At 44.2% G+C, this 71,673-nt stretch overlaps 2 protein-coding genes across 4 annotated transcripts; one reads left to right on the top strand and one right to left on the bottom strand.

Annotated features, from left to right (window-relative positions):
• The first annotated feature begins 25,234 nt into the window (after positions 1 to 25,234).
• On the top strand, positions 25,235 to 31,621 carry APCDD1L (APC down-regulated 1 like). Its single transcript, XM_029960391.1, has 4 exons — positions 25,235 to 25,246; positions 25,662 to 25,792; positions 26,248 to 26,806; positions 29,203 to 31,621. The coding sequence occupies exons 1-4, from the start codon at positions 25,235 to 25,237 to the stop codon at positions 29,965 to 29,967; spliced, it is 1,467 nt and encodes a 488-aa protein (XP_029816251.1). The 3' UTR covers positions 29,968 to 31,621.
• Positions 31,622 to 32,177: 556 nt separating this feature from the next.
• On the bottom strand, positions 32,178 to 70,632 carry VAPB (VAMP associated protein B and C). 3 transcript variants are annotated; one of them, XM_029960311.1, is made up of 7 exons: positions 70,303 to 70,401; positions 54,616 to 54,768; positions 46,871 to 46,974; positions 44,575 to 44,655; positions 43,406 to 43,459; positions 43,107 to 43,145; positions 32,178 to 41,038 (listed from the first exon to the last, which is right to left on the bottom strand). In XM_029960311.1, exons 1-7 carry the CDS (start codon positions 70,358 to 70,360, stop codon positions 40,880 to 40,882), a joined length of 648 nt encoding a protein of 215 aa, XP_029816171.1. In that variant the 5' UTR covers positions 70,361 to 70,401; the 3' UTR covers positions 32,178 to 40,879. The 3 variants fall into 3 exon arrangements, with proteins under 3 accessions (XP_029816171.1, XP_029816170.1, XP_029816172.1); XM_029960310.1 differs by lacking the exons at positions 43,107 to 43,145; positions 43,406 to 43,459 and adding an exon at positions 43,174 to 43,350 and having other exon boundaries at positions 70,303 to 70,632; XM_029960312.1 differs by lacking the exon at positions 43,107 to 43,145.
• Positions 70,633 to 71,673: the final 1,041 nt, after the last annotated feature.

The raw sequence follows: 71,673 nt of genomic DNA, 5'->3' as shown, positions 1-71,673 counted from the left end.
GACTTCATATATGTTTAAGAAAAGCACTGAAAAATAAATTGGGCAAGTAAATTATTACAATATCTGAGTATCTGCTCCCACATAACCTAAGTAACAGGAGATTTGAGCCTGGCTTTTCTAAGCCAAAGCCTACATTACTCTCGTGCCACAGTTTGGTGCTCCAGCACCTACACTTCCCTCTTTTCTAGTTTTGTCTTCTTCAAGAGATGTTGCACAACTTAATTTAGTCTTTTCATGTAACAGAGCACACAACTGAACCACCTTCACTGGTGTTTTTTCCCCCTCAGGCTGCATTGAGAATATTCTAACACCATGTGTATGGTATTTTTTTTTTCCTGGCCCCTCAATTTACTGAAAAGCTTAGATGAAACTCTTCACAAAGAAATGCACTGAAATTCTTTTCCATGGAGAAATTCTTCCTCTTTAAAAAACAAGTTGAAAGGAAGAAGCTTTGTGAAAATGAAGCTCTGGGAGCTACTCCTATGGCTCCAGCTGTCCTGGGGCTGGCATGTAGAAATATCTGTGAGTAACGTGACAGGTAAGAACATCCAGGATAGAGGAGAATTACCCTGGCCCATTTTCCTCTGATTGCTGAAACTCAGTTCCTCACTAGGAGGAAACCACAGAAATGGGCAGGTTTTATAGTGTTATGCATTAGAATCCTACATAAATGAGCACGTTGTGTAAGCTTTGCTCTGAGAGCCATTATTGTCACTGCCAATATGTCTTAGAAGCTGGGACAGCCCTGGAATGATGGCAGATGATGATTTAAGGCATGACAGCGAGGGGCTCAAGGGGCACCCTGATCCTGAGGGCTGATGGCAGCAGCAACATCCCAAACACACCATGGGCTGGAAAAGCACCACCTCCCAGGGGCACTGCCAGCCAGGGAAAGGGAGGGTGGCTGCAAGCTCCTGCCCGGAGCAGTGCCATGGCACAGGGCTCTCACTGGTGCCATAGGAGCTCTGGCAGCAATGCCTGTTGCTCAGTAACTCCTGGTTGTTGATGGATCTCAGTGATCCCCCTGCAAAGTGCCGAGGGGGTTTTCCGGGGGAGGCTGGCACCGGGATCTCCCTGCGGGCAGTGCAGCTTGTCTGGCATTTAGAAGGACAAATGGTGCAAGAGGATTTCTTGCTGTTTGTCCCTGTGGCATGGAGGTTTCCCCTCCCGCATTTTTGTTTGTATTCCTATTTCTTTTCCAGCTTTATACTGAGGATAAAAAGCTGAATGCTTGTTCAATCTCCAGTAGCAGAATAAAATATCTATTGATGCAAACAAAGAAGTAAGTTCCAGATTTTTTTTAATCAACATTGCAAGAGGTAAAGCTGCAGTAATTTTTAGAAGGGATTTTTTTGGGGGGGTTGGGGGATTTTTTTGTATTTCTTTTTTCATTTGAACCGTCCAACACAAAAGTCATTCTTAGGCAATATTTAAGGAGACCTTTCACTCAAGTTCTGAACACTCTTGGAATGTTTTCAAAGGAGAAAATGAAAGAAAGTCCACTATTAACAGGCAGAGAAATTTTCAGATTACTTTCAGTTTCTTACTTATCTTGGCAGTCCATTAAAATAATTAATCTGCTGTAGTAACAGAGAGATTGATTAGAATGAAAACTTCATTGTTAGGCTGTTCAACATTGTATTTACCACACTTAGCAGCTTTTGATTCATAGTGAAGCATTAACAAAAAAAAAGAGAAAAGTAATTTCTCTGAGGAAGCTTCCATTTTAGTAGCTTTAGTCTAATCACTATAAACAGGAGCTCTGGTTTAATGTAGTTTTCTTGGGATTAGAAGACTTAATTACTGCTTGGAATCAAGCTTTCTAGCCTTGCATGAAGCAACACATTAAAGCTGGGATTTTAAAAGAGCCTAAGGAATATGTCTATCATTAAAATTCGATGACAGTGGCAGCTTAGCTCTCTGCCTCCTTTGAACATCTCAGGGTTCCCTATTAATGAAATAATACCTGTGAAATTTAGAAAATAATATTCATTCTGACCCCCTCTGGATTTTAAATGGCTCTATTGACCCAGTACAAACCCATCCTTCCCTCCCACAAGTCCTTCCTGTGTATTTCCCTGTCCTGTGAACGGTTTTTAGTCCCAGCATTTTTTTTTATTGCAATCTGATGTTTTTTTCAAAGTAGGAAACCTTCAGGGCCACAGTGAGTGGGTTGTCTAACCATTTCCTGAGACACAGGAGTGAGCATCAGCTTTGGCCATGGACCAGTGGCTGTAGAGCATCCCCAAAATGTCTTGTCCACAACATGTGTGTGTGTGTGTGTGTGTGTGTGTGTGTGTGTGTGTGTGTTTGAGACAGCCAGTGAGCCTGGAGGGCCTGAGCTGTGTCTGTGATAAACTCTTATCAGATAATGATAATTTTACACACTTGGTAAGTCACCTGGTGCTCTGGCAGAGGCCCCCAAAAGCAAACCAGCATTCTCCCTAGGCAGTACTACTGCTGACCTCAGAGCAGCCCCTAAGACTGCTCTGCCAAACCCTATGTAATTTGCTTAGACAAAGCTTCTGCACTAGAAGTGGCATTTATCTTTAATTCTTTCTCCCCCCCCCCCAGATTTCCACTGGATTCCCATTACAGACAGAAAATTGGCAACTATTCAGATTAAACACCAGAGTGAATTTGCTTGGCTCCAAGGAAGACATTTCTGTGTCGAAAGCTAAATTATGTTGCTGTTTTTCCACCTGTTAATGTGTAGATTATATAATAGAGACATTTTTCAATTTATTTTTTTTCTTCTTGTGATTGCAATGACGTAAAAGATTTGATCTTCACTGCTTCTTCTTTGCTTCAGAGAATAACACAAATGCTTTTGTCAGGAAAGATCCAAAGTAGTATTTGAAACCATAAGGGTTTTGCTCACTGCTTACAGAGACGTTTTTAGTGGTAAATCTTACAGAAATTTTAGTCCAAAGCCATTTTTTAGGTTTAGATCTTTGGCAATACAAGAGCTCAGTCCTAAAATTTGGGTGGTTGTGGCTAGTGCTGTTGGAAACCCAGACATGTGGGTCCTGATTTGTGTTTGTTTTGGGATGCCTCGATTCCAGGGCAGCCAGGCTGTAACATTTTTTGAAACTCCCAACTTCCCCGGGGTAATGTAGTCAGAACATTGGAGGATCAGTCCCAAGACATAATGAAAGGGTGAGTAAAAGCAGTGAGACCCCCAAATCAACGGCCTTGCCTTGGAAGCTGAACACAGGCTGGGCTCTAACCAGTGCCTGATGATGTCCTGCAGAGGACTCCGGCTGCACAGCAGCAGGGATGTCACACACGAGTCCCCTGAAGCAGCTGGGCTTTATATTTTCTGGCTCCTATTGAATATTGCCATGGCAATTTCTGGTTGCTTTTTAATCTCTCCTTAAACAAAGTCATAGTTCTTACACAGTCACCTCTGAGACAGGGAGAGAAATATTTTCCTAACAATTACTGCAGTCAGCTTAGCTGGGCATTTGAAAGTAACAGACACTTAAAAATATACAATAACAGTAATCTTTAAAAAATACTTCATTTAAAAAATATTAGTTGGGAAAAAAAGTCCTTGTTCCCTTTATTCAGCAGGAAATGCCACACAATTATCTTTATTTTCTTACTGTTTGTGGGATGAATTGCAAATCAGTGCTTTAGATTAATTTACCTAGCAGCAATTAACATTTAATTTCCTTTAAAAATATAGAAACAAGATTAAAATGCCCGTTGGGGGTCATTTCTCCTTGATTACAGTTTAGAAGTGACCACAAAAAGTTGATTTTCAATGCACTAATCAAGAAATAAGAGAAGGAAAGCTTATGGTTGATATTCCAGAAGCGAACCCAGAAGTGGCTCAGGAACTGGCTTAGTTTATTTTTGTTATCAGAGAAATAAGTGTCTTGCAGGCACACAGGGGTGAGCACAGCCCACTGAAGCACAGCAGCCTTTCCATGGAGCCCAGAGAGCCTCGGATGGGGCACGGCCAGAGAGATGGGCCAATATTTGTACAGTCGGGACTTTCTATTTCCTCAGATGTCAAAGGAAAGAAGGAATTCCGAAGTGATAACCTGTGATAACTTACCATGATCTGTATTAATATATTATTTATTACTGTGATCATCTCACACAACCCCTGCTGTGACCCTGCAAGTCCTTGTCCTGGAGTTGCCTGGAAAAGGTAAATATTTCTGTGCGTGCCAGAGACCGTTTATCTCAAAGGCTCCGTGGGGAGATTTATGAAGGCCATTGTCTTCTGTTGTCCTTTATTTAGAAGCCTTACAAAGAGAAATAATAAGGAACAACCCTGTAAAAATTCCAGAAGGAAAGATATCACTACAGAGCACAATGATGCATTAAGGAAGGTGGCACTGCCAAGGGTAAAGAACGGCATTTTTCAAGGGAATTTATGGCTACACGCCCACAGCATTTATTTATTTAACAAGAAATAAGAATTTTACACCTTCCTAGTGACCTAGCTAAAAGGATTAAGCAGCATTTATATCCTCCAAGTTTAAAAAGATCTTTAGGGGTGGCTCTGTCCTTGCAGTCCCACTGTGCAGGGCAGGAAGTGCTGATATCTCACCAATAACCGTGTTTGGCTGACCAGGATATCTCGAGTCAATCCAGGTCAAGTCCACACACGAGCACTCATTGATGGCTGTTTGCTGGGGCTGGTCCTCCTGGTGTGTTGTGACAGGGACAAAAACAGAGCTCAGCCTCAGAGGCAACACAGCTTGTACAGCTCTCAGCATCTAGGATTGGGACCTCTGTACACACAGCAGTTATGGAGTGGACTCATAAAGACGGAGACAGAACCATGACATTTTTATTGCATTTTGACTCTTTGCAGAATGTCTGAATAATTTGGAATCCCGTCCACTAAAAATAATACTCCAGATTGTTCAAAATGCATATGCAGTTGAATAATCAGTTCCTATGTCCAATTATTTGACTTGTGAGTAGATTGGGTAAAACTTGGCATATTTTTTCCACCATATGGTTGTACTAACTTGTTTGAAAGAAAAAAGGACTGAAAATCCACATAAATAACTGTCCCACAGTTTTTCCTGTCTGCCTAATTTTGTCTATTTTCCCCATTAGCAACTGGAGATCTAATAAACTATTGAAGGCTAAAGGCTGATGTAAGTCCCTTTTTAGGGCGGTGATTTCAACAACAGTGTATGAAGAGCTTTTTTTAAACTGGGGAAGAAGAGCAAACAGCTAGAAAAACAAAAATGTAAAGTGCTTATGCAAAAATCTGTCATGGACATCTGGACCACCCTTGTCCAGCTCAGGAAATTTAACACCAGTCATGCTTCTGAGTGAAGAGAATCAATCGCGCTTTCTGTTTTCAGGGGATCAAAGGTCCCCCGTCAGCTCTGCATCCAGGCTGGGTCTTGGTGCAGGTCCTGTCTCCCCTCTGTCCTGCAGCACATCCACGGTGTCACAAGGTGATTCCAGCCTTGGTGTAGCTGTGATTCCTCAAATCCATGAAATCAGGCAGCTGTGCACCGGGATGCTGCAGTGGTGATCCAGAAAAAGGGAAAATCTGGGGCAGGCAGTCACAGAAGTCACCTCTTCTGTGAACTCTTGACTCTTGAGCCCAGCAATATCACTGCTGCTGTAGCACACGTGCAACTCACTGAGATGCTGGGGTTTAAATCTTTCTTCTTTAAATGCAGAGTATCTCTGCTTTGTCCCTAGGATTTTGGGATGTAGGGGTACAGAGCACAGATTTATAATCATCTTATTTTTGGAATACCTAAACTGTCGCTGATGGGATAGACTGTATGGGCTCCAAAGGACTGGTATAACTAAACACAGTTTGATTTAAGATTAGATACTTTTGTAAAAACAAAGCTTTACAAAATATAAGATGAGGGGAAATTTGCCATATTTATAGTTCAAATACCAAAGAAATCTCTCTCCCCAACACTAATGGGTCTAGACATCTGTTTTTCATGCCTAAAATACAAATACTGTAACAGCAAACCAGTTCACAACTGCAGGAATTGAAGCTGTCTAGAAACAAGAATAAAAATTACTTGTCCTCCACAGCAAGCAAAAAGGAGGAAATAAAAACCTCTTGCAATTAGTGGTGGAAAATAAAATTATGTTTTCAAAATTATTACAGCCATAAGTAAGATGGACTCCCTCACCACTGAAGCCACAGGCAAAGCACAGTTTGGAGCACTCTTCATACACTGATCCCAAAATAGCTGGAGCAATTGGGACTTTCGGGGTCTAAACTATCCCATACAACCACATCAGAAAATACCAGGAGAGGTCTTTCCCCCCACCACCCCTTCATTCCCTCAGCAGAAGGTTGTACATCAGTCAAAAAGCAATCCCAATCCATCATCACCTATCCAAGGTAACATCCATCTTCTCTCAGATCTTTTCTTTTTGTAATGAACCCTGCTCTCTGCTGACTTAATCCTCACGAGAGTAACTGATTCACAGTTTCAAATGTAACATGGGTAACATGAAAAGAATCATCTGTAAAAAAATACATGTGGCCAAATTCCCTGGCTAACCTGGACAACGTTCCTTTAAGTCTAAAGCCTCTATTGTGCTAAATACCCAGATGTTAACAATCTCTTCTAGAGGCTATTGAATGCAGGAAGGACATGTTTTTAGCAATTAGAAAAATAATAGTGCACTTACACATGGCAATATTTAGCAGAGTTTGTTTGGTTAATAGGTCAGCAGTTTGGGACAGTCGGTGGTTGTTATGGGGCAGCAAGGAGGGTTTGTGCAGTGAGACATCCTGCCAAGCACGCTGAACGCCAGGTACCCATGGGGCACCCTCAGCTGAACGTGTGCCATATAATCCAAGGCATTCAAAAGGCATCCCTCTTTCTCTGACTTCCTTCTGTATTAAAAAAAAAAAAAAAGCTTTGGAAACATTTTGTGACAGGTTTGTACAGCGCCAGGGAAAACGCACACGTATAAACCAGAAAAAACACACCCGGTGCAATGAGGGTATTTTGGGCACATGAGGGTATTCCTCGTGTAAGGCTTGAACTAAACTTCACATCCTTAAATACTTTCTAGGTAGAGCAAGAGCTGAAGGAGTGATTAAGAGCTTTCCTCGTGCTTTGCAGGAGTATGACATGAGAGGGGCTGGTCTCGGGCGGGAGCAGGTGCACGTTAACATTGCTGCTGGGGCAGACACGTGTCTGCTGCAAGGATTTATGACGAGTTCCTCGCAGTAGCACCAGTTTGGCTGGTGGCCTTTGTAATTTATCTTTGCTGATATCGTTATGTGCCGTGAGAACATTTATCTTCCCGAACCTAAAGAGTAAATGATTGTTTTAACGAGGAGAAAACAAGCCTTATTGTAACAGCCCTGGACTAGGGACCACAGAAAGGCTTGGATTTTTTAACACGCTCCAATCTGTTTTAACAGCTGCTTATGGTTACTACAGTCCCTGAACAAAGATAGGGTTATTTTACCTTTCTTTGCTGATGGCCCAAGTTGCCTCTTATTTTCTCTGTCTCTGCAGAATGGCCAAGGCCATGCTTGGAGCCACAGACCTCTGGAGTCAGACAGATCTGTGCAGTTTGCTGCATGCAGCGGTGCCACTGGCACATGGAAACCTCACACCGAAAATGGGATTACATAAAAGGATGTGAAAAAAGAGGCTGCATCCAACCTAAATAATCCACCCATTAGTCTTCATGGTGGTTTCCAGTCTTTTTGGATTCATGGACCCCCACGGAGTCCCTGACAATAGACCTGCTTTTCTCGCTTATATTTTTTTTGCAGAACCTTAGAATTAGTTCGCAGTCACCGCAAGGTCCATGGAAAACATACATAAAATCACACGTCTGAGGTATTTATAAGACACCACCACCTAAATTCCCACAATCCTAATGGGTGAACATTAAAAAACCTCGAGGAGGTTTTATTACTTGCCCAGCAATCAGACTAGATACATTATTAAGGTTCCTTGTTGTTTCTAAGCCATGTGCTGCCTTAAAAAACCAGTTTCAGTACAGACTACACCTGTATCTATAGTAACTTCTCCTCTAGGAAAAGTCAGAGCTAGTGGTGATTTTGCAATTCACCAGAATAAAAGCAATTTCTTTCCAGATTGTTTTACTTCTCCCTTCCTGGGTATGGGCAGAAGCAGAAGAGAACTGGACCTCCTGCTAATTTGGAAAAGTTAAATGCAATAGAGAAGTCAAATGAGATTTTCATTAGAAATCATGGCTTTGGAGGTGTCAAGTGTTGGAATATGACTGTCCCACCCCTCATGTCACGAGAAGGGAGAATGGAAATTAATGCTGGACTGCTGGGGTTGTGAAGGAAGCAGCATAACCACAGAATCAGCACCATTTTTTTTGAATACAGGCCCAGTTTTGGCTTTGGAACAAGAACTTGGACTCACATGAATTGTGTGAGGGCCTGGCCTTGGATAATCAATGGGTGCTCAGTATCTGGCAGGATCAAGTCCATGGTGAACAAGGAACTTGGCCTGGATTTGAAACACCACTTCTTGTGCTTTCCAACCCCATGGTGTAACCACCAGACCACAGATGTCTTTCCCACTTTCTGCTGTTAAGAAGCAAGCATCAGTTTTCAGGCTTGGAGAAATGTGGTGGACTGAGGGCAGGAAGGATCTGTCATTCATAAAAAAACGTGGGCTAGAATTTCAAGATTTATTTAAATTCTAAATTTCCTTAATGCTGATAGAGTCGGGGGGCAGAAGAAGGTTCTGTCACCCGTGGCTCTCGCTGCAGCAGAAAGCTCCCTTCTCGAGCTGCAAGAACTAACGGCACACTTAATGCCTTCACACTTTGGGAAACAGTGGCACCTTGCACAAGATAGAAAGCTGGCTCATTTTTGATTCTTCCTTCTTCCCCAGGCCCCCAAAGCGACCTTGAATTAATGCGCATTCCTGATTAGCACGATGATATAAATCACAGCAAGCTGCTTTCATGTGGAGATGTGAAGCCTGTGCTCCTCAGGGCCCTGCAGTGCACACACTCCCAGCACCGTGTAGTGCAAGGACACAAAACAAAGCTGTTTCTGGTGGAACGTGCTACACAAACTGTTGCAATTATCTCCGAGGATGTGGGAACTTTATCTGCTTCAACCCTTTGCTCTCAGACATTATGAAGTTAATTATACGATGTGCCAAGGGGGAGGGAAGGAGAAACCTTGTTAACCTTTTCTTTCTGTGGCTTTCCCCCCTCATTGCATTTACATTGGCCTTGAAGAACTGGGACATTTTGCAGATGGTTTAGGGTCTATAAATTCTTATTTAAATCATCATGAGCCAAGTATAACAGGTAGCAGTCCAGACTTCTCTAGAAAGGACAAACTCCAGCTAAGCATGTAAATAATACTCCAGTGCTTTTTAGTAGATAAATATATACACTGAGCCAGGTGCCCTGGAAGGTTTATTCACATTTTGCTATTGTTGCTCAGTAAAATGCCCTGGGTATGCATTGCATGACTCTGCAATATTTTTTTAAAATACTACTTCTCAGTGAATAGAAAAAACTGCAGGCTAAAGGAGGGTGAGATTTCCTTCACTGCTCCGCTGTCAGAAAGTGCCCATCTCAGGTAAAGACAACCAAGACTCTGTCTTTATCCACCAAGCCTCAAATGGCCCAGTCCAATCAGGCTGTTGCCAATCATGGAAAAGCAAGAGGAAATTACCTGCTTGAGATCAGGTTGGTGTAAGAAACGATGGGTGATCAAGGAGGGCAATGTTTTCTTTACTAATGGTGAAGAGAGTGGCAACAATACAGCAGAGAATTATCGGTTCTGTGCTGAGCTGAGAGAAAGAGGGTGCTCAGTACTGCCAATTATAGCCAGGAAATGCCCTGAGACAGGCACTGATGGCACCATTTACTTGTCTGAGCAAGACATACCCCCCCATCCCAGTGTCCCTGTGGGGAAGATGCTGCTATCTTCCTTTAAAGGGCCATGTTTTGAGACTTAATGAATAAAGGCTCTGTACATTGGATTTCTGAAGAAGAATCCTCTGCACATATTAACTGTTTTTACTTAAGTGAAAGGAGTAGCATCTGCACCTTATTTTTTTTTTCCTGAGAAATCCAAGAATTTTTTACAGGTTTGTTTATTTCTATCACTTTTTAAAATCTTTTTTCAGTCCCCACCTGCCAACTGTGCATTATGGACCATCTGTTGGTGAGCCTAAGAGTGTTAAATGTATATAGCTCCCTCCAGAGTTTCCCAGTGAGATTCAATGCAGTTCCATGAGGGACACTTAGGTCTTCTCCCACAAGTCCCCCAGAAGAGGGATATATTATTCAATTCCACCTATTCTTGGCTGAGACCTGACAAAAGAAGCCATAGATTGGAAGTCATTCACAAGCCCTGAGAAAGGTGTTGGTTGTTCCTTTAAAGTCCATCCTGATGCAAAACAACATTTTACAGCTGACCATCCACAGCAGTTGAAATCACCTGAAAGCAGAGTCTGAATGTCAAGAAAGATCTTTTTTAATACTGCACTTTCACTAATACTTTGTAGTAGTCTTGTGCCTAAACCTTTAGGCTGCCCTAGAAAGCTGCTAGGGCATACTAATTCCCATCACCCCATAAAACACACCCCTGAAACTGAAATAGAGTTCAAGTGGTTCTGCAGGGTAAATGTTGGTTGCAAATGCACATACTCAGCACTTTCAGGTCACCCAGTATATCCCTTGGTACTACCCCTTGGAGACAGGACTTCAGAAGCAGCGCTGCTGTGGCTCACGGACATGGCTTTTTGGGGACTCAAGTATCTACTCAGAGGATGCCTTTCTTCAGACAAACAGTATTTTCAGAGCTGTTGGCTGATCAATCTTTGGTTTCCTGGCCTGCTGCCTTCATGTGTGGTTGCCTATCCTTGCTAGTCTGGCAAAGGGAAGAGAAAATATTTGGCCTTTGGGAACTGGACAACTCGTTGCCCTGTATAGCTGACATGAGTGCATGATTCTGAGTTCAAATATTCTGTACCTGTTTTGCACAGGAATGAATATTACACAAGGTGCCAGGCAAGTGAAGCATAGCTAATGTAAAAACACCTTGGTCTGGTTCCCAGTTACCCTGCAGCTGTGTTAGTATTTACAGCTCCGTGAGTAAAGTGCCCCTGAATCAGAATAGGAACAACTTTTATTCTCTTGAATGCATAAATCAGGCCACATATTTCTGCTGGAATTACAGGCCATTTGCAGTCATTTGTCTCCCTCCACGTGCTTTGCCCAGCAGGTAGCCTCTAATTATTTGATAATAAAAATTATAGGCATTTTTTTGACTGCTGGTCCTCCGCAGGAGACGAAGATTACCCAGCAATTTTGACACGAGCTGAGAATTTAAGCCTGATGTCCTGGCAGGCTTCCAGGTTGGAAGAGTCGATCGCCTGTCTAAATCCTCCCGGAATTTCTGACAGGCTGTGGCACTCTTCTCATCCTCAGCAGAGGAACAGCTGTGTCTCTGCACTCAGGCAGCTCTGCAGCACGGTGGTGGCAGGAGGAATTCTTCCTCCCTGAAAAAGTGCTCATGACTTGGTTGCTTTGAGAACTGCCTTGGGAGCTGCAGGGATGAAAGAGGCCATAGGAATGAAATCTATCACTGTGCCCTGGGAGTCTGATATGGGATAAAAGCTCCTGATAGTTTAGATATGATTATTAAAATTTCCAAACACCTGTGTAAAAACTACTCTGCTTTGGTTTTATTCCTCCCCTCGAACAGATATTCCAAAAGAAATGAAGGAGATTATCATTAGAGGCTGGAAGTGTCATACGAGAGGTGCATAGCCAAAAAAGAAGTTTGTTAGTGGTAGAAGATTACCTGTTCCATCATTTTTCTCATTTTAAGTTGGCTACACCTGAAAAGAGTAAGTCTTGCTTTGTAAAGGAAATTTCTTGGGAAATTACTCCTTTCTCTCTAGCTTCATTATAAAGGACAACTTTTTTTGCCTGTGCATTTGATAATTTATGAATTTGTAAATATAATAAAACTGCAGTGGTTTGGACATTTACAGAAAATGACTGTTTTGGGGAATTTGAGAATCAAAAAGAGATAAAAACATCAGCTAGAAAAAGGAGTGCCTGCATTACAAATGAACTTTGTTATTTTTTATCTTGGCAAGTATCGTTAAAATTTAATTCTTTATGCACCCATGACAGATAAGTTTGTCCCACTTCGCATTAAAGATGTTATGCATTCATTTTGACAAAGTCATTAAACCCCCTGCACTAAGACCTCACCCCAGCTCTCTGAAGGCCCTGCTCAGCAAATATGGGACTATGGAATTGGGCCTTAACTTCTCCCCACTGCAATCAGCAGGATTACTGCCGTGAACTTGGAGACAAGCTTCTTTTTTTACCTAAAGTCTCCTTTAATTCAGTGAAACCCCCAGTTTCACCAGGAAAAGTGAGTGTGCAGGGCTTGTGCTGGGGGCACACGTGTGATGTGATTTCTTTGCCTCACTTGTAAAAAGTGAACCTAGTTTTTAAGCTTGGAAGAATGCATTAAAGTCCATCCCTTAGTGCCAGCATCGGCATGGGGGTTGGCCTGGCAGGGCTGTGGCAGCTCGGCCTCTTCCCTCGCTGCTTCCAGAGGCAGCTGAGCCCTCACGCTGTGGGACACACGTTGTTGAATGTGCTCAAGAGGAGTGAACAGGCTGGTTTGTGGCTAGTCACAACACAGAAGAGAAGAAGTGTTTTGTTCCAGACATGTCTGAGTTTAGGTTTGTGCTTCACTTCGTGCTGAGAGCCAGTTCTGAGCCCTGTATCGGCCACAGCTCTGTCGCATGGGCCTGGTTTGGGGAATGGAAGGGGAATGGATGGCATGGGTGAGCACTGCCTGAGGTGGGCGTTCAGAGTCGCCTCCAAAGGATCCCAGACTTTTTCCATGTGAAATATTGAGAGGATTTTTAGGGGATTTAGTCCCATCCTTTTGACAACTCTGGCAGCCGAGGCTGGAGATGAAGGAGGATTTGAGGGAGCCCTGGCCACAGTGGGCAGAAGAGCCAGGCCATGGGGATGTGGAGATGATCCCCTCATGGTGTGGGGATGTGAGAATTATCTCCTCATGGGGTGGGGATAGGGGGATGATCCCCTTATGGTGTGGGGATGTGGGAATGATCCCCTCATGGCATCGCACAAGGAAGAGCTGGCCCGAGCCCCACAGTTGAATCCAAGACCTCGGGGTGCCGGGGTAGTCCCTCAGCCGCAGGTGGGGTCCCTGAGGGAGAAGCGCCTGTCCCGCGGCGGGGGTGCGGGCTCTGCTCGGGGTGCGGCCTCTGCCTGGGGGTGCGGGCTCTGCTTGGGGTCGGGCTGCTTGCTCGGGTGCGGCTCTGCCTGGGTGCCCGTCCGCGGTCTGCGGTGCCGGCCGGGGCTGCCCTTCCTCCTCCTTCCCCTTTGTCCTCTCCTCCTCCTCCCTCCCCGCGTGTGCGTGCGCGCCGCATGATGGGCGCAGCGCCGAGTCTCTCACCTCTTCTGGCAGCGGGAACCGTGGCGCCAAGCTCAATTAAAGCCATCACCCGGGACGCGCATGCGCGGCGGCGAAGGCCGGGGGGCTGCGGGGTTTAAAGTTTTTATTTTTTTTTTAAGCTTTATTTTAAAAACATACTTTTTTTTTTTTTTTTCTCTTTTTCCCCCGTTCTCCCGCCGCGAGGCTCGGCGCTGAGCAGACCGCCTGTCGGGCTGGAGACGCGGTGCCGCCGCGCGCGGGCACCGGAGCGCCGGAGGCGCCCATGGCGCACCCGCGCCCCGCGCCCCGCCTGAGCTCCGCGGCACCTCTGGCCGGTGGAAACAATAAGCGGGCACCATGGTGCCGGTCTGGTGCTCGCGGGGCGCTCGTAGGTAGGTGCCACCGGCCGCCGGTGCCGTCCCGGGGCGGCAGGAGGGTGGCGGAGCCGGGGTCGTCCCCTCCGAGTGCTCCCCGGCACCTCCCTCGCCCACCCGGGCGCTGCGAAGGGGCAGGAGGGTGCTGGGGGTGTGCAGGGAATTAGGGTGCAAGGGGACGGTGTGGGGAGCACAGAGGAACAGCGTGCAAGGAGTGTGAGAGGAGGGTGCGAGGAGAGCGCGGCGGACCGGGAAGGAGGATGCAGGAAAACTGCAAGGGGAGTGCAAAGAGGATGCAAAGAAACGGCAAAGGGACGGTGCGAGAGGGCTGCAAGAAGCGCGCGAGGAGGGGGCAAGTGGACTGCCCGGAGGGCGCAGGGAAGTCGCAGGGCGGGTCTCGGCGGGGCCGGCGCTGGACCGGGGCTCCGGGGTGTCCTCGGCCCGGGCAGGAGGCACCTGGTGCTGGGACAGGGGCCCCGCGCGCTCGGTCCCTGCCCGGCTCGCCCCCGTGCCCGCCGACCGGGGCAGGGTTCCCGCCGTGCGCACCCGCGGAGGAGCCGGAGTGTCCGGAGCGGCCGCGCTGCCCGCGGTCCCACCGCCCGCTGCGGAGGAGGGGACGGCGGGCAGCGCCCCGGAGGGACCCCGGCGCCCAGGGATGCTGCCCCCGAGCTGTGGGACCGGGAGGGGGGACTGACCCTTCCCGTGCCCCCCTCTGAGTGAGCGCCGGGCGGGGATGCCAGAAGGGCTGGCGGGACGGTGCTGAGCTGCCCAGGGCGGTGCTGGGCTGGGGCTCAGCCTCTGCCTCCCACCTGGGGCTTCCAAAGTGGTGGGGGTCGCTGCCCCCTCCCCAGAAACTCTGCCGGGCATCCCCTCTGCCGCCACAGCTTGCTCCGGTCCGGAGCGCGGTGCGCGGTGAGCGGAGTTTAGGGCAGGAAGGGCTTAGGGGTGATTCTCACTGAGAGTTCGGTATTACCCCCAGGAGGACCCAGCACCTGCCCCGGCAAGGGGTAACCTCATAAGTAGTCTCCTGTTCCAGGGACATGACACTGAGCCCCAGCTGTGCAGACAGACCCTCGGAGCAGCACAGGCTGCATCTTTGTGGCTCCCTTTCAAAAAGGCATCTTTCAACCCCACAGTTCTTGGACCAGTTTCAGAAGAAAAGGTTCTGGCTTAAGAGACCATATGGGAGAACAAAGGCAACTGTGCTGTGAAAAAAGCACAAAATTATTTCTGTTTACAACAAGGAGCAGAGCCTGAGGGAGGCTCCTCCATCCTCAGGCAGTATTTTCCTAAGAAATCCAAAGCAGAACTCAGTATCCCTGGACAGAAGGGGCAGGTGAAAGGAAGGGTGGGAGGATGTCCCTGAGGGCCCTGTGCAGTCTGGACACTGGAAATCCAGGCACCTGGGTTCCTGCTAGCTTCCTTTCTGCCACTTAGTTCACTCCTCTGAGGCTTTGGGCAGCAAAATATCACACTGACCTGCCTCTCCAACTCAGGGCTTAGTTTAATGGTCATTGCAAAACAATCATGTAGTGACAGCTATTGGATGTTACTTGCATAAAGTGTAAAGGACCAAACCAGAGGAAGAAATCTCTGAGCATGGCACTTCTGTAGGGTAACTTTTCTGTTCTCCTTTTGCAGGGTCTTGCCATGTGTTGTTCACAATGATAAGGCTTAACAGGTTGAGAAATGTGTATTCTCTGTGTATTTTATTAGTTCAAGTTGCTCTGCTCTGTTATACTGCACTATGTAAGATTAGTCACTGAAGTCTAATTAGAATACTTTCTTCAATTCCCATACAATTTCTTTTAGTTCAGTCTAACTTAAACCCTCTGCTTCTTGTGTCTGATATCAGTGAGAGAATTTCCAATGATTTCGGTAAGAACAGAAACTGGACCTTAAGACAACTATTTAAAGAGTTAAGTCAGACCCAGAACTCATTAAAATCAAAGCAAGGTTTGCCAGTGACTTCACTGTGAGCAAGACTGGCATTCTGCATTTTGCATAAAGCTGAAAATCAGCATGAGCATGACACCAGTGCATAATTAGTTGTAAAGGCACTTTAGTTAGGTAACTGGATCTGATTTTGGAGTCTCCTCCAGAAAAGAATCGCTCATTCCTGGAAATGTCCCCAGAGACTTGCTGAGTTTTACCTAAGCTTTCATTAAAGTCTTTACATTCCAATAACACCACGCTGATATTTTTCATGTGTAGCTTCTCCAGCACGGTTTTAACATAAAAGATCTATTCTTGCTTCCAATGTTTATTTTTAAGTTTGGAAATGACAGTGTTGAGGTAAGATCACCAGTTGCATTCAGTTATGAGATTAGCAAGAGAACCCCATAAGTGATAGTACTACATTCAATATAGAGATGTGTGTATTTACTCATGCATAAATCTGTAGTTACTATTAAACCAACGTCATTGTCTTTGGTTCAAATGTTTATTTGGGTAATATTTACTTAGCTAATTTATTTTTACCAAGTTGGCGGTTTTTCTTCCTCATTTCTCAAGCTGGCCAAAAAAAATCAACAACTAGCGTGTCATGCCAGATTGTGTGATATGACTCTATTTGTTCTTCCAATAATTATAGGTTAGCCACGTTTCAAAGTATATGGATATAGATAAAAACAGGGCTGAGAAGTAAAAAAAAAAAAGCACAAGTGAAAAAAATATCGTGTGGTTTCTATATTTTCCCCACAAGCACAAATTGTTGAGTAAGGAGATTTTCAAAAGCCAGAAATTGCTGTGAAGAAAACCAAAGCTGCAATCCAATGCTAGGGGAGGCTGCATCTGGCAGAACAAAGTTTGGAAAGAGATTTTGCTTTCAGTGGGATCCTGTGTTTCCCCACAACACAGCATATGTCATCCATAAAGACAATGCTTTCATGGATGAGATACAATCACTGCTCAAATCAACCTCACAATTAGGAAGCACCTATACAATGCTCTTACACAAGTGCTTTGGTTTTCTCACATTTGCTGAGGAAGATAAAGGTGTGAAAGAAGAGAAACTTCCTGATTTTTACGATGTTGTATCTCAGATATAATAATCCCAAGAAAGTGACAGTGAGAACGTGAGAATTTCAATGTGTAACCCTTCTTCTGTAGGCTAAGAGTGCTGCCAGAAACTGAAAATATGATTCATAGAACAGCTCCTTCTCTTCCCATCTTAAGTTGTGTAAGATCTGAGGGGTTAGTAATCTGCAATCTGTGGGGTATTTTTCTTTAAGGAGTTAAAAGGTCTTATGCTCTAAAATGCAAAATTAGACAAGTTCTTTTTCTCTGTCTGATGTCTGTTTGAAATGCCAAAGCTCCAGAGTATGAAGTGATAAGAGGGTTGAAATCCATCATTATTTTTGAGTTTTAGCAGGGTCATGGTGTGATAATCGTGTCTCTCATATTGATGTTTTCTAATTTTTACTGAATAGCTTATTAAATCATCACAGTTTGAATTCAATTGAAACTGAGAATGCAGCAGAGAAGCTCAGCTCCTGTGGCACTGTTAGATAGACAGTTGGATCAGTGCAACAACAGCTCTTGACTTACAGCTGGTGTGATGGGACATAAATCAGCAGGAGGAGTCTCACCACAGACTGTTTGAAGAGATTTGCTACAGTTTAGATTTTAAAATAATGCTTTAAACTTGAGTGTACCCATTTAGTCAAGCACTGAAAAAGTCCCCCACGGTTTCTCCTGGGTTAATAAGAAACACTGACAAATGTGTGACATTTTGGCCTTGTCTAACTCAAAGAGTGAGGCCTTTGGAAGCAGGTTTTCACCCCGCACTCTGGGATCAATGTATACACCAAGCTCCCCACTGAGACAATTGGATTCACCTTGTTCACACTCTTACTAAATCCACAAGTGCTGGACATGGCAGGTTACAGCTTGGATCTCCCCCGGCGATACAAAAACACAATGACATATTATTTTTAAAGCTTTTCGGAGAAAATAAAAATCACTTTTCCCAGTTAGACTGCCTGGAAAAGAGAGATAAACCCAAAAACGACAGGAAAGTTTTGCTGCAGAAAAGCTCCCAGGTTTTGTTAGCTTTGAGTAGCACGAGTGCCGTTATTAGATTATGCAGCGCGTAGGTTGAATGTCAACTTTGATTTCAGCATCTGTCGGCAGAGTTTAGGAGAACTGGAACACATCAAGACTTGGCTAATGCTGACAGGCAAAACAGTAGACTGAAATTTCAGGCTATCTAGAAACCACACCCAGACCCCAAAACACATGTTAGGAGTAGCTTTAATTCTGTGCTTCAGCTGAACAAGTAAGACCTTTTTCTGTGGTCACTTGTGGCTCTAAGTTAAACATGTGTGTGTGTTTCTGGTGTGGGCTCTGGATCAGTTTACCACCTTTCTGCAGAGCTTTATGTTCCTGAGGGTATCTCTGCTATGACTGCTTTGGAATGCCCTTCTCATCCTTGGCTTCTCAGGAGCCAAGTAGCCTCAGCCTATTAGATCCTATTAGATCCTGGTTTTATTACTGTAAACAGTATCCTTGCAGCAGCGCCAAGAGTCCTGTTGTGTTAGGTGTTAAATAAGGAGAGAACAAAAGGATCCTTCCTGCTTTAGTGGGTTTATAACCTCATTTCCTGGATTTAGATTTTCAACGGTGAGCACTTGACATTGCAGGGACCTGCTGGGATTCCCAGCTGTGTCCAGCAGTTTAGTACCTCTTGCAGTTGCTTCTGTCTCTGCACACCTAAATGCCTCATTTCTAGTCCCAGAGGAGCCAGGCAGTGATTTTGATGAGCAGGACAGTGAACAATGTGCTCACACAGGAGAGCAGCTGTCTCCCGTGGGAGCGGGGAGCTGGGATGGCTCCATGGCAGTGGGAGACTGAAAGGCCACTCAGATTATCCCGCCAACTCCCTGCCAAGAGCGGGTTCTTCCCCGCTGAACTCATGCTTTGCTCAATCCCTCAAAATCCTGCCAAGCAAGTGGACTTGCCCTGCCTACAATACTGTGCCTCGAGAAGTTCACCCCACATACGAACCACATGTTTTTCCTCTCTTCATTCACTCCCAACAGAATCTCTTTATTCGCTGCAAGAAATTCCTTCCCTTCCTTGGTGTTTGTGCTTTGTGAATATTTATAGGCTGTTATCATGTCCATCTAGCTCAGCCAGGCTACATGTGCTCTGCTCTTTTAATCTTGCTTCGTAACCCAATCCCTCCCACCCCCTCACCATTTTTTGTTGTTCTACTCTCAACTCCCTCCAGTTCCAGTTGCTTTGGGTAAATGCTGTATTTATGTTAATATTATGTGGTGGGTGGTCCTCTCTGCGCTCATGGTCCATGTGAGTGATTTAGACGTTTGAAATGAGGTTGACATTTTATAGCCAAGCCATGGCTGATTACTTGTTCCGTTCTTCAAAGCACTCCAGGAGAAAAAAATGCTTAGCCATCACTATTACAAATGGCCACGATAGCCACTAATAAAGTGTCTGGGCAGGGGTGTGAGGGGGTTGCCAAAACCTGCATGGGTGCTCTATGCATTCAGAATGTCAGTGTGGCATTAATTCCACATCCGTGTGCTGTTTCTTCTAATGAGTTTCCAACTCATCTAAATTAAGGAAGATAGATGTAATATATCCATTTGGTCAGAATGTGAATTCCACAATTCTAACAATTTAATTGAGCTGTGATAGTACCCCCCGGGTATTGTTCAGCCTTGGACTGAGTTTGCTTGCTTTTGGTTTTGCAAACAAATGCTTTCCTTCATGTGTTCTCACTGTTCAGGTACCTGGGGGTTTGAGGTCATCTCACTATGGTCTCACCTATCTCACCAAGTTGAAATTCAAACTTTCAGCAGTTTTCAAAGAAAAAAGCTCTAGCATCACCCTTCTTTCCTTCATTTTCTTTTGGGTTTTGGTTATATATTTGCCTGTGCCAAACTTATGTGGCAATACCAATCAAAGTTTAACACAAGCCAAGGTATGTTAGTGTAGGCTGAACCCATTTATTTTTCTCAGTAAGGTTGGATGGAATTGCTCAGCTGTTCTCCAGTCTTTTGGCACTGACCAATTTAGCTGTGGAAAAAACAGAGACCCCCATCTTTCCAAGTCTGCAGAACATCTTCTGGGAGGAACATGAAGTGAAATGGCTCCTGTATCTGTCAGGACAGCAAGTGTGTTGTGAGTAGATCTCTGTGTAGCTGAAGATGGTGGTGTTTTGGTTACCATGAATTGTAGATCTCTTGGGAAGATGAACTCGCATCCGCCCCTCGTGCTTTCATTTGTCATCACGTGTCCTCTATGCCAGCTCTTACATGTCTTGCTTAGTTCACCACATTTGGGAATATCATGATCTGTAAGGTACCTTCCAACTCAAATAATTCCATGATATTCCCTATCCTATTTCTCCTTGGTATCCCTTCTTTCTCCAAATGGAGTGTTTACTGTCAGTCTGTGGGGATGGGCAGCTTCTAAACAAGCTGCTGATGCTGTGTTGGTACAGTCACGGGACCTTTCCTGTTTACCCACTCCAGTGAAACTGGGATCAAGCTCTTGAATTTCATTCACAGAGCTAGGCCTGGGTTTTTTGGGGTGAAGAGCCAGAGAGGACAGTTTTTAGAAGCCATTTTATTCAAATGTAGTTTATACTGAAGAAGATCTTTGAGGTATTTCTCTTTCCTCCACCACCCTACCACAAATCCCATCTGTCTTGTCATCTATTGCTGGACACGACACTTACAAGAGAAACACACGATTCCATGTTTCCAAGAGCAAAATATTTACTTCTCTAGTGCCTTAAAACCCTCCAGGCAACTCACCACAAGTCCTTCACTATTTTAACTGTGGACATGAGACAAATCAGACAACGGTCACAGCCTCAGAACAAAGCTAGGCTGAAGCCATAGACTATGATGTCTGAGCCCACTTGCTATTGTGCTACAAGTATGTGGTGAAAGTATGTTTTGAAAACTTCTCTAAAATCCTGAGCTACTTGGGATTTTGAGTCGGCCAAGTTTCCTCCGAGGATCTGCAGAATTTCATACATGATTATGCTCTGCTGTGCACAGGAAACCCAAGGTGATGCTCTGCAATGATAGTTCCCATACAGCACAGTTACTGTGCCAGCCCAGAAAGCAGAACTGAGAAACATCCAGTGAATTTAAAGCATTTTATAAATAGCATGAACTGAGCACCAGACTGGTGAAACAGCTATATGTGAATATACCCTTTTTACAGACAAATGAGAGAAAGGATGAATAATAGAAATACTTTTCCAGAAGCCAAACAGTACTCCAGTGAAAGCACTGGCATCCTCCCTCAACCACTTGACCACATTCTGGCTCCAGTTCAGGGAGGCATTACTAATCAGGAAAAATGCTCACGTACTGGCTTAATTTCAAGCATATGCTTAAGTTTCACTGAAACCAATTAGACTTAAGCATGTGCTTAAGTCCTCTCCTGAACTGGGTTCAGTTTGCAGATAGGCAAAATGCAAGGTTCTGCTGTGATACAGCTTTCCACCCCCAGTGGGTGTTATTTAAGTTTTATAACTTTATATCATAATATAAAATGTATCTCATTCCACACAGCTGTTCTCTTGGGAATGCCTTATTCTGAATGAATTAAAAGCACCACTAACTTGATCTGCACACAAATGCAAGAAAAATTGATTTGCTAAATACAACCATTTTGTTTGCTTTTAAAAGAATGCTTATTCCTTTAGTGGCTAACCCAAAATCCACTCTACGTGCTCTCAGGAGAGAAAAATGCTAAGGAAACACTGTTTTGCTCTGTTAGTGAAGTCTGTGTGGAAAAGTATAATTCGCTTATGCAGAACATATTGATATGTTCCTTATCGTCCATTTCTTTCCAATCTGAACATTCCTCAGAAAATATCAAAGGTTTTATGTCATCTCTAAATGAAGAAATGTGTAATGCTCCATGACTTCAGGCCCTGATCTTATCCCTGTGAATGGGTGACTAACTGAAACATTAGAATTATAAATGGGAATAATAAATTCTGGCCATAGGAGGCAATAACATGCAACAGATTTAGCAATCTAGCTCTGGAGAAGAGCTGATCTACAGTAACTAACTTGGTGCAAACTGTAATATATGCATTTTCTCCTCCATTTATGAAGAAACAGATGTGTGACTCAACTTTGCTTTTTTCCAAAGTCAATCTGCTTGGAGGAACACAAACAAGATTTGTTTCCAACAAGGAATATTGCAGTATTTATCTCTTGGTTGATGTTTTATTTCCTTTGAAAGTGAGAAGTGGGTCTGAATCTGGAGCACACAGCCCTCGTGTAGCACAACCCCACTGGCAGGCTCTCATTCCCAGGCTTGGGATCTTTCATCTTAGCTTTACCAAAATTTATTTTGTGGGGAATTTCCACTTCTGCCTTTCCATCATTTGATGCTGTGGGTCCTGTACAAATGAGCACTGGAGTAGCTGGGCAGTATTTGCCACCGTGCTGTCCCAAGGCTTGACCCAGTTTGTGCCGATCGCGGGGATGAGCGGCCGTTCCAGGTCCTGCCATTCCTGGTTGCTGGAGTGTTTGTGCAGCCCCCTTGCTCAGAGACTTTGGGCCAGTCCTTGGGATGCAGCACGCACTGAAAAGCTGGAAAAAGACCCTGTTTTGTCTAGTTTCTGGGCTGAGGAGCTCTCTGGAAACGCTTGTGGTTAATCAATACAGACAGACGGGATAAGAGCGAGGGGAAGAGATCACAGCCGGGGAGTTTTTTAGATTTTCCTATGAATGAGTATTTTTGTCTCAAAGATGAATTGTGAATAATTCCTTCCTCCTGCCCAAGAACTCTATAGAGCAGTTAATTTGTGTCTCTCTTAAGACAGAGGAGCTGCTCTGATGTGCTTCACCGGGGGCTGAGTAACAGAGTGACATATGAGTGACAGCCACTTTATGCTGCTCTTGGAATAGAGATGTGCCCTAACTACAGATTTTAGGGCTGGAACTGAAATTTTCCAGCTTGAAAGGATGTTTGGATCTGGTGGGGCTGAGCTGGAGTAATTGAGAGAAAAAAGCAGGCACAAGATTTGGACACCAGCCAATAGGTTTTGGTTTGAGGATGCATCCAGCTTGGAGCCTTGTGTACAATTAAGACAAAATCCCTAGGAATTCCCATCATGTCAAATATTTACATTCTGGAGGCTTTTTTTCCTTTTTTTTTTTTTTTTTCTTTCCCCGTGGAGTTTGATCCAGATTATAAAAATTCCCTTTTCTATTGAATGTGTCAAAATGCAGTGACTGCACTGCCAAAGTGTCTGTGCTCCCAAACAATGCAGACTTTTAGTGCTTCTGCCAAAAGTAGCACTAAGGGTTCAGTCAGATATTGAAGCTTCTGCTGCAATAAACATACACAGAGCACAGTTAGAGAGTTGAAAAAGGGGTTATATTGTGTATATTCTATAGCTATACACTATGTAGCTATATATTGCACTGACACCTCTGGGGTCATTCTGTGGTTATGGGCAAGAGCAAATCTGACCCTTATGTCCATTGCCTCTAATACAAATATAGTTATTTCAGTTTATTGGATTCTCTAGGATAATAATTTCTTGTTTGTTTGAAGTGTGGTTCAGTTTTGGACTGCCCTTGTTCTGATGGCTCTCCAAAAGCTTTGCCAGTAATTGGGCCTCTCAGGGCAGTCAGATGAAACTTGGCACATTCTGCACACGAGTAAAAAAAGAGCCCTGGGAGTAGGGAGCACACGGGATCACAGAGCAAAGTCCTGGCAGAACTGGGATGAGGATGGAGATGCCCAGCTCCTAATGGCTCTACTAAATTGGCACTCATGGGGCAGCCTCACACACACTGCAGCTGCCAAACTAAAGGTTTAGCTAATAGCAACGGGTCTTGTCATCCAATATTTTCCTATTTTCATATGAAGACTCACAAGAACTGCATCTTAGGAAGCACTAGTGCAAGCAGTTGTGAAGGAGTTGGATGTGCCCGCTCTCCATGTCCAGCCCTTAAAGACAGTGAGAACTATAGAATTGTGACTCTGCTCCAAAAAGAGCCCTGAACACTAATAATGTGCCTTTCCCACTGGTTCACTCTAGTGCAGTGCATAGCAAGGTACCAGAAATCCAAGACTGGTTTCCATGGCCTTTGGGCTGCTTCTGGTACTGCTCTGCTGCTTCTCTGGGGGCTTCACTTTCCATGTGTTTACTCTCGTGGTAGTCTCGTGGTTTGTGTGCTTCAGCCTACACAAATACATTTGAAGGATCCTGCTACTGTGACATGTAAACCCTCTGCATATGGTGGTGCCACAGTGGAGTGACTGAATTTGTCCATCAGACAATTATGTGTTACTAGATTGATAACAAAATACTGTTTGAGTGGGAATCCCTCTGCTTTGTCACACATTCTGACTTAAACAGCAGTTTAATTACCAAATTCCCACTTGACTTGGTCTGGGGCTTTGTTTGTGACAAACTTGGATGTGGGAGATCTGTAACAGGCATTTAACCCTGTGTGGAGGATATGTTGATGCCAGGGATGAGAAACTCCTGTCTCAGAACAAATTGGCTATGGAGATCTGGGGAACCTCCCTGGCAGATCCCAGCTGTGATTCTCACCCTGTTTATATTTGTGTTCCATCCCGAGCTCGTGAGCCAGGGAATTCTGCTGACATTGCTCAACGGCTCGTAGTTTGCCCATGGTTTGCAGCAGATCTGTCTGTGCCAGGTTCATCCACAAACACTTGTTAGGAAGGTGATTACACTCTCCAAGCCCTGCATGATCTCACCTGTCCCTTCTCTCACATGCAGTCAGATGGTTTAGGGTTTCTCTTCCCAGTGAAAGGTCTGGTTTAGGCAAATCTCCCTGTAAGGATCACAGGATGGTTCAGGTTATATATCAAGGTACATATGTGGCACACAGGGACTAAGATGAGCAGTTGTTACTCTGTCTTGAGCTTCTGGACTGAGGTACAGGGTGTGCAAACATTTCACATCGTCATTCCGTGGGAAGGGAATATAGATGTTGGATCTTTTGTTCCAGCTGATAGGCAGGCTGGAAATCAACCTGTGTCCTCACATTGGTATGGAGTGAATAAAGGCTGGCTTGAAAATGTCCAGCACACTCCTGGGTAAATTGCAAAGTACAGCTGGAGCAAGCAAACCCTACCTGGGCTCATAAACCCCTGGCTGGGCTGAGCACCACCGGGACCAGGGACTGGGCTCTGCCAGACAGGGCAGTTGTAGGACAGCAGAGAATTGGTGGGGTGTCAGAAGGAGCTTCCCTGAGAGCTCATTCCGTGGTGTTATGAAGAGGCAAATCCCAAATTTCTTAGTGAAGCAAGCCCACGGTGAGCGCCAGAGAGGTTAGCTTAAGTAGAGTGAATAATATATAGGAATATATGTACATGTGTGTGTGTGCATGCAAAGGTCTTCAGGATTTAGCTGAGTGTTCACACATTCCCTAAGCCAATAACATCCGTTGTTATGGGAAATGAGGTAAGTGACAGAATTACTGTCCTTATGGCGGGCGACAGGCGAGGCCAATGTTCCCATGCTGTAATTCCATGTTCCAGTCACTGCCTCAACAATAGCCCGGGAGGGAGAGAGAGAGAAAGAGAACATGAACAAAGAGCGCTCGGTTTTATTTGAAGATTTCGTCTGAAAAACAGTTGGATTCAGATGAAACTCAAGTGGGAAAACCTGAGCGAAAAAGAAAAACCTGTGCCCTGAGCTAAGGGCTGAGAGTTCACCCGTCTGGGGGTGTGTTCTCCGGCCGCTCGGGGCCCTCGGCGGTCGGTGCCGGCCCCGCAGTGCTGACTCCGCTCCCTCTCCCTCTTTCCCTGTCCCTGTCCCTGTCCCTGTCCCCGTCCCTGTCCCCGTCCCTGTCCCTGTCCCTTCCCTGTCCTCGCAGCTGCGCGGCCGCGGAGCCGCCCCTGCGCTGGGAGCCGCGGTGCCGCCAGCAGCTCGCCACCCTGCAGGACGGCGCCAGGATCGCAGCGCGGGCTGCCGCCCCCGCCTGGAGGGCCGAATGGTCTCCACCGGGTAAGGCACCCCCGGACCCCGGGCAGGCACCCCCAACCCTGGGAAGGCATCCCTGGAACCGGAACGCTCCCCCAGACCCTGACAATACGCCCCTGATCACTGGAAACGTGTCCCTAAAGCCCCGGGTAAAGCACCACCAAACCCTGACCCCAGCAAGGCATCCCCCTAACCCCCCTGGAAAGGTGACCCTAAAACCCTGGGAGGGCACCCAGTTCTCCTGGGAATGCGCCCCAGCCCCTGCCAGGCCTCCCGCCCGCCCAAGACAGGTCCTGTATCCAGCACTCTCACATTTTGGTAGCAGATGCCCATTAAAATCACCCAAGAGTGGCCACCAGGTGTGGGAGGCTCTTGCCCACGGTGCTGCTCCCGGCCCTGTGCTGTCCCCTGTCCCCCCACGGCCCGGGGAGGGATCTCACCCCGCGCACCCCGACGGCTCAGGACGGCCTTTCCCGCAGGTGTGAGGTGCGGCCGGGGCCCGAGTTCCTCACCCGCTCCTACCTGTTCTACGCCAACCGGCTCTTCAAGGCCTTCCAGTTCTACTACTGGGACCCCTCGTGCCGCGACCCCTCCTACACGCTGGTCATCAAGGGCAAGCTGCGGCTCCGCCAGGCCTCCTGGATCACCCGCGGCGCCACCGAGGCCGACTACCACCTGCACAAGGTCGGCATCGTGTTCCACAGCCAGAGGGCCATGCGGGAGGTGGCCTCCTGGATCAACCAGACCTCCGGGCAGGGCTGCGGGGGGTTCCTGCCCCCGGGGCGCGCCTGGGCCCCCGGAGCCCTCTACGAACTGCTGAGCGCCAAGACGGAGCGCGACTGCACGGCCGCCCTGGGCTTTGCCATGCACGAGCTGAGCCTGGTGCGGGTGGAGAAGCACTACCAGCCCTTGCTGCAGCCGGGGCAGAGCGGGAGCCAGCTGGTGGAGGAGCTGTACCTGGGGGACATCCACACGGACTGGGTGGAGAGGCTCCACTACCGCCCCACCGGTTACCAGCGACCCCTGCAGAGCGCCGTGGTAAGGATGGGGCCTTTACATGGTCCCCTCACCGGGTCACAGGCTTTGCCAGCGTTTATTTCCTTGCTGTTTGAGTAGTGCCTGCTGCACTTTGCCCCCCTGTCCTAAGGACACGAGGGTGAGGCAGTGTGGGGCTGCTGGTGCATGTTCCTGGGTGCTCTGCAGCACGTGGGGTTCACCCTCTCCCTTCCTGACAGAGTGGGACTGGGGTGGGTGAAAGCTCAGCAAAACCAACACGGGAAACGAGCCTGCATTGGCGTGGGCCTGGAGTTAACAGCCTTGCTTTGGCTCCATGTTTTCCTAGGAAATGCTGTTTCCTATTTTGCCACACCGAAATCCATGGAGGCTTCGGGCTGCACGTCGTTAGAGCTGCCTGCTCTGTCCTTCATCTTCCTGCCCTCTCCTTCCCTCCTTGGGGGGTGCTCAGGGGGAGAGGAGCGAGGCAGCACCATCTGCCAGTAACTCATCAGTCCCCGGTGTAACGCCATTAGCAGAGGCAGTTGCCCCCAATACAATTATGTTATTACACAGAAATCAAACTTCCGTTCTGATGTACGTAAAACTGAGCAGGAGACTTGCTGGCCTTTTATTCTATTTTATTTTATATTTTACAGCAGGTCAGTTTATTCCCAGGAAAGCACCTTTCCATCTGAATCACAACTGATCAATTCAGAAATGATTGAGCAGTGAGACGGGATGAAAAAACCCTCTCTGAACTTTACCAGATAGAATGGAAATAACTGGGAAAAAAACTATTTTGGGGCAACATTTCCCCAACATTTCCCTGAACTGCACCAACTGAACTCTGAAAAACACAGAGCAACACCCCTCTCCCTCTCAAAAGCAACATTCTCAAATTGGTTAAACTTGTGTTATCTCGGGCCAAAACCATATATATGAGCAAAACCAGATGGTAAACATAAACACTTTTAAAAGTTAATTTAAAACCAAACCTAAAGATACTGAAATTCACTCTCTGAAAGTAGCCCTGTAATTAATCAGGCAACAGCTCTCCAATGGACCCACACATGATGTCACCACTTGGCGATAATTAGAAGCTGCCATATATTAGAAATAACTTCACACAACTGGTTTAAGCAAGTAAGATTTTTGGCTCCATGTCTGTAGTGATAATTTTATTGAGCACAGAATTTTTACTTCTTTTTATTTTCTCTGAATTGACATCCATTTGCCTTTGCTGGTGAGTTACACAGCTATGTTAGGAATTATTTTTTAACTCTCTTTACGAAAATACCACTCTTTTTCCCTTAAATTTATATCTGTTTTAAAGAAACCCATTCTCCCCAAATTACCTTTCATTATCAAAGAATTTCCTGCCTAAGGAGAGCATATATATTTGCCAACTTCTGGGATTATTTAGCCATAATGTACTGTGTACTGTCAGCACTCATTAACGTGACAGTAGCAGTAAAGCAAGCTGAAAATGACTAAATTACAGTAGACTCCAATCAACTTGCATGTAAATTACCCACCCTACAGTTAACTACTGAGTTATTTAACCTTCTTGCCTATGACAGTTCAGTAAAGATTAGCTCGTGTTCTAGAAAATTATATAATGTTCAAACCCTGCTTATTTAAAAATAAACCAGTTGTGATATATGAAGTATAAGAAAAAATTCCAGGCTACAAAAAACCCCTGCTGGCAGCGGATCAGGGGCAGGGCTGGTTTGACTCAGAGCTCTGCAGGCAGCACAGGAGGGGGAGCCAAGGTCAGGGCCTCCTTCTGCAGTGGGTCCTTTTCTTCTCCCATCCTGGCTGCTGGGAAAGCCCTCTGTCCTTCTCCCTCCCCACCTGCCCCATCCTGGTCCTCACACACAGCCCTGGATGTGGGAGCACGGGCAGGAATGGGGTGAAGGAGAAGCAGAACACGCCGGGATTTTGGCTGTCCTGGAGAGGCTCCTTCACCGCGGTGCAGCACAGGCACAGGAGCCTCCCCACGGGAAGGTTTCACAGCCTTTTCCATTGCCAAAAACACTGTGTCATTGTTCTGAACCGGTGCAGAAACGCCGTGGTGGAGCTGACACCTCCCAGCACCCCCATCCTCACCCAGCTTGCCCTGGAAAAGTGGTGGGATGTCCCGGGGGAGCGTTCCCTGCCCTGGCAGCAGCTCTGCCATGCCCTGCCCTCCTCCCTCGGCCTGTCCTCAGCGGCCCTGCACGGGGCAGCCGCAGGACACAGCCCTCTGTCCTTCAGCTACCAGAATAGCAAAGAGCCAGGGCAGCGCTTTATCTCACTTAATCTGCTCGGATGCCTCGTGCCGGGCTCCCTGCAGTGCAGCACCCTGGTGTGGACCGGGGGAGTTCGAGCTTTTGGAATATTCTGAAAGGGTTTTTTTTTGCCTATCAGTTTACAGAGTCGTTTTTTGTCTCCTGCAGCACCACGTGCACCCTTGCCCAGCCTGTGGGATTATATACAGGGCTGATGAGCACCACCCACCAATCCTCCCCGCCGGAGCCCAGCTGCCCATGCAGCTCAGCGGCAGCTGGGTGAGCACCCACTGCGAGGTCCGACCCGCCGTGCTCTTCCTCACCAGGTACTTCATATTCCACGGGAACAACCACACCTGGGAAGGGTATTACTATCACTACTCAGACCCGCTCTGCAAACAGCCCACCTTCACCATCTACGCCTCTGGGCACTACTCCCAAGGCATCCCCTCCTCCAAGGTGCGGGGCGGCACCGAGCTGGCTTTCAAAGTCACCCAGGCTCGGGTGACGCCGATGGACCAGGTGACGGTGATGATGCTCAACTCCTCAGAACCTGGAAGCTGTGGGCTGGCGAGCTCCTGGAGTGCTGGGGTGGAGCAGGATATAACAGCCACGAATGGCTGCTTGGCTCTGGGCATCAAGCTGCCCCACACCGAGTACGAACTCTTCAAAACGGAGCAGGACACGCGGGAGCGGAGCCTCCTGTACATCGGGGAGAGACCCACGGACGGGTCCAGCCCCGACAGCCCAGACAAGCGACCCACGTCCTACCAGGCCCCTCTGGTTCAGTGTGCTGGAGCCTCAGAGGAATTCTCCAGCTACGTTAGTCTAAAATACCTGGGAAGAAAGGATGCTAATGGGAAGGAAGCACTAAAACCTTTGCCTGTGGCCTTTTTATTGTTCATAGCACTTCTGTTTTTAAGATGGGACTAGTTATCCATTCAGGTACAGCACAGAATCCAGATAAATCTTGGTGCTAGCGTGATTTTTATATCCTTCAAATGAGCACATCTGGAATCAGTTTTTCTCAGATTTGGAAACACTTTTTAAAAAACACCCAGTAGTGAACGAAGCCAAGAAGATATGCCTGACTCCACACTGTTTGTCCCGTGGCTTTATTGCCTAATCTCCCCTCTTTGCGTGCAAATTTAATGTAGTGACACGGATGTGCTGCACATTGCAAGGGCTAATTCAGCAACATGGGGGGGGGGAGTGACATCAATTAAAATTGCTGCTTTGAGCTTTTGACATTGCTAAGATTTAATCAAGAGCTTGATTCCGATGTAATTCAAACATCCGAAGTGTCGGCTGCTGAGTTTCTTTGAGGTTAAGTTCCCTCCCATCATACTCCTTTTTGCTGTTCATGCAAATTTAATCTGCAGAGTCAGTCAGCAATAAACAGTCAGCAAGTGTTCTTGAGAAGGGCACGGTTCACGTGCCTTTAGCAGTTCACAGATACTTTCTGCACTTTTCCTGTGTGTGTCACACACACACAAGGGTGCAACGTGCAGTGTCCCACTCAGGGCTGCCCAGAACAGCCCTCCCGGAGCGTTACCTCGGCTGCTACGCCTGACCCTCGTCAGAGAAGATTATGGTAAATGGAAAATGCTTCCTGTGCACAACAGCTCCAGCCTCCAGCATTCCCTGGCTGCAGCACTGCATCCTTGCTGCGTTGTTCTGCCTCTCCAGTGCAGTCCTGACTGCTGCTCACCAGGCACCCTGGGAAGGAAAAGATTCCTCACAAGTCTTGTCAGGCCGGGTATTTTCACTGCCTCCTTTTCAGTCAGTGTACTGGCACATCAATTGTTAATCCAGCTCTCCTCTCAAAGTGTCCCTTCCAGCCTCTTTCCTGTACAGATGTTTTATAAATCTGCCTCTGGTGAACAATGGGCTGGGGAGATGCTCAGATCAGACAGCACAGTCAGGTCAAACTGATTCCTACTGACAAGAAGGACAAACTAAAAAATTATATTCCCTGTCTGCTGCAGCTCAGAAGCATATAACTTCCTTGGAGAAGCCCTCCTCCAGCAGCTAAATCCTCTCCAAATAAGCCTATATATCTTACCCACAAAGGATATTTTGTTAAAGCAGCTATGCAATAGCCACCTTCTTAATGCTGTATTTACGAACTTGCAGCTTGTACTTAGATAAATTATGGGGTTTATAACACAAAAATACTTTGGGGGGACCTGTACATTAATAATTCAAATGAGATGCTTATTAAATGCATACGGTTGTGACATAAATGTTGTCAGCATGTTCACGTGTTCCAGGCATGATCAAACATTAATCATGCACATAAACACTTACACTTCTAAGATGACACACAAAAGGGCCAGGCTTGGCTGCCTTGCCTTGGGTTCCTTCCCCAGCCTGAGGAGGAGCCTTCTCCAGGGATTAGTTCAGCAGGCAAATCCTCCCTGTGTCCAAGGGTGGTTGTGCTTTGTTGCACAGAGATCCACAGGCAAATGTGTAAGGGAGTGAATGTTGGAGAAGGTGGTGTCTCCTTTGGGGTGCTCCCGTTAGGATGCTGTGCACTGGGGCAGCACAGCTGCAATCTCCTGTCAGCCACACACGTGGCACAACTTCTCCTTCAGCAGTTTCCCACCCTGGTGCTCCAGTGGCCACTCCTGCAGCCCAGGGAAAGCTTCCTGGGACTCACAGCAGCAAAGGTACCTGTTTCTGCAGGACCCACTCCATGGCAGGAACAGGGAACAGCTTTGTGCTGCCTTTGGAGGGTGGATGGAGGAGGGGGAAGGCAATTCCTGGCCAACACTTACCCCCAGGAATGAGATTTGTGTGCAGGTGCTTCTTTTTTTTCATAGCACAGAAACAAATGAAGTGTTCGGGTGCCACATGGCATAAAAGCTCAAGTCCACACAGGTCCTTTTCAGGTGGGGATGGGATTAACATGATATAAAACGTTACAAGACAACATCACACACTTATGCAACAGCAGGGCCTTGAGAAAGCTCTGCCCTGCCCTGCAGCAGCTCAGGCACCACTGGCTCCAGCAGCACCAGCTCCTTAACTCTGACTGAACTTCCCTAGGGAAACCTCATCAGGAGCCTCTTTGTCCTATTTCCCCCCTCCTCCCCCCTTAAGGATACTTCTGAGAGGAAAAAAAAGCCATGAAAGACCTATTTGCATAAATATCATAACTTTTATTGTTCTGTTCACAGTTTTTGAAGACACATTCCTAAATTACACAGTTATTCTCTCAAGAATTTGTGCCTTTTCCCAATTTGAATTTGCCTGGCTTCCACTGCCAGTCAGTGATTCTTGTGTTGCTCTTTTTATGCTCAGAGAGCTGCAGTGTTCAGTGTTTTCTCCCTGTGAAGGTATTTGTGCACTGTAATCAAGACAGCCTCAACTTTGGTAGAAAAGCTCAGCCAACTGAGTTTTCTCTCTCACCCTCTCTAAGGCATTTTCACACTCCACCAGTAATTTCTGCATCTCTTCTTTTTTGATTCCATTCCAATTACCCAGCTTCTCTTTTAAAATGTAAATATCCAAACTGCATCCAAAATTCCCAGCTCTCACAGCTGAGACATACAGAAGGATAATCACTTACAGCTAACAGTAATTAAAACAAGAACATATTCGTATTCATTTGTCTTTTACCCTGGGACTGCACTGGGAATGTACATGGAGCTGTTATTCACTCTGGTCCTGGTAGGGATATTTTTGCCATGTTACTATTTTATCAGTAGTGATTTTGTATGTTTTCATCAGTGATCTGGAACCACTGAATCTGCCAGGTCCCCACAGAATCCCCCTGAGCATCCCCATTTCACTGTGGTTCCCTTTGAACTTCAGCAACGTGTGATTGTCAGGAAACATGGAGCTTTGCAGGGGCCCAGGCAGACTCTAACCCCAAAGAGAACTGAAAACCAAAGAGAATGAGAGGACTTGGATCACATTCCTTCAGGAACATCCATGTCCTTTTCCATCCCTTCCCAGGGCTGTCACTCTGGCTGTCCTGTCCCGCTCACCACCCTCAGCAGCAGCCCTGAGACTGCCCCAGGCTCCTCCCTTACAAACACTGAGCCAGGGCTTCAAGGCCTGCCTGTTCTTTGAAATACTGAGCATTGCTAGGGAAGGACATCACCTTTCCAGTCCTCTGACATCATCACCAGGTTTTACCACCTGCACCTATTAACAGTCCTTATCCTACAGCAAAGACTTCCCCTGAACTCCAGCTCTTCATCGCCCTCTCTGAGCACTCCAACCCACACGGTTTGCTTTCCCTTTGGCTAGTGCTTTCCTTATTCATTTTCTGCACTCTCTAACTCCCATTTTGAATGGACTGCTGTCTGCTTCCCTTTTTCTCATTTGTTTTATATTAGTTTCCATCTAATTTTTCCCTTCATTTCACCACTGAAGCAGGATGGGCAGTTAGCCAAAGCTGTTCCCCTTCTCGACTGCAAAATTATTGGGTTTTTGGCCATTTAATACCTTTCACTTAGAAAACTGCCAATTCTAATTCAGTTTTCCATCTAATTTCTTCCCCACTACCAAATCTGATATGAAATTTGCTCAGCTATGCCCTTTTGAAGCAGCAATTACATTTATTAGAAGCTCACATGGTTCTGTGCTGAGCTCCACTGTAATCAGGATTCCAGCTTGAGTTCTGTGATTCATTTATCTTTATCTGACATACACAAGACAAAACCAAATAACTTCATCTTTCATGTCTAACACTGCATTAAAAAAACCAGGTCTAAGACATAGACCACAAGCATTAATCATGATTACTGGCTTCTTTTCAACTACCAAACAAATAAATACCCTTTTATTGTTCCTGTGAAGAAAACCCAAGCTAACACGTGCTGGCAGGTTTGTACCAGCTGGAAGTTGATGGTAACAGGCACATGTGTCTTAGAAAACTCTCCTCCATTCACTTCTTTTGGAATACGTTCCAAAAGTTTAATCATTTTTTAACAACTCCAAAAAGCAAAGAAAAATAAAATAATTTCCAAACAGTCTCAATACATTTTCTGCCTTCCTGTACTGAGCCTGAGCCTTCAGTACCTTCTTTACCACCACGAGCTCCTCAGACAAGCTGCCTTTCCAATTTTCTGCTTCTTTAGCAGGTGCAAAAGTTTAAAGCAGGAGCCAAGTTTGCCAGACAAACACAGTCCTGACAATCTCTTCACAGCTCAATTAACAGCAACTTATTTTTCCAATTAACCACCCTCATGCCCCTCTCTTTAAAATATCTCTGAATGCATTTTTGCATCGCTGATTTCCCAAACAATTCTTAAACTGAAACAAAACACACAAAAAAGTTTCAAAACATTTTTGGATACATTAACAGCATTGAGCTACTACTTCATTTGATAAACAATCCAGATGGAATATAAAAAGCCTGTTGCATACTATAAATAAATATACTGCCCTGGAACAGCAGGAAGAAGCTGGAGACAGAAAGGAGATGGGTGACAAGACTCATTGCTCCAAACTCTACACAGAGTGAAGAGGAAGGAGGCACAAATTTGATCACAGAGGAAGCAGAAGGTGAGTGGTTATCCAGGATGGGAAAAGGCATCCAGGACCAGTGAGACATCCATGTCTCTGCCAGGCAGCCCAGGTGCAGCCACAGTGCTCTGGGGGCCAGAAGTCTGGGACAGGCAGGCAGGGAAAAGCAACACTGGCAGGGCGATGGGAAGAAAAACCCAGATGGAAAACAAGCAGGCAGCAGGGAAGGAAAGCCAGTTAAAGATGCTCAGCTGAACGTGGATTTCTCTGCCAAGGAGCAGGGAAGGAACGAGGATGAGTTGGCCTGAACCAAAGCGCTGAGGGAGGGATGGAGTGAGATTTGACAGCTCAGGCAGAACAGATCAGAAAGGAGGATGGGCAGCAGTCTCCAGCCTTCACAGAAATGCTCTTTTGGGCTCAAAACTGAAGCAAAGATTCCTGGCTCCAATCACACTTGTGTGTGGCCTCCCAGTGAAATGTGGAAATGAAAATTGCTGCTTCAGCTCCAAGTTACACATCGGGAGCTCGGGTCAGGAACGAGTGTCCACACACACAACACAAAGGATTCCCTCCTGACACGCACGTGGGTTACACCCAGTTCCACATTTTAAGTTCCACTTTTAAAAATCTAATTATACTTAAGAGAGCCTCTATATGGCCAGGCACACAAAGCTGGGAGTTTTAGACAACTTCTGAGCAGCCTCATCTCACTTTTTGACCAGGTACTGACCAGATACTGCACTGTACTCACACAGAGTGGCCAAACTAGCAGTGCACAAACCTGGTTCTGCCATTTCCTAATTCCTGAGTGCTTGACTTTGTAGAGCCTTAATAAAGGTCTTTTAGAAGTAGCTCTGTGTGGATAATTGTGTGTAGGAAATTTGCCAACTCAAACATGAGGGAGTTCAAGAGGCTTTTCTAATCTTGTGAGTTTATCCACTAAAGAAAAAGATTTGATTAAAAAAATGTACAGCTAAACTGGGAACAATACTTCACTACGGGCTGTTCCTCATAGGCACTTCAAAATCTTAAAAAAACTCCCCACAAAATTAGGAACTTATTAAATCAGAATGAAATGTACCGATGTAGAAACATAAACAGAAATGCCAGATGGATAATGTCAACTTGTAATAGGCAGCTTCAATTAATTCTTCTTAATTCATTTGTTTTCTTAACTTCTTTTGTTTTGCCATCTGGAAAAGGCCATTTTCTAATGACAGATCACAGGAGAAAAGATCCAAAGTTCAAGTTTGCTTCAAGGAAAAGCAGCTTTGTTTCTGTGCTCGCAGGCCCCGCGTTCCTTTTGTACTTCCACTCACACAGAGGCTTCGGGACAAACTTGGGCCTGGGCTGGGAGGCAAAGAGATCTGTGTGGAAGTTTAGGAAAGCTTTCAAAAAGTTTTACTCTTCAAGTACAAACATGAAAGTAGTTCTTTAGCAGGAAATGAAGCCACAGGGAGCAGTGGAGTGAATGACAGGCCCACGGTCACTTTGGAAGTGTGCAGGTCTGTGCTCATTAGAATAGGATGTGCAAGAGACTCCTGGCTGGCTCTTACTTGGGTTATTTTAAAAGTAATCTTCAATTATCCAGTAAAAAAAAAATCAACCCATTAATAAAACAAACAAATTTATAGCTGAGCAGTGGAAACACACAATTACTTTGTTCTCTGAAGCTTATCAAAATAAAAGTGAGGAGCAGCACAATGAGAAGTGTCACTGTTGCACTGACACACATTAGACAAAGTGATCAGAATACATGGAGCTGTCAGAGTAATATAAAAACTTAATTGGACATGGTTAAAGGATCAGCATTGCCCTGCTAGAACAATAAATCCCATGATTTATCTAACTGTAACAGATGATTTATACCAGCACTGGATCCCCCTGTCAGCTCTTCACGAAGCTGAGCTTGAGAACAAGGTTTCACTGTACAAACAAATAGCATTGCTCAGTGTGTCCTTTTGTCTCTAAAATGCCTAAACACTGCTTTGTACAGATATTTTCTAATTAGTAAATTAGGTTTGCAGACATGTGTCTGATTCCAAAGAACAGTCACCTACACAGACGGTACTGAACTAGTCTCACTCTACACATGACCTTCTGTTTGTATTAGTGTTTCTGACTTCAAAAACAAAAGCTCAAATACATACACTGAACTCCACTCACCACCTGTCCCATCTCAACTTGCTCACTTGAGGATTTGGGCAGTGGATGCTCAGCCATTCCCAATCCATGGAACAGCAGCTCTCCAGGCCTCCTCGCTGCTGTGCAGTCCTAGTGCAGCTGTGACCCAGCCACAACAAACAGGAGGTTCAGAGTGTTCTTTTACATGGGTTTTCATTTCAAACAGAGGGATTTTTGGCTGTGTTTTTTTCTCAGTTCCTTTAGATGGAAAGCAGAACACAGGACATGGCATTTCAGGTCACCATGCACAGCAAGAGAAGCATTGTTTCTAAAGTTAAGAGTACTACGGTTAAGTCACTACTGTGCCTGGGAATTAAGGACGTTCCAATTAAGAGAAAATTAATTTTTTGAAGAAAAGGGATGATAGTTTTCTTCCAGTGGGGAATTGCAGCCTCAAGTATCTTGAGAGGTGAATGATCCACTCTGTGCACACCACGATGCAAACACACTGACAAGAACTGCAAGTTCACATGTGCAGAGAATAGAAACCCTTCCGAGTTTATTGGTGACAAGAAACTCTATAGTGATTTGCAAAGTGAAGTTCCAACTTTATCCCACTAACAGCATTTCAGGAGGAAAAAGTCACATGGAATACCACCATCAAGCTATTACAATCCTGTATTTTTAGAAAATGACATTATGGTACATCAATCCCCCTCAACATGACAGACATGGCATGATCTTGTTCTCCAACCCCAAGGGCTATTCCACAGTAACCTGAGTTGGGTTCTGGCTCCCACATGTTCCAGCTGTGCAGTCACAGTTGACAACTGCCAATGCACAGCAATACTTACAATCATTCATGCACAGAGTATTTGCCTTAAGATGTGGGTAACTACATAAAAATAGTAGAAACCATTTTCCACTCGTTTCCCAGCACTAGGCTTCAAGATATTTTGTACACCTATTCATATCAAATTTGCCCGAGGAGTGCACCAAGCAGCCTCAACTGGCTCTTAAAAAAATTAACAATAAATGTATGTGCAAGTGGTCATCTTAAAGTAACAGCAAGGACAATAACTAGATTAGCAATAACTTGATTTCTACTATCATGTATCAATCACAGTTTTCTAACATCTGTTGTTGTGTGAGGACCCCAGACAATAATCTTATTTAGAAACCCTGTGTTTCATGCATAACTTCCCAAGATGTACAATGTCCTCCAGAATATGAATACTTAATGAAAACATTTGCTCTGGTGTTGTCATGGAAGGAAAGACTTACAAAAGGTCTGGGTGATTTAAGAACATCTATCCAATATATTTTTGCACTGTATCTACAGACTGGCCTTTTATGAAGAAAAGAAGTACTTAACATTTCTTTCTACTGCCTATGACAGAAGGGTTTGGTCAGACAGACAGGCAGTGGGGATCCCACTGATCAGCTATTTTATTTTAAGCTCAGCAAAAGCAAAGCGTCACCCAGACAATTCAGGGCTGTCAGAAATGGTGAGGGAAGACCTCAGAATTTTGTTAAATTCCAAAAGATAAGCTGTTAAATTCAGAGTCTTGTTTAGGACTGACGATGTGGGTCAGCCCCAACTGCAGTTACAGTCTTTACCAACAGATCCTCTGCTGGTCTCCTTGATCACGAGTTTTTAGGGAATCTGGCAAAGCATGAGAGTGTTTTCTGGGACCTCTTTATAATCCTGGAGTGCAAAACACCAGGACAACTTTGCTCATGGATGATTTAAAGTTCCAGGCTGTCAGAGATCACTAAGAAGTGACCACTGAACACTGGAGGAGGACACACGTGCTGCTGCCTTTGCCCTGTGCCCCCTCACAGTGTGTGTACAATTTACCTGAATATTAATACACATTTACTCACAGTGGACCAGCTTAAAGCTTTGATCCTCTCCCCTTTACTCTGCAAAGACAGTGATTTCTTTTTTTAACCAACCTTTTTTTTAGTCTGTTTTTCAGCAGAAAGGGACCTCAAAAAACCCTGTTTTTTTAAAGCAAATCAGGAATTCAGCTTTTCTTACAAGAGTGAGATCAAGATACAGTCTCTGAAAAAAAACTACTTCACAGCTCAGTAAAGGTTTTCTCAAATACATTCTTCAAAGTCACAGAAACTAATTTTGCAACATCACTTACAACCTTGTCTTTCTGAAAAGGTTTTTTTACAGTGTTTCATTTAAAAGTTTTCTTTACTCATCCTGTCCAAAAAGTATCTTTGTCTTGATAAGTTCTGCCCAATGTGTCCCACTGAACTCACTGCTTCCTTCTTCCCAGCTCACTCCCACCTTCCCTGCCCTTTGCAGGAAGGCTGCACTAGCTCTCTCTTCCTTCCCTCCTGAGCAGAGAAGCCACCAGCACTTTAAAATGCTAAAAATACACCTCTCCTTTTCTGCTCAATCTTCTACAAGTACTTTCAGAGTCGTGTTCACAGGCTGAACACTGGTTATACTTTTTTTCCACCTATTTTCTTATTAAGCCTCAAGTAAAATTTCACTTATTTGCACTTGCAAAGAAGGAAACCCTCGAGACACAAGTGGGACAAACATAAAGGTCAAGGAGTGCAGCAGACAGGCTGCAGCCCCAACAGCTTTCTCATGGAATCACAGCAATAAGGAAGGAATGACAGAAGTCACTTTTCAAAGGCTTATCTAAATCATGAAATACTCACAAAAAATTTTGTCACCACTGTTTTTTGGGTCTACCATTTAAGAAGATATGTGAATTCACCTCCTCCAAAACTATTTCACCTACTGAATCCATCATGTTAAAGCACACTGAGTTCATACACCTTGTGCTAAAAGGAAGCTTAGAAACAAAATTACCTTCACCTTAATCTGAATGTGCTATCAGGTGTCTTTTAACTGCTGAACACAACTAACCTGGAAAGTGGGATGTTACCTTGTACCTCAGCAGCCAACAGGGTTACTCTGAACAACACTTTTGTGTACCAGACTCGTGCTGGGGTGGTTTGGATTGATCTTAAAATTAGTCTGGAAAAAAAAAAAATAATCACCCTGAAACAAAGTTTCCTTATGCCATAAACAAAGCTGACAAGAGAACACTGTTTCCTCCCCACCTCTAAAACTGTGAGAACAGGACAAAAGTAACAAAGGAAACATTAATTTGGGGGTTTTATTTAATTTTTCTTTTCTTTTTCTTTTTTTTTTTTTTAAGATGCTACATAGTCAAACAGGATTGGTCTTTTACGGCATAGGACTAGTTTACTACTAATATTTTTTTTTCCCCTAGATAGACTTATTTACATACAAAAACAAGTTTCCTGACCACTGTTTTCCCCAATGCTCAGATGATCAAAACTCCCACCAGTAGTGCCCAAAACACCAGGAGGCAGAAGAATCTTGCACCACTACAGCAGCAAATTTTTAGTTCTAGTCACTGGCTTTAAACAGGTGCCTTTTCACACCACGTAGGATTAGTCAATTTTGTGACAGGAAGGAAACATGAGATGAAATACATTAAATAAGTCAAATATGCATTAAACATCTCCGAATAACATTTTTAATTCAACTAAATGAACCAACAGCAGTGTAGCTTGGTCCCTTGGTGAGAACAAGGCATCGCCCCTTATCCCAAGCGCGTCCCACCGGCAGCACGAGCCCCTGGGTGCTGCCCAGCACACTCAGCGTGCCCACACACGACTCTTTGCAGCTTCTCACTACTCAGTAAGTGCCAAAGGAACTGGGAACTTGCACAGAGCTGAAGACACCGACAGAAAACTGTTAAATTTATGAGCAGAATGGTGGATTAACGTATTTTACAGAAGTTATCAACACCTCCTGCCTAACCCAGCTCCAAACATCCCGAGGGCCAGCTCCAGCACTGGAGGAAGAGGTTGGTTTTTTTTTTTTCTAGTTTTCCTTTTTTTTTTCTTTTTTTTTTTTAAAAAGAGGTAATCCAGCAACATGTACCAGGGTCTAAGAATGTTTAAAATGACATATACAATATTCCATTGTAGTGTTAAATCAGGATTTTCTCCCCCCCTTCATCACTGAAGCGTATTCTCTTTCATTCATTCGCTCATCGTACATTTTAAACTTTCTAGATTATGTTACATAGTATTTGTGCAGGGGTAATTTAAAGGCAAGACCTGTGAGATGTCATACATTAATTTTTTTTTTTTTAAACATTGTTATGAATAAATTTAATCCAATGATATGGCAGAACCATCAAACCAATTTACAATTTCCAGCATGCTGCCTCTACAAGGCTATTTTTCCTATAATTACACCAAAGACAAAGAACAAAACCACCAAAGCAAGTAGTCTGGAGCTGAGCCCTTCATCCTTGACAGCAGCTGCAGAAGGAGAGATTGGGTTGTTTGGTTGGGGTACCTTCCTCATCCGCAGTCCATCTTCTTCCTAAAGGGAGATATATTGATTAATTAATGAAAAAAGCTTTAAACATTCACCCTTTACCATACTTATTTAGGTGGGAGTTACACAATAGGTGAAAGGTAATTTACAGCTAATTTAGAGCTCTAGTTCCTAAATAATCTTGAGAAGGGAGGGCTAGTGAGGTAGGAGAGGAATTCTGTATCTACTTGAGTGGTAGAGCAAAAGCCACAAGCTCTTGGAATTTTCCTCCTGCTAAGGAAACGGGAAGAACGAGGAAGCCATTCCTGTCCAAAGTCTGGAGACAGCTTCAGAACTCAGGAATGATGGAGAGGATGGCCTGAAGATGCTTTTCTTGCCCTGTAAGCACATAAAGTGCTCCTGGGGAAAACATTTTTCAATATAACTAAGATAAAGTTGCATATTTTTCACAACCTAAGGCAATTACACTCATCATTCCCCCAGTCAGATGTCAGATATCACAAGCAAATTTTCCCAGCCTTTGAAGGGAAATCTATTTCCCCCATCACACTATTGCTGACATTTTGACATGTAACTAATGGCAATAATTAGGATATTTTCTTGGTACGAGCTTGACAGCTCACTTGATTGAAAGATGAATGAGACGAGAGATAAAACAATGTAACACCACCAAATATTATCATTTCAAGTGGAGATGATGCTCCCCAGCTTCACCTAAAGTGTTGTGCAGCACACCTAAGTGTTAGCACACTCCAGTCCACACACACACACTCAGAGCACTTCAGGAGAGGGTAAAAGGAGCCTTTTGTGACCTAATTTGTGTCCAGCTGAAGCAAGTGTTAGACTTTTTAATGTGATACAATATTACAGTGCAAAAGTATAAGATACTGAAGCAAAAGCCTCCAGACTATACATAAAAAACCACTCAAAATTGGAATAAAAGTTACTGCAGCCTTTAAAACTGTAGATAAGTGAAATACAAAAGGCTCAGGGTATGTCAGTGTTTCTTGCTTTTGAATTTAAAGGGACACCTGAACATTCTGGATAACTTATTTATTAATTAATTTATTTATTTACTCATTAAGTCACAGGCCACCTGATACCCCACTGCTGCTCTAAGTCTGGACAGGGACAACCATCTTCTGTAAATAAATAAAATGTTGTTTACATATATAGTAATTTCACTGCTAGAAACAACAAGTTTCCATTTGAAATATTTTAACTTCCTCCTGACTGACACTGACAGCACCTGGGAGCTGGCAGTGATTTAGCACTGCTTTCTGATGTTTTACAGATGTTTCTGCACTCCACAAAGGGGACAAAGAGCTCACCAGTTCAGGATGTTACTGTGAGACATCAGCTCAATTCTAGATAGCTCCTGTAGAGTGTTTATTCAAGACTGACTTGCAAAAAAATTAACTAAAATCATACAGTACTTATAGTAATGAGTTGCTGGCAAAACAAGAACACAAGGAGAAGTTAAGGGCACGTTACTGTTGTACTATGTGTGTTATTTCTGTGCAAAACAAAACTGGTTTAAAGTATTTCTTCATGCATCAGCCAGAGCTGACAGAACAGAATTCCTTCAGCTGGGCTGCAATAGTCACAAAATCTAAATGTTCATTGGTGCTGATATCTATGGAACCAGACACTTAAAACTAATGAAACTGCTGCAAAAAGAGCTTTTCAGCATAGTGGTAAAGGCTGCTCAACTGCTCAACTTCCCAGTGATGTGCTGGATATGACAGGGAGCACATTTCCCATTAATCTGTCTTAATTTGGCCTTTTCAATGGCTTATTACAGGTGCAATCATTAAAACACTCAGTATTTGCACAACACTGCCCTCAAGCTCCCATAGGTTTTGGGAGAACAGGGCCAAACCCAACACTGAATTAATTCACACTGAGAAAATTAGGTGGGAAAAGAAAAAAAGAGGGGGAATTCATTACTCCAGGTTGCCTTCAATCAGCTTCTCTGACTGCATCACTTGTACCTCCTTTCAAAGGAACCACTGATTTCAGCACCTTTCCACAGTTTATAGAGAGAAAACTTAAGTTATCTTTTACTTTATAGACAATATTCAGATATTGTGCTACGGTCAGGGAACCAAACCTTTAAGTTGAAAGCTTCTTTTTCAGGAAAGGGGTAAATCTGAAAAGAAAACAACACATATCTTTACCTTAAACTGTTTATTCTCCTCCCGTAACCTCTGAACTTCTACTTGAAGCCTCTTATAGTCTTCCATTACTTTCTTAACTTCAGTGTCATCCAAAGAAGAACTTATTGATTTAGACATTACAGAGGAATCTGTCTTTGTTGCAGTTGTGGATACAATTTTATTTATTTCTATGTCATGCTGTTAAAAAAGGACAGAGTGATTTTTGGTTAGTTATTAACACCACACCACACACCTGATATTTAGGAGGAGGATCAGGTAAAATTGCCTGTGCACACCTGAAACGTGCCTGTATCAAAAGAAATAAACATTTTTCTTTCTGTAACCTTTAGTGCTCTCACAGAAAACACCAATCAGCAATAAGTGCAGACAGAATGACCTCGACTTTCCAGTCCCTGCATACACAGAAAAGGAAATATCCTCAGTCCAGGTCTCACAATATGAATGGGAACTTGCTCCCAGTCTGCCCATGGGATATCAGTGATCTCCTCACCTTTTCCTCACCAGCAGCTACTCCAGGAACCAGGATCCTGCTGCAGTTCTCTCTCTCCTCCCTCCTCACCCCTGGCTGTCACCTCTCCTTCTTTCTGTGGCACTGTGGGGAGGGTGGAACTTGCAACCCAAGGTAGGGAACAAGCTGCAGAGCTCCAAACCCTCCTCTCCCTCCTGCTTTTGGATCCTCTCCATGCTCTGCACTTTGGAAAGGGCCCTCATAAAACCAAACCAGTCTCTCCCCACCCAAACAATAAATAATCCCAATTACAAGCTGTCCAGTGCAAGGTAGAACAATTGTGCCTTTAGCACCTGCATATTAGGAAACATTTCTCAGTTTATTCAAACCATTATCAGTTCTACACTGGACACTACACAGTTCCCTTAGAAATTAATGTGTTCATTACCCTAACAAAAAAGGATCCTGCAGTATCACAGCTGCTAATTGCAATATAATCCCACACTGCCTTTGTGTTTTCCTCACCAGCTTTCTACCAGTTTACTTGCTAAAATCAGCATTTGTCCCACAGAAGCAAAGGGGAGCATTGGTCAGACAAATAATATTGCTGCTATATTCAGTATAAACTCTGAGCTTTACAACCATCAATCAGCATCTTTATATTTATTTTAAATATTTTTTATCCTGTGATTTTTCACTAAATGAAAACAGATTGACTCAGACTGCTCTGTGCTACTGTTGCACTTACACTGTTCAAATCAGCTGCCAGCTACGTTAAGGATTAACAAGACTTCAAACAGTTTATACTGTGTTTTTAAAGGGTGATGCCATCCAGGCAGTGAAACAGAGGGTTCTGTCCTTTGCTTATAGAGCTGTCTGCATAAACATGCCATATTACAGGATTTACTGTGGTATTAAGTTAAATCACTCCATATGCATCTGAAAATACTCACAGGCTTATCATTTTCTGCTGGTAGCTCGAACACACACCTAAGTTTCGAATCCATGAGTTCTTCTGGTTTTGCTTCTTTCCACTGGAATAATTTAATATTAATTTAGTATTAAACATATCAATATAATAAGGCAGATGGAAAATGCAGTGTATTATGCAAACAAATCACATCATTTTACTCAGGGAAAAAAAACCCACAGGTGTTTATCATGTTCCATTAGCCACATACAGGATGAAAAATGAAATCAAATATGTGACTGATTGGCATCGTGAAAACAGACCAGACACTGTGAAGCAAATCATTCTAAATAGTCTGAAACCTCCACAGGTAATTTATGAGGACTGGGAGCTGTGTCAGAGTAATTAGCAGAGATAGGGGGAGCTGTGGGCCCGGTTAAAAAAACAAAAGGAAAAAGGAGGGGTGAATTCAAAGGAAGGGAAAGATAACAAAAACCCAAATCAATCACAGCGTTAGTTCTGAAGTCTTTGCCCAGCTGAGTTCCTATTCAAACTTTTCAAATTTCACATGAGCTTTTTTTTCCTAATTGTTATAAACTACAGGACTGTTCTTTCCCCTCCTTGTTTTCCACCTCCTTATTTTTCAGCATCGGTGTCTGACCGATAACAGATGTGCTACACACAGAGAGAGATAATTCCCCTCTCACCTTCTCTCCCCTTCAGCTAGGGAGTGTACCATAAACAAGCTTCCTTGCAATATTTTTAATAGAGATTAACAGTAATAAATCTTTGCTCAGTATCAGCTGTGACTCTGAAGTGAAGAGATTTATTCCCAGCAGTGATACACAGCAAGAAGTGTCCACACTCATATCCTGCAGTTCTCACGTGCTTCTCTTCACTGGGACCACACTTCTGGTGGCTTGGTATTCCCAGCATATCTCAAGTAGGTGTCAAATTATGGCCAACCCCATGCAACCTGAAGGAGTATTTAACTCATCCTAAATAGCTGAATCCTACTCCAGCTCTTCTGGGGCTGGAGTCAGAATTCTATTTCGAGCTCCTTGGCTGCCTGGGAAGTGTTGAAAGCTTTACAGTCCTCCCGTAGCTGGGCTCACCTGTTCATCCAGAATGGGAAGAGCTTTGAAGAGTGGGAACAGAACTGAGAACTGAACAAAGTGTTACAGGAAAAGAAATTGTATCGGGTCTGGAGAGCTCTGGAAAATTGAAAGGCCCATCTAGGTACTAAAAACATTCTCTGCTGGCAGAATAACATTTGTCATGGTATAAAGTAACTCATAAAAATTAAAGAGTTCGAAAGAAAGGCAGACTGGCTTATCTTTCTAGTGATGCAGATTTTATTACTATAGCTGTTTCTCCCACTGGATCTTATTTTGAGACCATTAAACAAATATAGTTCCATAAATCTCTTTCAGAAGAGAAATTATTAACCCTGCAGAGTGCCCCAGCCTTAAAAAGCTATTCAGAAGAAGACCCATCTTGTAAAGACTACTGTAAAAAAGCCATGATATGTACCCTGAGCTTTTCTGGGGTTACTTCTTTAAGTAACACACAAACACACACAAGTCCCACACTTCAGGTAATGGCCATTTCCCTTTTTATATGGTGTCCTCAACAGCTACCCTGTGCTCTCCCAAAGCTTCCTTGTGCCTTCTTGTGGCAGCAGATGCTGCTGTTAAAGGAAAGGCAGCAGCTGACATAATGGTTTGTTCCTTTCCAGGTTGCCCTCCTGTAGCCTGATATCTTCTTTCTATGTCTTTTGTCTTTCTTTGCTTCTGCTGCTCCCATTTTTAATCCACGGGACAAAATCTACAAGGACCTTTCATTTGCCAAAGCCACAGCAGATATAGGCAGGGATAAAGAAAAATACACCACTTGTAAATCACCCTCTTGTCTCTTGCTGGGAAAAGTAGCTGCCCAAGGGAAGACTCGAGACTGAGAGTAGATGCATAAAATATAAAAGATGCCACAGACTTAGAACATATTCTATGTATTCTTAGAATATATAGTTCAAGTTGGCCTTTCTAAAAAAGGCTATATTGCAAAAAAACTACAACTAGTTGTTTTGTGGCTTGGCATCCCATTCCTGACAGCAGCTTCCCAAGGAAGCAACCACAACACCAACTGTCTCTTTCAGTGCAATATTCCTGGGGCTCAAAATAAACAGAAAACACCTTGAAATCCATGGAGATGGAAATCTGGGAAAGCTTTCAAGGATCATCCCAGTGTGGACTGACAACAGCCCTCAGGCAACGCAGTAAAAGGACTTACAGAATTATACAGTTAGAAAGAAATCTATTTAAATTAATATCAATACTTACTACTGCTTCCATATCTGAAGTATCAGCTGGAGCAAACATAGACTGAACCATAAACTTGTGTTTACTTTTCTCATTAGGGTCATAGTCAAAAGGCTGTAGCATCACTGCAAGAAAAAGCCCCAAAACACATCACATTAATATTGCTCTGATGCAGAGTCATGCACTGATGATACAGGTACCAGAGTTCACAAATCAAACATTGAAATGGGTTCAAGTTGTACATCCTTGTGACCAAAGCAGCAGCTGAGACCAGGAATGTCACTTTAAACCAAAATTCTGAAAGAAGGTAAGAGAAACAGACTCCTCCAGCCTGTCTAGACTTCTGTCTGAGAATTCTGGAATTGCTGATCACTCTACAATATTCTGTACACAACTGTGGCAGGATAACAATAGTAATTTATAGTAAATAGGATAATTTACATATCCTCTGGGACAGAGGGAAAAATTTTCAAAGGCAGCATCTTTTTGTCTTCCTCCACCCTCGGGGCAGAAGTAACAAGCCTTTGGATGAGCTGTACACACAGTACTGCTGATGGTCCCTGAGCAAAGCTGCAGAGGCAAAGGCAAACCTTGTAAACCTCCAGGTTCCAGGCTCAGGATGGAAATTTCCTCTGCAAAGTTTAAGAGCCTCACGGTGTCTTTTGTATCAAGCACAAGTGTTTCACTTCCAAAAATAAGTCACTGAACGTTTGTTACCAATTTATAGCTGGAAGTTAATGGTTAAATGTGATGTAAACTTTGCCTCTGAAAGGTATACAAAGAATGTATTTCTCTCCATTTAAAAATCAAAAGCATTCCAGAATTTACTTATGCAGAAAATGACTGTGTTCAGGGGGCAGAGGAAGGAACAGCAGGTTTAGGGGTGTGGGGTTTTATTCCATTTTTTACATAGTATTAGGAGTTTCCATGTCTTTTCTTTTAGGGTAAAGAACTAACATGTTGAAGGGGGACAGTGAAGTATTTAATTTACATGGAATATTCTTTAATCACAGTGGTCACATTTGCAAATGACACCTGGATATTCAGCTATTGTGACATTAACAAACATGGGTTTGGCTTCAACACGAGATAGAACGTGTGAAAACAAGCAACAGAGTTTACACAAACATGTTATTAGATATTGCAAAAAGCCACCAACTCCCTCAAATAAAATGAAGCTTCTAAATACTGTCATTACTGCTAACACAAAAAATGATATAAAAATTCACATTTTTATGACCAGTGAGCTCAATTCAGTCCCTCAATTCAATCACTGAAAAGAGAAGCAGTTCAAGAATTAGGATTACTTTCAAGTACTGGTGCTATTAACATTATGTGCCCAGATTCATATGCACTAATTGCAGGGGTTTTTTTGTATAAAAGCAATATCCAAAGATCCCATCTATTGCAAATGCAGGCAAGTCAAAGCAATTTGCCTCCCTCAATGAGCAGAGGATGTTATGGCTGTGCCATCTTTATTATGCACACAATCTGTGGCCATCAACAACCACATGCCTTTTAAAGCCCGGAGAGAAGGAAGACAGTAAATTCCCTCAGATGAGGTGCTTTAAAAATTATTATACATTTTTAACTCACCTTGCAGTAATTGAACACTAGTCCAAAATAAGTGTTTGCAAATTAAACAGGGGACTTTTAAAACTATTTTCCCAGCAGAAGTGAGTGCACTGTGAGAACACATATATTTCAACAGGCTGAAAAGCAGCAGCATATTTTTCTTCACTGTAGTAGACACTTGAATTATTTCAAATCTACATAATGTGCAAGATCCAACTGGAGAGTCAAAACTATCCACTGTTTATGGAACTTGTACAGATTGTGGTTTTGTCAGCCCACTTTGCTGAGTGCATCCATAAGCTCATTTGAAAATCAGGATTCCCCAAGTGACAGAGCTGAATCCGTCCTGGAACGCTGCTCTGAGCTCCATTCACTGCACCACAAGAGCAAGAGAGGGCTCGACAGTACAAACCTTGTTAGCACTTGTATTTTTAGATCAATACATGAAAGCCACATTGACACAAATTATTCAGCAAATGTCTTGTAAGCCAGATGGGAAGCTCAAAAATACGTACTTTGTTCCAGAGGAAACTGAATCATTTCAATATTTATTCGCGTGCTACTGGGGCTTTCTGTGAAAGAGCAGCTCCATGAAAGTGCCCTAATTGCTGGAGAATTTGCTACTGGGAATGTGGCTCCTTTGTTTTGAATGGAAACCACATACTTTATGCAAAAGCTATGTGAAAAGTGTGTTCCTACAAAATGCCTCCTCACATCACTCATCTCATCTGGTCAGAAGCTTCTGCTTTCATCAGAATCCAGAGTTTTAAGAAGCAAAATTATTCATATGATCTTCAAGTTTACTACCACCAGCATCCATCAGGTAGAGACATGTATTTCAAACACCTTCTCACCTGTTCCCCCCCAGCTGAAGCACCAGCAGTGTTCCACCCTGAGCAAAAACTGCACAGTCACTGAGATCAATGGAATGGAGAGAAGTTGTATTTGTGAGCCCACTTGTCTCTCTCAAAATTCAAACATGAAGGACTGACCTACTGTACATCCTGAAGTGTTTCTAAAGCAATGGACACCAGCTTTCTCACACACCCCTGCCATACCCCTCATCTATCTGTACATAGCCAGGAGAGGCACTGACCACCCACTATCCTCTTTTTTTTCCCCTAGAACAGTTTACTGGCAAAGTTAGTGACAATGTCAGAAGCACTAAGCTCTTCTGGTTTTCCTAGGGTAAACCTGCTTTCTCAAGGAACAGAGGAAATCTGAAGCAAGGAACATGGAAGGAGGCAAAATTCTACCTCTAACACCTGCTGGGATCTACCTTTCCCTTCCAGGAGCAGAAGGAACAGAAAAGTCTCCCAGCTCAGATGGTCAGCAACCTTCCTCTAGTTTCCATCCAAATTTATTAATGGCCTGTTTACTTGGTCCTGGACCAATACTGCCCTTCTGCTTAAATATCAGAGAAGGGGAAGAGGCATTTACTTCTGGTGCACTCCAAGACATCAATCACAGCAACTCTTGGCCTTCTGGCACACTCAGTGAGCCAGACTCAGTGGGTCCTCCCTGGGCCAGGCTCCCCATTCATTCTCTGCACCTGTTCTGGCACAAACTCCTCTATATGAGCTACTCTAATTATACACCCAGGAAATTCTACTAGTGCCTTGCACAACAGCATTTCTACCCTCTTCTCTCTTCCATTATCAGACTGTTTGCTACCTATTTGCCTACAAATGTAGATGTGTGATACTGCATTTGCCTTATTCACAGCCACATTGTCAGCATCCTGCTCACCCCAGTCAGGCCCCTCTGTTTAACAAGCTTGCAATTATAGCAGGAGTACTTTATTCTCCAAGTATGTGATTTTGCAGTTTTTTCTAATGAAACTCATCCTTTGTTTGTCTCACTTTAGCCTTCAAGGACACCTAGTTCTGCTGCATAACTTCCCAACTTTACATCATCATCAGGGTTTTTAGTGCTCTCTTTGTGCCAGAATTACTTGTAAAAGCATTAAACAAGATTAGTACCAAGAATCATTCTCAAGAAACATCACTAGTAACTTCCTGCTATTACATTTCCATCCACCACATCACAGTTCACTCTCCAGCAGCTCATTCAACACTCTGTGAATCTATTTTTCTTTTCCAGCTTTACTGATCATTTTCCCAAATGACACTGCATGCAGTTCTTCATGGTCTGGATGGATCAAATCTACCACATTTATGTCACCTTTCCATAAAATACCCCAACCAGGGGCAAGTCTCAAGTTCATTGTGCAATTTGATCAGCTCTGCCAGAGGTGAGGAAGGACACTGCAACTACAGAAATGGGCAGAATCCACGGCACCCTCCATGTTTGTTCCACGTTTACATAAACAAACATACAATTTTGGTAAATATTTCCATAATACTAAAAAATGTTGAATCTGTGAAGCCAAGAAAGAATCTTTTAAAGCAAGGAGGCACAACCAACCCAAAACTTGGTAGTGGCTACAGGGTCCTGGGAGGTCCATGGGAAGAAGGCACAGCAGAGATGCTGCTGAGGGAAAGTTTGGGAATGCAGCAGTGGATGAGGGAACGGGGCAGCCCCCCTGTGAGTGCAGAGCACAGGGCTGAGCTCCATCCCTGCTGAAGGCAATGCCAGCTGCCTTTTCCAAGTCAGGCAAGCTCACAAAAGAGTACAAATTCCTCCCGAGGATATTCCACAGCGACCCAAGGCCAACATCAGCTTCTCTCCATGTTCAGGCAGTGTGTTCAGACTGCTCTCTTCAGCAGGACACTGTCACAGATGGTTCCTTCTGCACTTCCTCTCTCCCCCCTCACACACCTCACCAGCATCTGCTGAGGGTTTTTTCCACTTTTCCTTTGTAATCCACTCATGATTTAGATTTCAACCTCTAAGAAAAAAAAAAAAATCAGGTATCTCTGTAGAAATCCCACGTGTCTACCAAAAAGGGAATGTGTGCAAATGCCCTTCTTTGCCCAGCATTTCTGAGCACATGCAGAGCCATCAGCTGACAGCACACACACATACGCTCCCCGACAGTTACATAAACTGAGCTGTTAAAATTACATGCCATTATATAACAGGTGAAAACACGGGCTCCAAACCTGCCACCACAGCGAGCAGCACATGCTGACAGGGCCTGAAATGCTGGGATTTAGGAAAAGCTGTGATTTGGCATAAGAAGCCAGTATTTGAGACTCCACTAGAATAAAGTAAGCTTTATTCCTCTAGCATTCTGTGTGTTTTAAACGAGCCATTATATTAGTACCATATAAGGTGGAATAATGTTCGAACTGCTGCCTCTGTCTCAGGGCAGAATATCTTCTCATATACTTACATCAAATTAGTACAGATTTAGTTTCACAGGAGTGTAACAAAGGCATCTGGTTACTACAGTGCAAGGAGATGAGGCTGCCCCACATTCAGCTGCAGTCAGTAACATTCTGAGAAACTAATAAATCATTCCAGAGCCTCATGCCACCACAGGCACTGATTTTTTGGAGAGACAAACCAGTGCAATCAGTGACTCTGGCAAAGCCAGTCAGCAATTTCCAAGAGGACAGATTGCATATAGTAAATACAGCCCAATTAGTTTAAGTGTCCAGAAGTTACTACTGAATTAACTACATTCTAATAATTTCTCATCAGTAGTATTTTCACTAGGTCTGGAAGAATTCAAGTCCTATTTATTCAAGTCCTATTTTTATGCCCTGTTCAAAACTTAAATTACATGACTGAAAAATAACTGATTCAGAGGCAAAGAAACAAATTCTATTTATTTTTCACTTCATTAACTCCAAAAATCACTCCTCTGTTCTCAAGCAACATTACTCCAAAGCAAAGGTTAAACACATCTCCCCCCTCTCTGTGAACCTGAAAACAATTTTGTTCTCTAAGTTAATGGGAGTCCCCTCTTTGATCCCTATCCAAGGGATCCCATCTGCTGATTAGAACCAAAGACACTGCCAACTTCAAGTCCAAATTTAGGTCCCATGCATGGTTTGAAGGACCTACCAGAACTGCCATATATACAGCTCTATTAAACTCCAGTTTAGAATGTTGTAGGAAATAAAAATTAACACTTGTAAACCCAAAATTCTGTAACATCTACCTATAAATTTACCTCAATATATTACCTGAAGAACAATGAATGTGTACTGTTTGCATTTTAAAATATAATGCTAATGTAAAGGACTGGCAATTTAGGACCACCATTTATTACTGAAATTATTATCAGCATGAAAATATTAGAACACACATGTGAGCTTGTGATTAAATACACCACAGCCATTTTCAAAACTAACCAAATCATAAATCACTATAAATAAAGTCACCAGAAAAGGGAAAATTGTAAAGCTATGTAAGCAAGAGGAAAGCACAGCTCAGGGTTAGCACAGCAATCTCATAATGGGATACTTTAAGTCTTGGACTAGATCCACACTATCTGCTGTGCCACTGGGAAGAGTGAGGCTGCAAAGGCAAGTTGCTGGTAGCATAACATGAGATGGGTCCTACAAACACCCTCCTGTACTGTATTTGCTCAAGGTGGAGCAAAGGGACACTGTGAGCAGAGGTTTAAGAAAACACTCAACGCTGAGATCAAGACGACATTAAAAAGCCTGGTCAGAGCCTGCAAAGGAAGCAGGCTTTTAATTCTGAAAGTTCATCTGCAAGATGAAAAGCAACCACATCTTTATAGCATGAAGATAATTTGTAGCTAGAAACCATGCTAATTTTCATTATCATTTCATTGATTTCAATGCATTTGATATGGTTGCCTGCAGCTAGGAGAGATGACAGACAGCTTTACTTGGGAATTGTCCCGACTTTTAAAAATCTCTATTTCTCTCTAGAGAGCTTTTTCATTTACATATTAGTCATTTCAGAGCTCACTGGGTACGTGCTGGCCTTCTCCTGAAGCAGAAGTGCTTTGCCTGCCCCACCTGTAGCTTCCCAGTGCAATTGAGGCATGATCCTGCAGCCCTTTGCATGCTCAATTTGACCCAGAAATCCCAATGACAACAGATCAATGAGTGTGCAAATGTGGGCATGTCCAGGAAGACCTACAGGATTAGACTTGCTTAATGTTACAGTGCAAAGTATTTTTGGGAGCAATTTTTACTTTGTTGAAGCAAGCTCACCAAGGGCGAGGTGTTAAAATATTTTACATTTTATTAAGTAAAAAACCTGAAGTCTTGATTTGTACGAGTTGATTTTTTTTCAAGTAAAAAGCAGTGGGTTTAGCTCCCCAAATTTTTTTATTCCAGGCTAGGAAAGGTTGCTAAGACACTAATAGCAAACTCTATAACCTATCAGTAATTTTTCTTATCATGCTAACATTAAATTCTTTTAAAAATAGTAAAGCAAATCTGCATATTTATAGAAATTATTTTCTTACCTAAAAAGTCAGACCCCATTCATGCAATATGCTACTACTGTGTGCTTTGGTAGAATTCTTTATTAAAAACATGGATGAGAGAAGTCATTGAGAAAATACTGTTTTCAGGCATGTATCATCAGTGAGTTAATAATATGCAGACATTCTGTTCATGGGAATACTCAGCTCTTTATGCTTTCAAAGTAAGCCACTCCTTTGTTTTTTCCATTACCAAACTTAGGCAACTCAAGAGCTACTGACTCATTAGAGAAAATCATTAACTTTTCCTATGGAACAGCAAAGATTTAGTCATTTGACATTTTTAACACCAAAGGATACTGAATCTTCAGGGGACACAAACATGGATTGAAAGTAAACGTTTTCATTGTTGGTTATATCAAGGCAGTTTGGCAACAGCCAACACCAGTCTAAACCAGTGGCTGCAGTCCACCCAGATTTATTCTTCCCTTGATGTGCTCACCCAAGCACTTGTTTGACCCCATGGTGAGCTGGTTCAGGAAGTTAAGCTGGCAAAAAACTAACTACAAAAATAATCCCACAGGGAGGGCAGGGCTGCAGCAGCACTGCTTTGGATAGGCTGGCTGAGGCTCTTAATGAGCCATATAAATCATTTATGTATTTCTGCCCTTTTCCTCTCCAAAACATGATGTAAAACCAAGCCTACTGCTGCTAGACCAGGAATAAGGGAAGTCAGGCTATGTGAAATGGCTGCTTCTCCAGGAAAACACGACTTATTGGGTTCAACAAAATACCTTCAGGCTGCAAAGCATTCCCAGCAATTGATTAAAAGAAGCTACTTTCAAATCACCAAAAAACTGCTTGAATGGCTTACCAGAAACATTAATTGATGTTCCTGCATCGATAATTCCACTGTTGGGCCTTACACAGTATCTACGTGGTGCTGTGGTCTTAACTTTGAAGCAAACATTTCTGTCTGTGGGGTTGCCGAGCTTCAGGTTTGTAGTGACAACATCTGTGAAAGGACCTGGGGAGGAGAGAGAGAGAAGCAAGACTTGAAATCACACAGAAAGCACTTTTCAAGCAGAGGCTAAGCAGGCTCTAAATCTCTGTTCACAAATCTTATAAAGTAATTAGATGTCCAATTTCCATCTGCGGCACGTCCAGATAATCGCGCACGCAAAGCCGGCGCCCCGGCCCTGCTGCAGCTCCAGCCCAGCAGCTGAAATGATCATTAACTGCCAGACAAAAGGGGGAAATCATTCACACATTGTGCCAACACCACAACATGGCATTCAGAGGATGCCAAATTCCCTGCTGCATCGCAGATCCTCCATCCCAGCGAAGCCAGGCTAACAGAGACACCACATACACCCACGTTGGAGGTGAGAAATTGTGAGCAAATACAGTTTGTTAACTAGGCAGGGAATGATAACAAAGGGGCTACTATAGATCCACCTGCATGTGAAGCTGTACCTCCAGAGAACCAGGAATCCACCAGGTATTTCAGAATGCCACACCAAAACCAACAAAACAAGCATTTAGGACACATTTCCTTTTCCCTAGCACATTTGTTTTTTGGGGTTTTTTTTTGTAATAACTCTCCTGGCTACTAGAAATTATAAACCAGAAGAAATAAAATAGCCTACCTCACCCAGGGCAGGAAATAACCACGTGGAAACAGGGAAATTTTTAGACGCTGAGAGCACTGGCAAAGATTTCCATATTAGCAAAGCCAGAATCAAACCATTGTCAAGTTCTGCAGCACCAAGTGCAGGCAAATCCATTTCTCCCAGGTTCACTACGTAATTGGAACTGCCCAAATCCCTCAGGTTAGAGGAAAGGCTCGTTACTGATTTCCCACAAGACACTGATAAATCAGGCAGCACACAACTATAGCGTTTTACAGATGGTAAAGAAGTAAAATTAAAAGAAATATAACCACACTTTGATCAAATGTCTTCTGCATAGAAGGGATTAATTTGATGCCTGAATAAAATATCTTCATCTGTCCTCAGGAGTAAAAGCAAATTGGTCAAAAAAAAAAAGCATCAAACTTTTCCTTATAGTAATGACAGCCTTAAAATTGAAAAGGGGGGAATGACGATGAAAATAGAAATACTGGCAGGCAACATTTCACCATCCTCCTCCCAAAGCATGGTTGACTTAAGGTAATTTAAGTGTGATACTTTTTCTACAAATTTATCACACAAATTTGTCTCCCAAGATGACATTTCATACAGCTGTAGCAGTACCTCAGTCCTGCAACCTTTATCCTCAGTTTGTTTAAATGAATTATAGAAGGGGAAAACCCCAAAACAGTCACACACACAAAACTCTCCCACCAGACAACAATGTAGGACCATTCCTGCCTGTGCTCTGAACAGACCAGCTTTGCACTTACAATGCAACCTGGGAGCTAAAAAAATTGAAGCAATAAAATTTTCAGATCCCGTGGCAAAGATTTCACTAAACCTGTGCCTGGTGAAACACTGATGTGAAAGGGAATGAAACACAGCTGTCAAATTTTCTCTGTGTTCTGCATGCAGAGAGAGACTTGAAGCTCATGGAAAATAACTGGGCAGAAGCAGCCACGAGTTGTTAAAGAAGTTAAACAAGCCAAACTATCAGAAAAATCCAGCAACATTCAGGTGTGTAAAGACAGTGGCAGATCTTCAAAACAGCTCTATCTGGGAGAAGCCTCAACATCTCAGAAGAAATTACAGGATGCCTAAGCATTAAGGATGTGTCTTTACCAAAAACTTACAGCTTGAGCTATTCCAGCACAGAGGGAGGGTGGGCTGAGCAAAGCCCTGCATATGCAGCTGCATCCTCAGCAGTGCTTTCCTGCTCTGCGTGCTGGGATAGATTTCCTGGGGGAAATACCATGTTTTTATTTGGCTGATCCATGAAGGCTTGTGGGATTTGTGTGCCCCAGCAAAGAGCTGCTGTTTGAAACAGTAATACGACAACAATTCTGTGTGTAAAATAATTTCCAAATGGAGTTACTTATTGCTAACAGAGATCATACCAAAATATCTGGCAGCAAAACCTTCCGGCAGACGGAATTAATTTCTTCTTGTCTGCTTGATGTTTGCTCTTCTGTTCTGTCCACTAAGCTTTAAACAGCTTCTTTAGCTCCATTTTCCCCCAGTTACAGGTTTTGCAGATCAGCCAGCACAACTGTACTGGAAGGCTGACATCTGCTTCCAGCAAACCTGTGTGAGGCACAACTCCTCAGGCACTGCTGGCCAAACACTGCAGCAAAGCAAAACACAGCAGACAAACACAGGATTAACGTGCCATTATAGGTGTTGTGAAGTGTGTAAAAAAATAAATAGGCACCAGAGTATTAACTCAGGGGTAATTGGGGCATGGCAGTGAAATATTATCAGCTTGGCTGGCCTTGCCTTTGGAGAGCAAGGCCCATGGACTGCCAAGTCGGGTTGAAATGAAACCCTGATAGCCTGTTGTTAGATTACTATAGCCAAGGCTACACGTTTTTTGGGGGGGTTGAGGTTTGTGGGAGAACTATCTCAGGATAAACACAAGCTAATTCTTTACTGGAGATACACCTCTGCTTTCCAACATCTGGATGTGAGCACAGCAGATAAGGCTGGAGTGGGTATTAACAGTCCTACAGGACACACATCTACCCTGGAGCTTCATTTTCCAGTGCAAGGCATCAGGAATTCTGCATTCATACACAGATACAGCAAGATAAAATGCTCTACACTTCTTCCTGATCACTTTGTCCTCACTACAGTTTATACAAGTCTATGCAACACCTGGACAGTGCCTGTACCCCCAAGGTGGGCTGGGAGGGCAGTTCAGTCAGACTGGTGCATCTGGATGGTACTTGGGTAAAAGCAAGTGAGGACTGACTCTTACTCTGTTCCTAACCAGAAGCTGGGTTAAAACCACAACTCTCACTTCATTATTTTGTTTTGAATGTTTTTTCTATTGCTCATAATATTCCTAAATAAGTGAAACTCATACTAAGGCAGGGTGCTTTCCAAATGACAATTTGCACTTTAAAATCAGCCCAACCGTTTTTCCTCACGTGTTTTTTTCAAGAGATCATGAGAAAAATGCCACTGGTGTCATCCCAAGGACAAAGTTATGGGAAACAGGGTCTGTACATGCATCATCTGACACAGGGTTGTCACGGGAGCGAGCTGTCTACAAGGAAGAATGTAGTAAACTGAATTTGGTGGTGAAAGTCTGAAATATTCCACAAGGGCTTGATGACTTTTTCCTGCCAAAATAAAGTCAACTTGTGTTAATGCAAACTGGGCATCAAGTGATATGCAAACTAGCAGAATTACTGAAAGGAAAGGAAACATCACCTCCTAGACTCATGAAAACCAACAGTAAGAGGTACCATGGCTTTTCACTTTTCAGAAGGGTTAGTGTCAAACTACAGCTGTGGCTTTCCACCCAAGGAGCTACACATCCAATCCTTCCCATGTGAAGATCACAGCTTTACCTCAGAATCAGCCACACTCCATTTTCTATTCAAACCCCAATGCTGTATCAGTCTTTCCTAGGAGTGCCACTCTGCAGTGCACTGTGTTATAATACCCCACATCATTTCAGTAATGACACAAAAGTCTGGGAATTAGGTCAAAAGAACATGGTGTCAACTATTTAAATTTTAAATAACTCTCCTTGCAATAAAAATTGCCCATAATTGTACCAGCAAATCCAGGCTGATAACTTTTTGATCAGCACAGTACTCACTGTGAGATTCTTGCTCCTCACAGAAACCACGTTCCCCAGTACATTTGTACTGAACCTTAATACAACCATTCTCACCTCAACCAAAATTCCATGCTTTAACACAGCAAATAAACAGTCCTCATACTGTCTGGCATGTGAAAGAAGTTAGCACAAGTATCAGCAGGGGGAAAGCTTTGATGGCACAGGTTGGGCAGGAACATTCAGACCCACCGGGGACAGTCCTTGGCAGATTTGTACCTGCAAATACTACAACATCTTTATAATTAACTACACACATCAGGTGGGCCACAGTCCCAGGGTTGCTTTATTCCTGCATGAGTCCATCTCACTGCTGCCAGGGAGGTGTTCTGACCTCTCCTCTCCCCACCTGCCTGTGCAGGCTGCACAGTGTGTGCCCAGAGCCGAGCCAGGGAGCTGCCGGGGCTGCAAATTAATCCACTTACCAGGCAGGGAGCAAGGGAGGGGGCAGTGGGGAAGAGAAGAGGGAGAATCAGTTTTCAGCCAGATCAAGCAGCACTCAGACCTGGCATCAGGCAAACTGCATCCTCCTGCTCAGCATTCTGCCAAATTAAGGCAGCAAGGTCTCACAGTTAGCAGGTTAAAGCCAGCAAGCACATCCAGCCATAGGCACTGCAGTCACATTCGTGCTGGCATAGCTGTTGAAAGTAATTAAGGCACATGCATTATTTCTGTGGGCAAATTCTCATCTGTTTAAAGCCAGGTATCCCCTAAAAAATTTAGTGAACTTTTCAGAGAAAAGCCTTGCAGGATTACTTGACAGAATTGCAGCCATGTTCAACTGGCACCCGTTGACCCACAAGACTAAGGGTAAATTCTCATCCAGCTGCCCATGCTCCTCCCAGAGTGTTTCAGATGCACTTTCAGCATCTTTCCTTAAAGAACTTTTGCCACTCCAGCTCACCACAGACACGTACCCTAGAGCAAGGTAATTGGAAACAGCCAGAAATACAGGCAGAGCTTCTAGTGAGATAACCTCTCTTGTACTTCCTTTGTGGGGAGCAGTGGAATGCAATAATAGGAGGGGAAGGATGTATTTCACCATGGTTTAATCCCACTGATGTGTCAGAGGAAATTCATTAACCACCTGACACATTAATCAGCCATAGAAAGGTAACCAAGGAATCTTTATTAAGGGAGATGGTGGAAACCAGGGAAGGGGAAACCTAAACTCTTTTGTGACTATTCTCAAGAGCCCAAATCCCACACCTGACTAGGAGATGTCCATCCACATGGAGCAATAACTCACTCGGTGAAAAGGGCCACACTGACCCTTCATGTGCAAGTGGAGAGGGTGGGGCTGAATGTGATACTTGAGGCTCCCTTCCCAAAACAGCCATCTCTCCATCTGACTGTTTCTGTCTTTCTACTTGCCACTTTTCTCATCTTCACATCTGAGTTGCTCCTTTACTGTGCCTCTGACAGTACCAAGTGATTTCACTTTATTTCCTCAATTTCTCCCATTTCATTTCTGTGGATGTCTATCAGCATTAGAGAGACAGGCAAAACCACTAGTGATGTGCAAGAGGGCTCAATAACAGGTGAAGAACTTGACTTACTGTTTGCTTCTTTTTAAAGTTATATATAAAGCTGATGACCTTTGACGATAAACACTAAGATGAAAAGAGCTGAAATGTCAAGCAAGACATCTTGAGCTATCAGCCAGGTGCCTGTGAATCAAGAACATCCAGGATCCAATCAAACTCTCCCACCATCTTACTTGTCTTTAGACAAATCACTTAAGGGCTTGATCTTCTGCTATTAAGAGCCTTAAGAGTTGACAGCAACTCCAAAACAGAAGCAGGTTTGGACCCTTATAGTTTCCCTCTCTGTAAAGTCAGGAGAATACTTACCTAATTACACAGAATCTTGTGAAGATTAGTGTTTTAAAAAGTACTGTGTGCCAAGTTTTAATCATCATCATCATCTGGCTCTGGAGACATTCATAATTAAGGGAGCATCCGCAACTTTGGAAATCGAAGAAGTCAAAAAATGAGAAGAAGAGCCTGTGTTGCACAAACATCTGATTTCACAAGCAACTCACTGAGAGGGCTCCAACAACTCCAAATTTGGTAATTATTTTTAAGACAAATCCTTGTGTAAACCCCTTGCCAACCTTTCAAGCTCAGCTGAGATTTTAGAAGGAATTAGTTGGAACCCCCCACCCCCGTGGAATCAATGGCTTTACTCCCAGCACCCACCTCCTCACCTGAGAGAGCACCCAAAGGGAAGTGGTTGCTTCCACTTCTGCTGTGTCAAGCAGTAGATACCCTGATGAAAAATACATTACAAAAATAGAAGCAACATCCAAATCACTCCCCATGCAATAGCTGATGCAGTGGAGCGATTTTTTTAAGAAGTGTGTAATCAATAAAGTGACCTAAGAGGGAGAAAAAACCCAAGATGCAGAAATCCAACAAAATTACATGATCCAGATGCCAAAGCTGGAGCAAGGCTGGTAGTAAGTTATTCCATTTGGATGGATTAATCAGTGTCCTTCTCTGGCCTTTTTTGGCATAAATTATTTTTCTGAGTGTGCCTCATGCTTAATGAGGAAAAAACCCCAAACCCCAACAAACATGAGACTGAAGACTATTTTCAGGGTATCTATTAGCACATAATTTTTGTCACCTTTATCCCTCTGAGGATCATTAACAGTCTGACTTCACAGTTTTAAGAACTGAGAGGCCACACATAAGCTTGCCAAGAGAAACACAGGAATATGCCCTTCACGTAATTTTGGTACCAGTGTCATTTGTTTTTTCCCAGCTGATCCCTTTAGAGTTTTATTACACCCAAACATGACTTACAGCGAACTTAATCACACAACACGAAATGTTTTCTCCCCATCCTAAACTGCAAACACATTTCTGCACACGGCTGCACAAACAAGAGCCTGAGAGCAGCCCTGGTGAGCTTTTAGAGGTGTATCTCTGTTTCAACTGTGCTTTCAGAGCCTTTTAGCAGCGAACAGATCGTATTACTGGGCTCACAAATATCAGTGCACCAGCCCTCGCCAGGTATGAAAACAGCTCAGAATATGTTTCAGTGGCCATGATGTACCTACCAGAGCCACTCACAGTAAAACTCTTTCCTGTCCGTGGCTGAAGCCTCATCCCCAGGATTTCAGGACACTGGAACAAAGCCCAGGGAGAAGTGGGGATGCAGCACTGGAGAGCAGCAGGATGATGGATGGGCTGATGTGCAAAACTCCCTGGCAAAAACACTGCTGAAGAGCCTGAAGTCAATGTAAAGGGTCTCTCTGGAAGAAGCATCACGACTTTAATCACCAACCCAAACCACACTTTTTCTTGCAAAGTAATTTTTCCTGGTCTAATTTTCATCACTAATCTCCATTTCAAATGCACATCAAAATGTAAGGGAAGGAGCAACTTAACTACTCTAATTTTATGCTCACATATACTCTTCAAATAGACAAATGTGATGTGCAACTTAAATAGCAAATGAGCAAATATTTTAAGTGCAAAACTATGCACAAATCGGAAATACCAGAAGAAATAAGCAAAATTAGAGATTTTTGGGATGCACAAAGAGCAGCTGCTTTTCTAATAAGTTTAAAAAAAACCCAAACCACATTAAATAGGCAGTGGGATACTATTTATAGCTCCAAATAAGGAAGGAAACCTGAATTTAGCAAGATATATTTCAGGGGAGCCACTTGAAAACCATCCTATTAACTGTATTTTCAGGATCAAAGGAAAAAACCCCAAACCAAATCAGATGTTTAGTCAGAAGCAGTGATAAAACTTTATCTGAAAAAACAATGCCTCACATCTTTTACAGTCTGGCATAGAACAAATGTCAAGTTGTGTTCTTCAAACCTAAACTTCTGTCTTTTCCAATCCAAACAATTCCATGATTCAGCGATCATCTGCACCACTGTATGACACCAGTAAACACAGTGTAAAACCAGCTGTATAAAAATAAAGGGAAAAAAAAATAAATCTTCCTGCCCTTACATCTTTGCTCCTACTCTGGTTAAAATGTAGGAAGGCCAGAAGAGGGGAGACTACAAACCAGAGGAAAGGCAAATATTTTGAGAGGATTCAAAATAAATTGTTAATTCCCATCTCACAAGAAGCAGCAGTTGCAAATATCAACATCCAACACACATGAAACTGCACAAGGGAGAGGGTGAACTGCTGGGAGAAACACTGGAAGCACCAATAAGGATAATAAGGATGAAGTAACTGGTTCCATGGAAAGGAGCAGTCTTGAGAAAAACAAAGAAGTGCCATTTTTTTTTCTTAAAGAATGACACAGTCATTTGACATGCCTTCTAGAAGCACAACTAATTTGAATTAGGCCTTTTAAATTGCTTTCAAAAACATAAGATTTGGCTCCATAGTGATCCCCACACCTACATGATTTTATAATCTGCATCCTAAGTAACTGGATCACCAGGCAAACCTCCCCCTTCTCTATTTTTCCACCAGTCGTGGAAACCAACCAAGAAAACAGGATTAAATTTAGAATGATAAAATCTTTAATCCGTGCACCATGGTATGAGGGACTTCGTTTACAGCTCGGAGAACTAGACAAGAAAGAAGTTTAGTAAAGAGATTATTTTCATGAAGTATTTATAATAACGTGGGATAAGTACTGCAGGCAGCAGCAGAACCCAAACTGTACAAATGTTTTTGAGGCCAGAAGAATTACAGATGAAGTAAGCAATTCTCAGAACTGCTCTAATACAGAAAGGACAGACTCTCTCAGCTCTAGGTCTGGACTGTCTTGCTGGTGTAAACACGGAATCACTTCGACCCATGTGCATTTTAATCCTGCACTGAATTCAACATGGAAATGGTGATTTGCTCTGCACACATTTTCAGCGACAGCAAGACTGTGACAGCTGTTCCAGACCGATGGCACAAACCCCTCCTTAGGAAAGGTTGCCCAGCAGGCCAAGTTTTAAATTCAACAACATCCCAGACATCTCAGAAAACATCCTATATGCCCCCACTGACACTCGGGCTACAAAGCAGGTCTGAAAGCATTTTTATGTCGAATAAATACTGGGTCAAACACCAGAGGAAGAGATTTAGCATGAGTCTGGCCCCCAGCTTAGACAGACTGGTACTTAAATATTCATATCTGTACGTAAAATAGGCTTCCTTTCTGCCTCTGGTCACGACACAGGAAGACAATGAAAGGAGCCTTCAATGTTCCTCCTGGTAGGAACTGCCACAGCAGTGCCAGAGTCCCTCATCCAGAGAGGTCTAACTGGGAAGAGTTCCTGACCTAATCAGGGAGGATTTACTTCGAGAAAAAAAGCCAAACAAACAACCTGCAGCAGCAGGATGATAATGTTAAAGCTCACGTTCCTTACAAACACAAAGATGAAATTTAAGCCTGAAACGACAGCTGTGACCACAAACAGAACTGTTGCAAACACCATCAATAAAGCTTTCAAAGGCAAGCAGCCACAGTGACAGGGAAAGTAAAATAAGGCTGTTATTGTACTGACTATGAAATGCATTCAGTAGTTATTAGCTGTTCCCAGCAGGCAGCAAATACAAGACCAATATGGTAACAAGATAGTAGAAAATGAGTGTGACTGCAAGATGAGGGCAGAATTAGCAAGGGTCATTTGATTCCTGCACCCTCAGCTGGGCAGAAAGCTGTGTTAGGGGCCCTCAGAAACAAGACAAACCCTCACTCGCCCAGTTTTCTACAAAAATTGCATTATAACATATGCAGAAGTTGCTCATTTGATTCCAAACTCATTTGATGCAATCAATACCTTCCAGAACTGGCTGCATACAACAAATTAAGCTGCTTTTAAAATTGGGTATTTGTTCATGGATGTAAGCTGACCTGAGCTCATGAAGTTGGATCATTTGCTATGGTGATGATGCTTTTTTTCCAGTTGAGTTTCAAAACAGATCTGACAATCTATTTAAAGGTTTGTACTTGAATTCTTACAGTCCTAATTCTGAATTAGAGAGCAATTAAACAAAATTCACTCTTGTATTCAGAGGCAGCTGACCAATTTTAAAAGAAATAAAGCACTGCATGACTACATAAGCTTTTAATTTATAAAACCTGTGCAGTGAGGAAAAAAATAGGTTATAATTTATTTTCCAGTGAGAAGGAACTATCAGAAACTCCTGTGGCAAATTCCTACTCCATATTCCTCTTTCACGGGTGATAGGACATTGCACATGCAGGGGAGCAGCTGGGAAATACAATTTACTGCTAAGCACCAGTGTGAACCTGCATCCACTCTGATACATTAACTGTGCCTCTGTTTTGCCATGACAGCCACGTTCCCAGGGCTTGAGACAGCCACTTCTTAGATGTGTACTTTCAATATAATTTGTTATCAGTCCTATCTTCTGAAGTGATGAATAGAGGTCACATCCCATCAACCACTGGCAATCCGCCATCCTGATGAGCTTTAAATAACAAACTCAACAAACTTTTTCATGTATCATTGCAATGGTTCCACAGCTCAAAGTGAGCTGAAAATCCATGCACAAACATGGATTCCCAAGGAACAGGAAGTTATGAATATGTGTGTCCCTTCCCTTACAGTAAAGGCAAGCAGCTGGTCATACTTAAAACACAAAATCACATAAAACCAAGAGAAACAATGGCCAAATAACAAATTTTATCACTGCATTAGGTCTTTCCCTGAAACAGTAATACTTTGATCCCATTAATGCTCGTAACTGCATCTGGAATTCTCAAAATCTATGCAGTACAAAATTATTCAAAAGTCCTTAACCCATAAATCACATTGGCCAAAGCCTTCAAGCAGATTGTGGTATTTTTGGAAATAGTCTTGGGAGACCTAAATACATTAATTAAATTTAACAGAAGATACAGTTAAACCTCCTTGACTGCTTCACACATCTCAGTTGTTATTTGGTGCTCCAGCCATCCTACTCCAAGTTTCTGTTAGTCCCCACATGTACAATTCCTGTCCCCTTTCCCAGTGGAGCTGTTAGTGCACAGGACAGCAGCAGATTAAGGAAGCTCAAAAGAAGTATAATCTTCAACTTATTCCACCTTTCAAAAAAATGAGATGTGTTGTAAGACACTCCCAGTGCATCACTATTGTGCTTTTGCCTCCAGGTATTTTCCTTCAAATACCTCTCTTTTAAAGTGAAGGGTATATGCAAAGCACTGAAGTAATTATAAAACTAATGGAGCACGTGAAATCAGAATAATTCAGTATACAAATAAACTAACACTTAATAGAATAAGTTTTTGATTTTAGCTAAGCTGCAAGAAAAGGGAGCATAGCATGAACTGCACCAGAGAAGGACTGATTTTGTTTGGTAATCGGGCTACATTTTGGGTTAGATTTGTTTAGATTTAGGAAGTTGCCTTTTATTTAAATACTCTTTTTAAGCCTATAACTTAATAATCAAATTTGAATATGTAGAGAGATGCAAAGGTTTAGTTGTATTTAATTCAGTAATAATGATTTTACTCAGAATCAGGCCAGACAGAGGGAAGCATGGGCTGCTACATTTTTCAGCAGAAAAGTAGAGAGCCAATGGCACAGCAGCCTTCAAAGAGTAAAGAAATCCTAGCACTGACTGCCATTCTGCTGTCAATAAATACCAGGAGGGCTCTAAGAGTTTAAAGAAAACAGCATGTAAATTTTCAGCTTAAAAGATGCATATTTATTACACTAAATGGGCAACTTCTTACAACACTGTCAGTATTTTACATTCTTAAACATGGCCTGTTCCTGTGGCAGTGACTAGAAATCCCTATTTATCCAGTACAGAACAGAATGAGAGTCAAATCCCTCCCAATACCTTCAGTGCAGGAGTGGTTCAATCATCCCTGATGGATCAGGACAGGGTGGAGGCAGAACTATATGGCCCAGCAGCAATGTGTGACCAAGTCCTCAACCCCTGCTCTGAGACTTGGCAACTGCAGGCTCAGTGAACACTGATCTTACATCCCAAACATTACTGGACTGCTGGATTGAAGAGCCTTCCCCTGGTATCCGGTAGGAATGGGACATTCCTGTGGGATCCAGGAGGTTTTGCACACTTGCACTGCAATGTCCAGCTCTCCCCTTTGTACAGCCTGATCTGCAGGAGCTCAGATGTCTCGGCAGGGAGTGGCAGCCACCCAGCCACGGTACTGCAGGTTACACAAACTGCATGGGGCTAAATACTAAATACTGAACACTTACACTGTTGCAGATACGCTGTTGGACCGAGCATATCACACAGGCCAAGGCCACACCTTTGGGCTGCAGCTCTGAGGTACCCAGGGGATGCACTTGAGCCAGTGACAGGTGACAGCTTGGAACCAACTCTAGGCTCCAGGCCAAGTCTGAATCCCTCCTATTAGGACTGCAGAGGATTGGCTGTTCTGATGTATTATTGTGCCCTTTGCAGAAAGCAAAGCTACACAGTGACATTTTGCATAGGTGTGAAATCACGAACTGGGGACAGGAACCTGCATTTCCAACTGGCAGTGACTCGCAGAGTTTTGCGAGGCACTAATCCCTGTTTGGCAGTACTGCCGTGAGCCACTTGGGGAGCACGGACAGAGTGCTGAGTCATAAGTCCAGCCTAACCTGGAGCAAACCTCCAAAAACGCTCCTGAAACGCCCCTGAGCCTACAGCCCCTCTGTTCTGTGCGACCCCTCCTGAACAGCCCTGCCCAGACACCGTGTCTGCAAAGAGTCCAGCGGCACCTCAAACACCACTGACCCAGGCATGTTTTGAAACAGGCTAGATTTTAACAGAATTTTACTTGCTGACATTAAACAGCTGATCTCTATTCCCGATGGGCTGAAGGGACAGGCTGGCCTGCCCTCCTGTGAGGTGCAGGAGGCAATGCCTGCAGCACGAGCGTGGCACTAACGCTGTATCACACAGCACCAGGCAACAGGGGCCACAATTCCACATATCCCTGTCCAAGTTTAAATCCAGCAATTCCTAAAGTCAGAGCCTTGAATGTTGCAATAAGTTCTTGGCAGACTGTTTGACTTTATCTCTTAGGTTAAAAAAGAAAAAAGAAGAAAAAAAGAGGGGAAACATAAACGTAAATCTCATGTATAACAACGGTGTTTGTCACCCTTTGTTACCAATAAAGTCTGAGATGTAAACCTTTAGTTGGATGATTTCTCCCCTGGGCTGCAGATCTACAATAACCAAGAAGTGAAGGAAGCCACTGAAGGCAGTGAAGCTCCTGTTTCACATGGCATCAAAGCCCAGGGAAACGGGCACCTCCAGGCACCTAATGGTGTCCAGCCTCCCACGACTCGCAGCTGCATTTCAGCACAGCACATGCTGCTGCTATTTTGGAGCGGGTGTGCTATGGTGGAGGAGATGCAAGGCGGGAGGAAAGACAACCCCTGCTCATGTTCACATGCTGTGAAAAAAAAAAAATTTCCAGCATGAAAAACTCCTTTGATATTTTTTTTCAAACAAGACACAAGCACGGTATTTTGAAACAGACCTCCAGCCGAATTTAGAAGGTTCGCTGCAAACCAAGGGGCTAAAAAAGCTGCTTTAAAAAGGTCTTCAACCCTTTACAAGTGAAAGTGGAGGCCAAGAGAGAGATGGTTGCAACCCCACAGTGACTGGGACGTGTCAGAGAAGAAATCCTCATTCACTTATTCCCAACATCCTCCCTCTAGGTTTTATATTGAAGAGCTACACAGAGCACTCAAACAGCACGAGCCGTAACAATTTTCTGCCTTTTCTACCTGTCTGCATTTTGATTAAGCCATTTATCCATTTCCAGAGTTTGAGACACTTGGTTCACAGCCCTATCTCATTTTCCTACATTAAGCAGGAGACCTTTCAGTGCACACCATGAGGAAGCACACCCAGACCAGTCAGCAGCTCCATGACCTCTGCCAGTCTGGATCTACTCGCAGGGGGCCAAGCAATGCTCTGGAAATAAATGCAACTATTCGCTAAGGTGACAAAACCATTTCAGCCCTACCACCAGGCAGTGTGTCATCACAAAGTCAGTAGGACAAGAAATGCTTATAGCAGAATTTACTTCATGAATACTTCAACTTGGGCTCTCCTGAACGAAGGACAGCGGTCAGCCCTGCTTGCTAGAAAGGACTGTAAGGCAGAGGTATTGCCAAAGCATATGAATGCTGCCCACAGCATTCTGAATGTTCTGTCTGAACATTAATATTTAAATGTACTTTGAAACTAAGCCATTTAATAGGTGCAGTTGGTCAAGTAACATTTTATGCTATAAGAAGTATACGTTGCTGGCTAAATATCTGGCAACCAAAGTCACTATGGTTGGTTGATTTAACTTCAATGGCTACTGGTTGTTTAGCCCAGAACCTCAACTGAAAGAAAGGCAGCCTGACAAACTATCTTTATTTCAAGAAAAAAACAGAGTCTGACTGGATCTATACCTACCTGTGCTGAACTGAAAGAAGAAAAACAAGCCCTGAACCACAATTACGTCTCATTAGCCAAGTCAGTGCCAATTAGGGCCCCGCTTTTTGCCCACCTGAACTTGGATTTGCTTGTTTGCTGAAAGCAGCTTTATCCAGAACAAGAGCTGATTTTCATCTGCTCATACTTAACACAAAGAATGTCAAAACAACAATAGTTTCCTTCTTAAGCATGTTTGATACTGCTGCCATAACAACTTCAGCTTACAACAAAGATATATTCATTCCACCCAGTGTTTATTAACATGCTGTTTGATAAACCCATTTCATAATATTAGTTCAAATATATTTACTAATAAAAACTGGTACAGACCTCTCCTATTTTTGAAAATGTACATGAAAGCTCTTTTTTAAAGGAGTATTGTTTTTGCCGGAAGCCAACAAATGAATCCCTATTTTTAAAAAATAGCATGTTTGCCAGAAAATAAAGCAAAGCCATAAAACACCTCTGACTCTGGTCGCATAAATAAACTTGCTGAATACTTATTTGTAATCCCAGAATATTGTATTACAGCCCTGCTGTCACGCTGCAAGACAGGAATTTCAGCGCCAGCGAAAGCCCAAACCCATTCAAGACTTTTATTTAGAAAAAGGATGGATTTTCACGCAGGCAGATTATTTATCCAAATAGCTCGCTGAATTATAATAACAATAATAATAAGCATAAAAAGGCAGGAAGTGCTGCCCAGCACCTGGCCAGAGGCTGGAGAGAGACAAGGTTGAAACAACCCCACAGTGACTGGGACATGTTAAAGAAGAAATCCTCATTCACCACCTTATTCCCAACATCCTCCCTCCCTCTGATTTTATATTGAACAGCTACACAGCGCACTTAAACAGCATCAGAGGCAGCAATTTCCTGCTCTTTCCTTTTGGCTGAGCCCTTTACCCATTCCCAGGGTTTGTGACAGTGGGTTCCCAGTCCCACCGCTGTCCTACATGGAGCACCAGATCCCTCGGCCGGGGCCGCTCACACCCCCCGGGCAGGGCAGCGGGTGCCCGGGGAACCCCCCGGTCCGGGCGCTGCCCCGGGGGGTCCCCGCCCTGCCGGGCGCTGCCCGGGGAAGGTCAGCGCGGGGGGAGCGGGTGTGTCCCTGCGCAGGCGGCGCCGGGACCCCCCGCGCCGTGTTCCCCGGCCCGCCCTGGGCGCTGCCGCAGCCGCCCGCGGAGCCGGGGGGGCGGCCCGGGGGGACCCCGCGGGGCTGAGGGGGCCGGCGGGGCGAGGGCGCGGCGCTGAAAGGACATTTTATCTGCCGGCGGTTGCCCGGCCCCCGGAAAATGGCTGCCGGGGAGCGGGGCCGAGCGCGGCCGCGCCGCCCGCCCGGCGCGGGGAGCGGCGGCGAGCGGGGGATGGCGGCGGCCGCCTCCTACCTTTGAATTTGAGCTCGTGCTGCGGTTCGAGGCTGAGGACCTGCTCCGCTTTCGCCATGTTCCTCCTCCTCCTCCTCCTCCTCCTCCTCGGCGGTGGCGGCACCAGGCGGAGAGAGGAAAGGGACGGGGAGGGAGGGAAGGAAGAGGGGAGGGAGGAAAGGGAGGGAGGAGGAAGGGCGGGCGGGGGCGCGCCCGGCTGGTTGTTCGCCCCTCGGCCGGGCACTGATTCAGCCTCCGCGGGGGTTCTGGTTCACCCTGGCCCGGCTGCTCGTTTTCTCCCTGTGCCGGCGGCGGAGCGGGGACAGCGGCGGCGCGGTGGGGCGGCGGCTCCGGCGCACACGCTGCCGGGCACGGCGGCGGAGGGCGGGACGATGCAGCACCGGGGCCGCGGAGAGGCTGCGGCGGCGGCTGACGTGGGGCCCCGGCCCGCCGTGAGGGGACGCGGGGGAGGCTCCGCGCCTCCGCTCCCGGGCGCTGCTTCCCAGCTGCGGGAGCCTTGCGGGGAGAAAGGGGTCTAAGTGGTGTTTAATCGCCGCTTGAAATGGTGATTTGTACTCGAATCCTCTTGTAGCCGAGAAGCAGCGTTACTGTAGGCCTGTGTGCCGTGTGGCCTCGGGGCTGCAGGGACAGCCCTCGGGCACATCGCCGGCCCTGCCTGGCTTCCAGCGCCTTCGGCCAGGCACAGGCAGGGGAAGGGAAGCGCTCCCGGGAGAAGGAGGAGCTCCCGGAGCTCCAGAAGCTGCTCCGGACACCCCGGGGCAGGTCCGGGTGAGGGACCAGGGCAGCCCTGGGAACGGGCATCAAGGCACAGGAAATTATCTCTTTTTAATAAATAAAACCAGAATTTCACGTCGTCTCAGCGATTTTAAGACATCCTCCCTCCCTTTTCTTAACTGCATTTGGGTTTTTCCTTAGGGCTTTTGTTTGTTTGGTTTGAGGTGTTTTTTGGTTGTTGTGTTTTGGGGATTGTTTCATTTGCATTTAGTTTTGTTTGGCTTTTACTCCAGTGGTTTAAAATATTTTGTTTTAAATTTACAGCTTGGTTTATTGATAGCCTTAGGCCAGTGTAATTACAGTAACAGTTTGCTTTTTTTCCCCTCCCCTCTCTTCTCAGGTTGTTTTAAACATTTGAAAAGTTCTTAAGAGTTTATGAAGCGTTGCTGTAACCTGTCAGAGGCAGGAGTTTGGGGTGCCCGTGGTACCAGCAGAAACATGCTGGTTTAAAAACTGGTAATTTCTATACATCAAGAAGTATTCATTAGGCAACTGACCTTTATATATTATAAACAGGACTTCTGGAGGAGATGCCATTTGCAGAGATAAAAAGCTTCCAAAGAACAGCAATTCAAAGTATCCAGTTATGTTGGATCC

This window comes from Manacus vitellinus, unplaced genomic scaffold (assembly GCF_001715985.3).
Source record: "Manacus vitellinus isolate BGI_N305 unplaced genomic scaffold, ASM171598v3 scaffold_26_pilon, whole genome shotgun sequence".
NCBI lineage: Eukaryota > Metazoa > Chordata > Aves > Passeriformes > Pipridae > Manacus > Manacus vitellinus.
This window is presented reverse-complemented; position numbering and strand designations above follow the sequence as displayed.

Bases quoted from the DNA above. Each gene is read 5' to 3' on its own strand.
- APCDD1L (XM_029960391.1), top strand. The intron at 25,793-26,247 runs GTAAGGCACCCC...CCTTTCCCGCAG, and splicing joins GGCCGAATGGTCTCCACCGG to GTGTGAGGTGCGGCCGGGGC. The intron at 26,807-29,202 runs GTAAGGATGGGG...TGTCTCCTGCAG, and splicing joins GACCCCTGCAGAGCGCCGTG to CACCACGTGCACCCTTGCCC.
- VAPB (XM_029960310.1), bottom strand. From the start codon at position 70,360: ATGGCGAAAGCGGAGCAGGTCCTCAGCCTCGAACCGCAGCACGAGCTC. The intron at 46,975-54,615 runs GTAAGCCATTCA...TTTTTCTTGCAG, and splicing joins AACATCAATTAATGTTTCTG to TGATGCTACAGCCTTTTGAC. The intron at 44,656-46,870 runs GTAAGTATTGAT...AAATTATTCCAG, and splicing joins CTTCAGATATGGAAGCAGTA to TGGAAAGAAGCAAAACCAGA.